This window comes from Euleptes europaea, chromosome 18, assembly GCF_029931775.1.
Source record: "Euleptes europaea isolate rEulEur1 chromosome 18, rEulEur1.hap1, whole genome shotgun sequence".
Classification (NCBI taxonomy): domain Eukaryota; kingdom Metazoa; phylum Chordata; class Lepidosauria; order Squamata; family Sphaerodactylidae; genus Euleptes; species Euleptes europaea.
Genome location: NC_079329.1, coordinates 30,659,024 through 30,730,900, shown reverse-complemented (window position 1 = coordinate 30,730,900; position 71,877 = coordinate 30,659,024). Strand labels below are relative to the sequence as shown.

Sequence of the window (71,877 nt, the reverse complement as noted above, 5' to 3'; positions counted from 1 at the left end):
TGTTGGTGAGGACAAAAAGCTGGGAGCTCCATGTATGTTGCTCTGAGCTCCTTGGGAAACAATCGAGATTAAAATAGACAGAGAGACAGAAGTCTCCAAGGCCATTTGTGCATGGCTGCCTCCTCTCAGTCACTCTGCCAACTTCTTCAGGGCGTTGCTTTGATTATGCTGGCATTTTCTGAATGTCAGAGGTCTGCTCACTCTCTCTGCATGTTTCCCTGAGTTTTGCCCGCGTCTTTTGGTTTCGTATTTAGCCAGCATCCAGAAAGGCGGGGGGAAGGTGCCGGGAGAGCGAAGCAACCTCTGACGGTAGAAAAATGCAAGCATAATCAAAGCAAAGCCCTGAAGTAGTTGACGGGGTGACTGCGAGGAAACAGCCGTGCATAAACGGTCTGCCCACTGTATCTTGACTGTCACATCTCTCTGCTGCCTCTGCCTCCTGCTTTTTTTTTTTAACATCAGCCACCTTCTTGGAGACAACTTCGCTCCTTCCCCGTTTTCTCACTTTGCTCCATAGCAGCCTAAAACTAAGCTTCTTCCAGAGATTACATAACTGATATTTTCGATACTCCCCAATTTGCCAAGTTATTTCACTGGCTGGAAGAATGAGAAAAGGCATGCAACCAAGGATAGTTTTCCCGAGCCAGCTGGGAGCCTCCCCTGAATTGCTCATGAATTGCATGTAGTTCCTGAGTCATTTTTTGACTGGCTGAGGTATGCAAGTCCAGGTCTCACCTCTGGACTTAGCCTGCCCGCCTCTGCACACAAACACTGTACATGCCACCCCATATTATCAAGATTGCCTACGAGGAAAAAACAAAAAGTGAGAAAAAATTGCCCCAGTGCATATGGGAGCTACAGTAAGAAACACTCTGGAGACACACAGTTTCAGGAAATTGATGCAAGTTTTGCACCATGTACACACAATGAAAAGCACGAGTGCCCTGGACATAGCAAGATTCAATGGTTGATAGCACTATACTCTAGACCTGTAGACTTCAACGATCCTCTACAAAGATCTTTCCAATTTTTTGCCCCACTGAAATTCCCAAGAAGATTGCTGAATTTACATTATAAATCTGATGTCTGAATAAGCCAGAAATTATACATCTTTGATTAAATGCACACAATGTTGGAAAAAAAACGGCAAGTTGTTAGTGGCGAACAAGTGAAAAGCAAGCAGGAAAGCAAGAGTTTTCCTCATTACCCAAACTGCTGCTGCTCTTTCCTGATGTCTTCATCCTCTGCAATGTGGTAGGAAGAAAGAGTGAGCAGATCTCAGTGCCTCCAGGGCACTGTTGCTTTTACAGTAGTTCTGTCCCGCCTATGCCAAGTGATCTCATGACAGCCACACCTGGATTCTGTAAGGTGTGTCTCGGCTCATGTTCAGCAGTGATGAAAAAGCTGGAGGAGTTGACTACGGAGGCAGGCAAGCGTTTGGCATAATTCATAGCTCTGAGTTAACAGGAAGACACGTGAGTACGCAATACCCAAGAAGGAGAAATAGAGAAGTGAACATGAGCATTTAAAGTATGTGGGGGAGGAATGATCCTCTCCTTACTATCAGGAACAAGATCAAATTGTACATCATCTGAAACTAGATTATTTGATATTTGGGTGGAAGGGGAAAGGCCTCTGAGCATATGCAGACTGCACACCTCTCGTTAAGGATTTGCTAGACAGGCTATGGGAGGGAAGGCAGTATGGTATAGCCAGATCGTGTCAGATCTCAGAAGCTAAGCAGGGTTGGTACTTGGAAGGGAGACCACCAAGGAAGGCTCTGCAGAGGAAGGCAATGGCCAACCGCCTCTGCTTCTCACTTGCCTTGAAAACCCCTTGCTGGGGTCACCAAAAGTCAGTTGCAACTTGATGGCAAATAGGTATCCACACAGTCTACACTGCTGGAGTGGCTAAGGAAGATTTCCTTTTTTCCCATTTATCCAGATGATACCACCACCTGCTGCCAGAATGATGTTATTTCCATTAAAACAATTCGGGAACTTCTCATGCATTGCCGGGGAGAGCAATGCCTGATCTGGAGTTTGGGCCAGGCCAGAATTAAGACCTGCTGAGGGCCTAAGCTATGTCAAATTTAGGAGGCGCAAGAGCATTAACAAAAAAGGTACATTATTCTAATACTGAAATTTAGTTTTAAAAAGTTAGTCAGTCATTTAGTAGTAAAGTTACCAAGTGCCTGGTGGCGGTGGGTAAAATCCCGCCAATTTACCGGGCTGCCCGCCGACCAGCTGAGGGCAGCGCACGTGTCACTTTCAGGTTTACCCAGAAGCGACACGAATGCTCTGGCAACCTCAGCTAAAACTCTATGGAAACCATAGAGTTTCAGCCGAGATCGCTAGAGCGTCTGCGCCGCTTCGGGGTAAACCTGGAAGTGACGTAGGCGCATTGCGTAGGGTGTGTGTGCGTGCTGCGACAGGCACACACGTGCATCACGCACCGCGGCCGTGGCCCTGCAAAGCTCCCGCTGGTGGAGCTACGGGGCCTGGCAAGCCTATTTATTGGTATGGCACATAGCCAGACATATAAAAACTTATTCTTTAGGGCCCCGTCATAAACTGAAGTCCTAAACGGTAGCTTACTTGGCTTGTGCATAAATCCAGCTCTGGTTTGGGCAGCCCTATCATAGGTTCCTTGCAAGCCACCTAGGAAGAAGGTGGGATCCACTCTTGGTGGTTTTCAACACATGTGCTTTTATTTCATGTATTTGATATTATAGCCTGCTCTACCAGAAAGTTGGGCAGGTATTTTCCGGAGATGCAAGCGGAACTTGAAGGAAACACTATATTAGGTCTTTCTGAACTATCTGACCCTGCGGTGATAAGATTCTATCAAAGAGTGACTGTAGAAATAAGTGGTTCTAAAAAGAGGAGGAAAAGGAAGAGTGTAATCAGTGCTTTGATGTAGGGCTTTTTTATTTGGTTCGGCCCGAACTGAAAATCAGCCGAATTTCCCTTGATTCAGTGGTTTTTAGTTCGGGACGAACCGAACTCAAAAATGGAGGGCAACCGGGGGGGCCGAATTCAGCGAGTTCGGGAGTTCGCGAATAAATCCGGCCAATTTGGGGCCGTCAGTAAGCAGCATAACCTTCAGTAAGCAGAATTCTCCTCCCCCGGCCAATCGGTGGCCAAGCTGGGTCTTCTTCTAGCCAATCAGTCAGGATTGAGTACTGGAGGAATCAGCTGATGTGCGGCCCCGCCGGGGAAAGAAACAGAGAGGGAAATCCTTGTGTGTGTGTGCGGGGGTTCTTGTGCACGTTCGCTCCTTTCCGTGGCTGCAGGGGGTGCATTTTTTGGGGTACAGACCCCAAACTTTCAGGGGATATTCAGACAAGCCTTCTTAAGAGACCACCCAAGTTTTGTAAACATTGGGTCAGGGGGTCCCGAGGTATGGGCTCCCCCCTTTTTCTTTCCATGGCTGCAGGGGGCGCATTTTTGGGTGTGCTGACCCCAAACTTTCAGTGGAGCATCAGACAAGGCTTCTTAAGACCCCCCAAGTTTTGTAAACATTGGGTCAGGGGGTCCCGAGATATGGGCTCCACCCCTTTTTCCTCTCCCCCCTTTTCCATTTCCGTGGCTGCAGGGGGTGCTTTTTTGGGGGTGCAGCCCCCAAACTTTTATCATAGCTTCAGACAATCCTTCTTAAGAGACCACCCAAGTTTTGTAAAGATGGGCTTTCCCCTTTCCCCTTTCCCCTATTGGGATGAATGGATCAGCCGATCCTGTGTGTGCATCTCCAGAGCAAAACGTCCCGTGCCTAATTGGAATCATCTTGGATTACAAGTCCTCCCCAGCCCCTCCTGATGGAACAGAAGACAGCCACAGTAAGACCCCTTTGGGGGCTTTAATCTATAATCTATAATTTTTCTCCTGTGTATGTGTGTGTGTGTGTGTGGGGGGGAAAGCAGAGTCTGTGTTTGTGTGGGGAGGGAGCAGTTTCTGTGGGTGGGGGGGAAGCCAAAGGGGGCTTTCATCGGTTGTGCCTGGGGTGTGTGTTCCCCCTCGAGTCTCTCGCTCCCTGGTTTGAGGGGGGAGGTTTCAGTTGTGTGTCTTCTGGTTTTCCCTGTTGCAGAGGTGTTATTTTACAAGGTTGTGTTGCTTTGCAGTTGCTTTGCAAATTTCTCAGCTGTTGTCGGGGCTGGGAGCTTTGTGCATGGGCGGCAAGCTCTGCTGAGAGATGCACATTAAGGGTGGGGGACCCCTTTCAGGGCCCATATCTCAGCCCCCCCTGACCCAATCTTTACAAAACTTGGGGAGTCTTTCAATAAACGTCCTTTGAAGCTCTGCTGAATGTTTGGGACGTCTAACCCCAAAAATGCCTCCCCAGAGCCGCGGAAAGGCGCGATTGTGTTTTTAATGGCTTTATTCGGCCGAATTTTTTCCCCGAACTTTGAATTCCCGCCGAATTGAACGGATCCGAAGTGGGGGAGTTCGGACTTTGGCATATCCCGAATCTAAATGGGCCGAATTCGGCCGAATCCGAACTATACCAAAAAAAATTTAATTCAACAGCCCTAGTTTGATGCATGTTGTAGAACAGGGGTGGGGAACGTCAGGCCCGGGGGCCATTTAAGGCCTGCGAAATAATTTGGTCTGGCCCTTTGTGGGTCCTGGCAGATCTCTAGCTCAGAAGGATCTAAGACTGGTGATCCGCCCCCTCCCACGGACAGGAATAGCCTCTATTCAAGGCAGATGTGAGTTTGTTTTGCTGAGAAAAGGAATCTTTTTTCCCTCTTGCAGAAGAGTCGTTAGCTATGGAGCTGCTAGGATAGCCCAAGAAACTGTGTGAACCCTTTCCCACCCGGGCTGTGGAGAAACGTATTCCCTCTGTACTACAAGAGGGCTGGGGGCGGAAGTGACGACAATGAAGGGGTTAAAGGAGGCAGGGCCAGAATGCTCGCGGGGGGGTGAGTTCTTAGCCAGTGTGCCCTCATTTCATCCCTGCAGGCGGAGGTAGCAGGATCTGGCTGTAGAATCTGGCCCCAACCATGCGGAGACGGAACAACTGCGGCGTGCAGCTGGACAGCTACGGCCAGCTGGTGCAACAGACCATCCTGTGCCACCAGGTGGGCGAGTGCACCACCGGTTGGATGCCTGCCTGCTTGCCTGCGCACGGGGGGGGGTCAACTGGGGCAGCTGCCTGCTTGGGGCTTGGTCAGCTAATTTTTAAGTTGATAATTTTGTATGGCCCACGAATGATGTTATAAATATCCAAATGGCCCTTAGCGGAAAAAAGGTTCCCCACCCCTGTTGTAGAAGATTAAGTGACAGGAAACACATATTGCAAAGCCAGAAGCCAGAGTTTCCCCAAGAATTCAGAACAAGGTACATTCATGTAATTCTGTGAAAAGTCCTCAACAGATTGTTCAGAGTTTATGGGATATTCTAAAACTATTCTCTCACCTTAGCTTAGAATCTGTTTTAATGGTTTTGCTTTTAAGTCTTGGTGAGAGACAGTTAAATAAGAACACTGTTTGCCTTTTTGATAGTTTACAATGCAGATGTGCAAAACCAGGACTCTCCCCACCCATTCCCCAATTTACAAGACTGGCACATCTGTAGAAAGAAATGAAATGAAACTGTTCTCTTACCCAGCCAGCAAGCCAGCCGAGGCAGCCACCCCCGCCCCCACTCCCAATCTGGGCTGGCGAGGCCTGGCCCGACCAAGTGGCATTTATGTCATATCCAGCCCTCGGAACAAATGAGTTTGACACCCCTGATCTAGCCTGTGGGGTTGTGGAATGGGATAGTACAGCCCAATCTCGTCAGATCTAAGAAGCTAAATCAGATTGGTACTTAGTTGGGAGGCCACCAAGGAAGACCTTGCAGAGGAAGGCAATGGCAAACCACCTTTTCTTAATCATTGGCCTTGAAAACCCTTTGCTGGGGTCGCCATGGGTCGGCTGTGACTTGGTGGCACTTTACACACATGCCTCTAGCCTGCAGACTTGTCTTGTTTGGACTCTGCTGACTGGCCATTCTGACCTATGCATCTGTAACGTCTAGGTTGGATTACTGTAAAGCACTCTACATGGGGAGATGGTTGAAAGAAAGTGTAAGTAACAACTAATGCAAACTACACGTTCCTACCTGCTGGTAGGAACAAGGGATGTTCGCGTATCCAGCCTATCTTAAAACAGCTTCGTGGGCTTCCAATTTGCTTCCAGGCTCAGGGTGCAGGTTCTTAATGAAGCCCTCCATGAGCTCAAACCAACGTACCTGAAGGGCCCTCTCTTCTTGCCTGAGCCAACACACCAACTTATTATTTTCAGTCGATCTTACGATACTTTCTCTTTGGCAGATTCATACTGTTTCTGTCAAGGTTTGTGCTTCTTCTCTAGTAACTTCTATCTTATGAAATGGTTTCCTAAAGGAAATAGATGAAGAATTCTTGTTGATTTCCTTTTGTCTGACTTGTAAGACTATCCTGATTTGTGAGGCTTTTCTACAAATTTGGGACTGGGTGTTGCTGTTTTGTTTTAAATCATGATGTCAATTCATTGTGTAGGTCTAATGTCTGTTGACAAGTATAGGCCGCCTTGAACTGTAGAAAAGCAGGTGATATATTTTACTTTTACTTTTTTTTTACTTTTTGTGCAAAATAACCAAAGCATAATATGCAATTCTTATATATTTACATTAAACAAAATAATTATAAATATAAAATTCTCATGAAATGGTGATTCTAGAAGTCCATAAAATGTTTCCAAATTGTAATGAAAATGGACTTAGTATGTTTTCCACCTTTCAGTCCTACACTCTTAATTTAGATAACTTACTATGTGCAATACTTTCTTTATCCAATATTTTGTTTGTCAGTTTTTCACCATCATCATTTTTTGGAACAGTCCAAATCTCAGCTATAGTAGGACAGATAATCATGCAGATGTTCTAATATTTTAGGCTTAAAAAAACTATGCCTGTTATCTTTACAGATTTTAATACATACAAACACACACATTGTGTCTTAATTCCAGAAGCTGGGTGGCAGATAGGGTTGCCAGGCCCCTCTTCACCATCAGAGGGAGGTTTTTGGGGTGGAGTCTGAGGAAGGCAGGGTTTGAGGAGGGGAGGGACATCAATGCCATAGAGTCCAATTGCCAAAGCGGTCATTTTCTCCAGGTGAACTGATTTCTATCGGCTGGAGATCAGTTATAATAGCAGGAGATCCCCAGCTAGTACCTAGTAGCAGCTCATACTGCCAACATTACAGACCCAGGCATTGTGCGAATGAAAAGACTGGCCAGATGCAACATTATTCACCAGGGTTGGACAATGATTAGGGTTGCCAACCTCTAGGTGGCAGGTGGAGATCTCACGCTATTGCAACTGATCTCCAGGCAACAAAGATCAGTTCACCTGGAGAAAATGGCTGCTTTGGAAGGTAGACTCGATGGCATTATACCTCATTGAATTCCCTCCCCTCTCCAAACCCCACCCTCATCAGGCACCAGCCCTAAAATCTCTGGCAACCTTAACAATGATGTAGAAGGGGTTAGAATGCTGTTCCGGTCTTGATTTCTGGTCTCAAGCTAGTTTTGCACGGCAAAAGGGGGAAGCTACTTCAGAATAATGTCCACAGGTGGCTTGTTGCTTTAGGAAAGAAACTGATGTTCTTTATTGTTAAAGAAATCCAAAATAAAACAGCCCAAACAAGAATTCAATCTGGCTTTCCAACTAGAGAAGACTGCCTAGGGTTGCCAGGTCCCTCACCACTGGTGGGAGGTTTTTTGGGGTGGAGCCTGAGGACGGCAGGGTTTGGGGAGGGGAGGGACTTCAATGCCATAGAGTCCAATTGCCAAAGTGGCCATTTTCTCCAGGTGAACTAATCTGTGTCGGCTGGAGATCAGTTGTAATAGCAGTGGACAAGATGCACTGAAGGGGATTTTCATGGAAGACTAGACAACAGATCTCCCCCCACTTTTTTCTTGATATTTTACCCATTGGCCAATGACAGGATCCAGCCCAGCTGAGCTTCCATTGACCCTGATCTTGTAAAGAAGATGCCTGTCTGTTTTCCCTTGGAGGCTAATAACAGATTGTTGCGGCAGTGGCTTGGATCAGCAGAAGTAGGGGAGAAGAGGGTAACAGCCCATTCCTGAGAATCGGGCCAAAAGTCGATAGGAGGTGGTGTGACCTCGCCGCCGGCGTAAATGCGTGTAATCATGTGATTACACGCACTCATGCTGGTGGCGAGGCCAGTCCCGCCAGCAGCCGAGCGCCGCGGGACTGCGCCTTCCCCCTCCGCCAGCGCGGCCTCTCCGTGGCACCGGCAATGACGTGGAGAGGCCGAGCCGGTGCAGGGGTGTTCTGGGGGCATTCCAGGGTGGTTTGGCATTCCGGGGTGGTTTAGCGTTCCAGGGGGAGGAGCCGCCGCTTAGTCTGCTTCCTACCCACTTTCAGCCACTTGTGCGATGGCCGAAACAGCGTTGCTGCTATTTAGCAGCGTTGCTGCTATTTAGCAGGCGCAGCCTCGCTGTTTTCAATGGGGCGAAAAGCCCCAGTTAAACAAAAAAACCGCACTTTGTATTCCCAGCGATGTATTAAGAGTTTGAAAATGTTGTAAAAAACATCGCTTTAAAAGAGTTTTTGGATACCACGGCTTATAAATGGTCGGAAGACGTCTTCACAGCCAAAGGGGCCAAACAAAGTGCGAACAGTATTTTTTATAATGTTTTCAAACTCTTAATACATCGGTTCCTGTAGGTTATCCGGGCTGTGTGACCGTGGTCTTGGTATTTTCTTTCCTGATGTTTCGCCAGCAGCTGTGGCAGGCATCTTCGGAGGAGCAACACTGAAGAGACACTATCCTTCAGTGCTACTCCTCTGAAGGTGCCGGCCACAGCTGCTGGCGAAACGTCAGGAAAGAAAATACCAAGACCACGGTCACACAGCCCGGATAACCTAGAGGAATCGATGAACTCTGACCGTGAAAGCCTTCGACAATATCTTAATACATCGGTGGAAATACATAGAAAGTGCAAACAGTATTTTTTATAACATTTTCAACCTCTTAACACATCGCTGGGAATACAAGTGCGGTAACAGCCGGCGTTGGGGAAACGGCTTAGGAAGAGGCGCCGCTGCATCTCTTCCCCGCCGACCCTGTACGCCTCAGCTCAGGAATGGGCTGTAAATCTCTTCCTCTGCAAGTTCGCTCTGCTCCTGCTCCTTCCCTTTAGAAGAACATTGGGGAAATCTGTTTGTGGATCTCCCAGCTTTTCACGTAGTTTGGCTCCCCAAAGAAGGCTAAACCCCTGAAACTTCAGCTCCGGTCTGAGATGCTGCTATATCAGCCCAATAAACAAGCTGAGAGGTTCTGCTTCTTCACCGTTTTTTATCAAGTGAGTCATCATTTCTTGTTAAGGATGTGGACGATTGACTCAGCGTGAGACTGACCACAGAGCAAGTTCCCCCAAACAATGCATTTTTCGAAGTTCGTCTGTTTCCCCCCCCCTTTCTTCGCCAGCCATGGTTTAACACGTCAGTGACTTAATTCCATAAACATTTTGTGGGAAGCTCGGCCCCCCTTCCCTTCCTCCAATCCTGGCTTCCTTCCATGCCTCAACAAGACTACCACAGAAAATACCCGCCTGATAATACTATCCATTATGCAATTAAGATGCAAATCTTCGCAGGAACCTGAAAGTATCATCTCCAATGCTGTGTGGAAGAAAACATCCCTTCTCCAGCCTCCACTCACATCCTGACAGCAGATGGAGAAAAAAAAATCCACACTTGGGTCCCTTTGTGCCTTCTCCGTAAAATGGGAAGCCATTTTCCTTCTTCTCTGCAATTAAGTGGTAAGGATTCCTCAGGTGTAGGTTACAGTCTTGGAGGAGTTCATCCCATGATATGAGAAAAATGAGGCTAGGCCTAGAATTTATTTAGATAGTTTTACCTCGTGTTTGTTCCCAAATGTGCCTTACAAAGTGCCTGGCACCATCCCTGGCAGGTAGATTAGGCTGAGAAAGAATGACTGGCCCAGTAGGGTTGCCAGCTCCAGGTTGGGAAATACCTGGAGATTTTGGGGGCGGAGCCTGAGGAGGGTGGGATTTGGGGACGGGAAGGACTTCAGTGCCATAGAGTCCGGCGTGGTGTAGTGATTAAGAGCGGTGGTTTGGAGCGGTGGACTCTGATCTGGAGAACTGGGTTTGATTCCCCACTCCTCCACATGAGTGATGGAGGCTAATCTGGTGAACTGGATTTGTTTCCCCTCTCCTACACATGAAGCCAGCTGGGTGACCTTGGGCTAGTCACAGCTCTTAGAGCTCTCTCAGCCCCACCTACCTCACAGGGTGTCTGTGAGCCCTGACAAACAGCTGAGAAGTTTTTTATGAATGAGGGAAAACCTGAAGACACACAACTGAACCCCCCCCCTCAAACCAGGGAGAGAGAGACTCGAGGGGGAACACACACCCCAGGCAGAACCGGCAAAAGCCCCCTTTGGCTTCCCCCCACCCACCCACAGAAACTGCTCCCTCCCCACACACACACAGACTCTGCTTCCCCCCCCACACACACACAGGAGAAAAATTATAGATTAAAGCCCCCAAAGGGGTCTTACTGTGGCTGTCTTCTGTTCCATCAGGAGGGGCTGGGGAGGACTGGGTAATCCAAGACGTTTCCATTTAGGCACGGGATGTTTTGCTCTGGAGGAGATGCATACAGGATTCCATTCATCCCAATAGGGAAAAGGGGAAAGGGGAAAGCCCATATCTCGGGACCCCCTGACCCAATGTTTACAAAACTTGGGTGGTCTCTTAAGAAGGCTTGTCTGAAGCTCCGCTCAAAGTTTGGGATCTGCACCCCCCAAAATGCGCCCCCTGCAGCCACGGAAAGAGAAAAGGGGGGAGCCGATATTTCTGCCCCCACTGAACCCATCTTTACAAAGCTTGGGTGGTATCTTAAGAAGAATTGTCTGAAGCTATGCTGAATGTTTGGGGGCTGTATCCCCAAAAAAGCGCCCCCTGCAGCCACAGAAATGGAAAAGGGGGGAGGTAAAAGGGGTGGAGCCCATATCTTGAGACCCCCTGACCCAATGTTTACAAAACTTGGGGGGTATCTTAAGAAGGCTCATCTGAAGCTCCACTGAAAGTTTGGGGTCTGTACCCCCAAAAATGCACCCCCTGCAGCCATGGAAAGAAAAAAAGGGGGAGCCCATATCTCGGGACCCCCTGACCCAATGTTTACAAAACCTGGGTGGTCTCTTAAGAAGGCTTGTCTGAATCTCTGCTGAAAGTTTGGGGTTTGTACTCCAAAAAATACGCCCCCTGCAGCCACAGAAAGGAATGAATGTGCACAAGCACCCCCCCACACACACACACACACACAAGGATTTCCCTCTCTCTCTCTCTCCCCGGCCGGGCCGCACATCAGCTGATTCCTCCAGTACTCAATCCTGACTGATTGGCCAGAAGAAGACCCAGCTTGGCCACCGATTGGCCGGGGGAGGAGAATGCTGTTTACTGACGGTTATGCTGCTTACTGACGGCCTGAATTTGCCGGATTTATTCGTGAACTCCCGAACTCGCTGAATTCGCCCCCCACCCAGTTGCCCTCCATTTTTGAGTTCGGTTTGTCCCGAACTAAAAACCACCGAATCAGGGGAAATTCGGCTGTTTTTCAGTTTGGGCCGAACCGAATCAACAGCCCTAGTTGCTCAGTGAACGTCCGGAGTGAAAACTCCCTACCATCCGTTCCCAGAAGCAATGGTCCTCCCCAAGCTGGCTGTTAGGGGTGTTGTAAGCCCTTCCCGGTGTTATCAAAGGCGCACATGAAAGGCCCAGGTCTTTCAACGGCAGAGAAAGCCGCGCACCTGCTCCTTTCCACCCGGCCTGGCTTCCTTCGACCTTCCCCCTCCCATGTCATCAAAACAGGCTCCCGGGTGAATCCAGGAGCCTGGGCTTATTGAAAGTTTATCAGATTTCTATGCATGTCTTTTTAAAGGTTTTGAATTTTCAAAGTTATCCTGGTGGCTGCTATGCATTTATTTTAAATTGTGTTAAAAGCCTGCTCCACGGCCCCATATGGGAGCTGATAAAGAAAACGTCCTGACTTTAAAAAGCAAAATCACACAGAGCAAGGCTGGTGCATTTTGCATTCTGAAAGGAGGTGGGGCCTCAATAATGGCCATGGCGAGGCAGCACTTCCTTACCTTGGCAAGTGCCGACTGGTCAGATCAAGAGCTATGGGTCGTGTGATGTTCTGGCGCAATCCTAGAAGCTTCAGCTGAACTGCCATTTTGGTTAAGAAGAGATTTCTTTTCACCTCTTCTTCCTCGATTAGATAATGTTAACCATATTCTTTACTGTGTTTCAAGCCTTAGAGCCTGTTAGCCACGTGCTAGCAAGAGTTTAGGAAATGAGTTGTAGATATGAGTTATTAATTTATATTCCACGTTTATCCTCTTTTGATATAGTAAACCTCTATATTTACTGAAGGAAAGCAATTTGTGTGTGCATCTAATTTATGATCCACAAGATCAGGATTTATCGCAATCTATCTCAACAACAGGTCCTTTTTTGTGATGGCCTCCTGTTGATTCATTAGAGGAGATGGTTTGCCTTCTATTGGGTGCGGGAAGAGGCTAAAGTGTTCCTTTATACTCAGGTCTTCAATGGACAGTTGTTACTGAGACTTTTTTTCACAAATGTGGTTTTAGATACTTTGTATTTTTATGTTTTCCTGTACTGTATTTCTTTTAAAAATGTTTGCAAACCCTCTAGTGGATCCATTCACAAACGAAACTGTTGTTATAGCGACAGGCCCTGCTTCTCTGGCACCGCACATGACCTTAAACGCACTGCTTTCCCATGACAGCTTTCGGCGCCTCCGGGTCATCGAGCATTGAGTCATGCTCAATTAAGAGAGTAACCTACATGTACAAATCATATTAAGAGAGTAACCTACATGTACACATTCAGCTTTCCAGTGACATGTTAGAATTGGCTTTCCAAGGATTCTCTCTGACTTACTGCATCACCCTAGATGCTAGCAAAGCCGATTGCCACGGCAATGCCATTGTGTGTGTGTGTGTAAAGTGCCGTCAAGTCGCAGTTGACTTACGGCAACCCTGTTGGGCTTTCCCAAAAGCACAAATGTGATGGCAGCAAAGTCCACCATAACAATTCCCAACACGTCCTGGGTTTATGTAACAGTGTGTTTGTGTGTTCGCCGGTGGGTGTGGATGTGAATCATACCCTGGCGTGATGATCATTGTCTGGCTCCCTCAGGTGAGAGATAATGTAGCTTACGCTACATGAAGCTAGAGTGAGGCATGGGTTTTCCAAAGGGTGCTTCAAACTCCACCTCAGAGTCTTATGAAAACTGAAGACGTGGGCGAGGGGCCAAAGTTGCCGGCGAAACAAGGAATCGAGGAAATATAAAGGATGAAAAAATGGGGAGGAAACATGAGGAAGAGACCACCGGTGGTTGACCTCTGCCTCAACCTTTGAGATAGTGGCGGTCCCTAATCTTGTCGAGCCTATGGGCACTTTGGGGATTTTGAGAACTGGGAGAGGGTGTAACCATGTCAAGGCTGCCATAGCGGCATGGCCCATCACAAAATGGCTGCCAACAACAACAACAATCTCCTTTATTGGCATAAAATCGAAACATGGGGTGTCTGCATAGTAACACAGAATTATTGCAGTTGGACATTTCTGACAAGGATAAAACGTAATAGATAAATGAATGGCAGAATTAATAAAAGCCCTGTGCTTAACTTGCTGACAAACATTCATAGCGAGCCTCAGGAATTATGCTACTATCTCCAGTTTAGCAGGAGAGTGATTATTCAGCAAGAAAAGAGCTTTAAAACAATCAGGAAAGTTTGACTTTTTTTTTTTTTTGGTCAAAATAGGACCTAAACATTTGCTGCGAATTTCTGCATAAAATCTGCAGTGGAATAAGACATGTACGATTGATTGAGTGCAAAGGGAAGACGACTGGGGAAGGCACTGGCAAACCACCCCGTAAACCAAATGGCTGCCATGCAGGGGGCAGCTGTAGCCAATCACGTCCCAAGCCACACACCCTCCTATGATTAGGGTTGCCAAGTCCCTCTTTGCCACCGGCGGGAGGTTTATGGGGCGGAGCCTGAGGAGGGCAGGGATTGGGGAGGGGAGGGACTTCAGTGCCATAGAGTCCAATTGCCAAAGTGGCCATTTTCTCCAGGGGAACTGATTGGCTGGAGATCATTTGTAATAGCAGGAGATCTCCAGCTACTACCTGGAGATTGGCAACCTTACCTATGATGGAGGCAAAAGGGTGATGCGGCTGCTTCAAAAAGGTTGATGCCCTTGGGGTCTTCTGAAGCCCTTCTTGCACCAATAGGGTTGCCAGCCTCCAGGTGGTGGCTGGAGATCTCCCGCTATGACAACTGATCTCCAGGCGACAGAGATCAGTTTCTCTGGAGAAAATGGCCACTTTGGCAATTGGACTCTTTGGCATTGAAGTCCCTCCCCTCTCCAAACCCCGCCCTCCTCAGGCTCCACCCCCAAAATCTCCAGGTATTTCCCAAACCGGAGCCGGCAACCCTATGCACCAAGGAGGTGGAGGAAAGCAAATATTGGTTGTTTGCTTCAAGGAAGAGATGTTTAGTCAAAGAAGCAAATGGGTGCCAGGAAACCCATCAGAAGGTACCATGTTGGGATCGCTAAAAGATTGATTGTATCAGTAAATTAAAAAAATACCCTCACCATTTCAGTATTTCTCTCCAACCATGAGGACTAGAAACATGTTGTTCTGCGATGTGAAACATAACCATATAAGAGATAATATTCTATGCAGCATTTGCAAGTAACTAAGATTCCTCGTTTGGGAGCACATATGAAATTGACATAAACCTATAGTATGGTCATGTTTGTACTGTAGGCATCTCCCAAATGAAGTGACATTATTTTCCAAATGATGTTATAATATTCCTATTCATTATTGTTGTTGTTGCTGTTTTTCAAACATTATTTTTCCAAAGAGATTTTATTATTTTCGAAATCTCAAAGATTTGCTGATACTTTAAGGGGGTGGGGCAACAAACAGAGAACTGGGCTTAGACAAATGTTTTGTTTCGGCAACAGCAGCCAGTGCATTCACAAATCCCAGCAATGTACTCATACACAGGAGTGCTTAGTGGGCATGGTGTTGGGGGTGAATGGGGACTCTGCACGTTTCTGCCGCATTTCCGATTGCACATCAACCACCGGGATCTGATCTCAGTTCTACACATTGCACAGCACGTGTGTTGCTTTACTGTGGCTCCCGGGGGCATGTGTTTCCCACACTTTCACAATCACAGACCGGCTTTGTGGCCTGCGTGCCCGATCAGTTGCTTAGAAGACAGCAAACAGCTCACTGGCTCCATCTACGTAAAGAGAGTGTTGCTCTAACCATTGTCACCGTATTTTACTCTGGCAGCGGTCTTGCTTGGTCAACTCCTAAGGTTGCCAGCCTCCAGATACTAGCTGGAGATCTCCTGCTATTACGACTGATCTCCAGCCGATAGAGATCAGTTCACCTGGAGAAAATGGCCGCTTTGGCAGTTGGACTCTATGGCATTGACGTCCCTCCCCTCCCCAAACTCCATCCTCCTCAGGCTCCACCCCAAAAACCTCCCGCTGGTGGCGAAGAGCGACCTGGCAATCCTATCCATTCTCTCTCCACAAGAATCTCTTTGTGTGTTTAATGTGCTTTGCATTCATTAAGAAAGTTATAACCTTCTTTTTCCCCAGTGGCGACCCCAAGCAACTAACATCTTTCACCTCTATTTTATTCTCACAACAACAACCTTGTGAGGGAGGCCAGGCTGAGAAGGTATGAAGGGTCCAAGCTTCCATGGCATAGTGGGGATTCAAACCCGGTTTGGCCAGGTCCTAGGCTGACACTTTAACCACTAGGCCATGCCAGGTTTGAAGGACCATCTTTCCTGTTACCAGGCTGCGCGCAGTCTCAGATCTTCCTCCTGGTAGACCTTTCCCTCAGAGCTGTCTGATCATCCATTACTCAGATCTCTTCAGGCCTCTACTTTAGCCTGGTTTTGGAAAAGATGTTAAGTCACTTCTGTTCAGGCCTTTGACTCTTAGAGGTGACTGAAATTGGCACTACCGAATGCAATGTTTTCAATGGTACTTCGCTAACTGGTCAGGCTTTTGTAAGTTGTAGCAAGCTGCTGCAGTTGGAGGGAAAGGCCAACTTATATTTATATTCATAAATCAAATAAATAAAGGCGGGCACGACTTCAGAGTTGCGCAAGAGACAGAATGTTGGCTGACACAGCTTTTGCAAGGAGGAAGATAACAAGCCATGCCCAAGGAAATCCCCTCTCCCATGCAGCTGTTCAAGATACAGGAACTTTTGCCCAGCATGGCATCTGATCAATTTAAGGTTGCCAGGTGCCCGGTGGTGGCGGGCAAACCCCCGGCAATTGGCCCTTCTGCCCGCCGACCACCTGAGGGTCGGCAGGCAAACGTGCACACGCACGGACACACGCGTACACATTGCACGCACGGGCTGCTTTACCACTCAAACTAAGAGGGAAAGGCCCTTCGCGAGGCGGCACTTCTGGCTGTAAACCGGAAGTGACACGCATGCGCGCTGGCGCATGCACACATGCGCACACACAATTCAGACTGCAGCCGCATAGCCTCCCGCTGGAGGAGAGAGGGGACCTGGCAGACCTACTGATCATCCTAGAAGTACATCTGTTATGACTTATTATCAATTAGATTGCATGCTTCTTGGGACAAGGGCATGTCTTTTTTTATTCCATCACTCCCCAAAATGCCATGAAAAGTGATGGCATAACAGCAACGGCAAGAAGAGATAATTGAAAGCATCTTCTTTGAAGCAATTCCATCCCGGTGCACTTACACATACTACAACCTTGTCCTTTAATGTTGTTGCCACCTGCACATTAATAAAAAGAGTCCCAGAATGACTTATCACCTAAAGTTTTCTTTTTGTAAACAGTAAAGCTCCTGGGGCAGCCCAGCAATCTATTGCTTTTACCACTAAGGTACTTTGTATCCCAGCCAACATAAGATATTGCGGTCCAAATCGTCACATGAGGTTTTTGGGGTTTTATTTGCAAAGGAAAATTGATCTAGAGGAAGCACTGAAGTCCCTGTTTGTGCAGCACCTTCTGTTGAAATGAAGTGTTGTAGTTGTAAGTAGACTTACATCCTGCAGATGTGGTGTAGGATGTCCTGAATCCCTATGTCATATTCTTTTGGACTGCCATCTTTATGATTCCCCAAGAAGAAACCTCATAAAACCTATAGTTTTGAACTTCTCCTCAAATAATACGAAAATACTTTACAAACTATTCGCTGATAAGGATCCTGAGATAACCGAAAACGTGGCAAAATTTCTGACGATAGCAGTCAACCAATGGGAATCTAGGCAAAAGTGGAATCACAACATTAAGGAATGATTTATATTAATTTTATTTTACTTTAACTTTTATCCTTTTATATACTGCAGATTGTACTATGCCAATAAAGGTATTTGAAATTTGGAAGGAAAAAAAAAGTAGACTGGCACGAATATTGGGCTTTCACCAGAGAATGCTGACCTCACTACAGACGTGCTAGGGGAAGAAAAATATCCTCTCCCAAATACTGACAGCATTAGTGATTAATAAAGATAGCTGCTTTCCTTTACAGTGTATGCCGACTCCCTTCGATCAAAGTTTGGTGCCTGGGAGACACTGGTGGCTGCTGCCATAAACATGGATTTGCTTACTGACAGCGAGAATTTGGAACTGGGCAGGGTGGGGGGGATAATCAATGTGTCCCAAATACCATTTTCTATACATTGTATACAGATTTCCCAACTTTTTCTTGTCAACATTTGCAGTCTCAACGTCAGGCAATTTTCAACGTGAAGACATCTGCAAATCTTAGCATGCCCAAACAAGCCATGTAATTCTTTTCTTCAGCTCCCCGAAAAGCAGCGGCGGCGAACTCCAGCACCTTGCAAAAAGAAAAGAGCTCATTCCAGGAGAGGCTGCCATCTGGAGCACTCAGCTAACAGCTGGGTCCAGAGCTGCTAACTCCTGCATCAACTGGGATCTCTCCTTTCCCATTGGTTGTGAGGGACCCAGTAGGGCTTTTCTCATGACATTGGCCACACTGCATTGCGGGGAAAGCCTATGAGCGGCTGGATGAGATGATCTACATTTGGCTCACATACCGGCTCTGACCTGGATGGCCCAGGCTAGGCCGATCTCATCAGATCTCAGAGGTCATTTATGCACGGTCGCTTTACTCTCCTTGGTCTTTGACATTTTCGCAGAGTGGGCACTGTAGTAAACGTTCAAACATAGAAACTGCCATCTAGTTGTTTAAAGCAGCTAGCCAACTTGAGATCTGTGGTTTTCCAGGTCCTCGACTGTGAACAGAATGATCTGACCATCCACAGATGGTCCAGGTCTGCTCTGAAATTGCCATTACCTAGTAGTAGAGGTTTCAAAGGAAATAAGCAAGAACCACAAAAAGCAGATTAATACTGATTCTTTGTCGTGGTCTAGAGTGGTAAGCTGCAGTCAAAGCACTGCTCATAACCCGAGTTTGATCCTGATGGAAGCCAGCTTCAGGTAGCCAGCTCAAGGCTGACTCAGCCATCCATCCTTCCAAGGTCAGTAAAATGAGCACCCAGCTTGCTGGAGGTAAAGTGTAGACAACTGGGGAAGGCAATGGCAAACCACCCCGTCAACATAGTCTGTCTAGTAAACATTGTGATATGACGTCACCCCGTGGGTCAGTATTGACCCAGTGCTTGCACTTTTACCTTTTTTTTCTCTTTCCAGAATGGACACATATACCCCTGTAAAGTGAAATGTAAACGGAATACCACCATAGTTAAGTAGGTTGCATGTGTGTAGTGGGCCATCAAGTTGCAGCCAACTTATGGCCACCCCATAAGGTTTTCAAGGCAAATGATGTTCAGAGGTGGTTTGCCATTGCCTGTGTCTGCATCATGACCTTAGTAGTCCTTGGAGGTCGCCCATCCAAGTATTAACCAGTCTGGTATCTGACAAGGTCAGGCTGGCCTGGGCCATCCAGGTCAGGGATAAGTGGGTTACCAGGAATGAAATAAAGTTGCTTGAGAGGCCAGATGAGCCTTGTGGGCTGCCAGTTGGCCACCCCTGCTTTAGGGAGAAGCGATTCAGCAAAGGAGTTCTCTGTAGCTTTGGACAGGAAAGCAGCATGGCCAGTTTTAGCCCACTGCTTGATGAAACTGAGCAAGTAATGGATAGGGTTGCCAGCTCCAGGTTGGGAAATACCTGGAGATTTTCTGGGTGGAACCTGAGAAGGGCAGGGTTTGGGAGGGGAGGGACTTACCAAGGAAACTATCATAAAGACACTGCCAGAACTAACCAACATACCTGAACAAGAATTGGATCATGCTATAAACAAAATCTGCAGGATCCCTCTACCAGCAAGACTGAGGAAATCTAAACCTAGAGATATCATGATTATCTTCTATGACATTAGAATGAAAGATGCTATAATGCAACTTCACTATGATAATCCAATGGCGATAGGAGATACGCGTCTAATAATTCTTAAAGACATTCCCAGACATCTAATGTCTAAAAGAAGCATTTACAAGGATTTTACCGCGACATTGAGGAAAAATGGAATAAATTATTGTTGGATCCTGCCACAAGGATTAACCTTCATTTACAAAGGGGTTAGAACAACCATTACATCACCAACAGATGTGGAGAAATTTCTGAGAAAATACAGAAAAGAACTAATGGGTGTTCCATTGGAAGGGCAGGAATCTGAACATGATGAAGAAGATCTCTCTTTGCAGGGAGCTACTGGAGGCCATACATCATAAAATCTCTTTTCTTATAACAACAATACCATGGCTAAGGCACTTTCATGGAATGTTAATGGACTCAATGAGAAAGTCAAAAGAGAAAGGATCTTCAAATTTTTACAAAAACAAAAGTATATGTTGATTTGTTTACAAGAAACTCATATTTCAAAAAAAGATAAAAAAATATTTGGAAAGAAAATGCTAGGTCAAGTGTTCATGTTATCAGTAAAAACTAAAACAAAGGGAGTGGTCTTATATGCACAACCTAATTTGACTCCTGAATTGGTCTATAAAGATGAGGAAGGTCGTATTGTGATAATTAGGATAAAGATTGGTTCTTGTAGGTTATCCGGGCTGTGTGACCGTGGTCTTGGTATTTTCTTTCCTGACGTTTCGCCAGCAGCTGTGGCAGGCATCTTCAGAGGAGTAACACTGAAGGACAGTGTCTCTCAGTGTCAAGTGTGTAGGAAGAGTAATATATAGTCAGAAAGGAGTTGGGTTTGAGCTGAATCATTGTCCTGCAAAAAGTATCAAAGGTAATGTGCTAATCATTGTCCTGTAAGTATCAAGATAATGGAGGTTTTCAGGACAGGAAGCCAAGCCTTATTCATTCTTAAACTCTCTTCTTTTCTGTTAACAGGACACAGGGTCTTATTCCAAGACACTGAAAGACTGGACAATTCTACCAACTATTTTGTCAGATTGCACAGAGAAGCCATTGAAATTCATAAACATCAGCACAACTTTAACAGAAAAGAAGAGAGTTTGAATGCATAAGGCTTGGCTTCCTGTCCTGAAAACCTCCAGATTAACAAAGACTACAGTCCACAATAGCCATGTGGATTAGCTTTGGATTTCACACATTAACAGATCACTTCAGGATACAATGGTTCCACATTAACATACCACACCCTCATTACACATTATCTTGATTCTTACAGGACAATGATTAGCACATTACCTTTGATACTTTTTGCAGGACAATGATTCAGCTCAAACCCAACCCCTTTCTGACTATATATTACTCTTCCTACACACTTGACACTGAGAGACACTGTCCTTCAGTGTTACTCCTCTGAAGATGCCAGCCACAGCCGCTGGGGAAACGTCAGGAAAGAAAATGCCAAGACCACAGTCACACAGCCCGGATAACCTACAAGAACCAGTGTGCAACAAATTTCGAAAATTCAAATGGTGTTATGTTGCCCTCTGCTGGGCAACATAACACCATTCTGGCTTCTGTTAGACTTAAGACAACACTTGCAAAAGATCATTCTAGCCACAAATAACCTTTGCACTGCAGAAGGGTCCCTTTTCCAAAGTCAGCTGGAAGCAGGAGTGACAGGGGCTGTAGATCAGCAGAAGATTATCTGCTTTGCATGCAGAAGGTCCCAGGTTTAACCTCCCAGCATCTCCAGTTAAAAGGGTAGGATTGCCAGGTCCCTCTTTGCCACTGGCGGGAGGGTTTGGGGCGTGAGCCTGAGGAGGGTGGGGTTTGGGGAGGGGAGGGGACTTCAGTGCCATAGAGTCCATGGTTGAGGGCACATGAGACCTCAGAGTAGGGTTACCAGGTCCCCCTTTACCACCAGCGGGAGTTTTTTGGGGCAGAGCCTAAGGAGGGCGGGGTTCGGGGAGGGACTTCAATGCCATAGAGTCCAATAGCCAAAGCAGCCATTTTCTCCAGGTGAACTGATCTCTACAACTACGAGACGACTCGATATCAGCAGCCCATTTTCAGTGGGAGCTTAAAATTAAAATCATATAAAAAATGGGAAAACTGTAAGTTTAACGTAAAAATATATACCTCCCAAATAAGTTAAAACGTGCTTTATCCTGTATCCTTGAGGCTGATGAAGCTTTGCTCTGGTGAAAGCACTACACATATCTGGAATAGCGTTTCCTCCTTTTCTCTCACCTTCATTTTCGTCTAGCACCTTGGAGTGATTGTTTCTTCTGGAAGTGAAGAATTTCCGTCTCATTTGGACTCCTTTGCTCCTTCTTTTTGGAGATAGCTAATATGCTGTACACAGAAGCGTTGTTCGCCTGTTTATGTTTTTGTATATGTGTGTATTTGTAGATATTGCATGTGTTCACCTTGTTGTTGAAGTTGATGTATCCAATTGTTTAGTTTAATGTTTAGAATATAGCTATTTGTATTTTTGAATTATTGAGTGGCACTGTTTCTTTTTTATAATACTACCTGGAGGTTGGCAACCCTACCTCAGAAGGTTTTTTACCCCTGCTCGGGCTGGGTCAGTTCAAATCCAAATGGTGGAAGCACTCCATTGAAAAAAGCAGAAAGACTAGGCTTCTCTCCCCTATCCCTCTTAGAGCTCAGTTGGGAGCAAGTCAAGTCTTTGGTGAAGCAAAGAATATATGACGTTGAGAGACAAACAGATCTTAGGAGTTCCCCGGCTTATCTAGCTCCTTCCAGTATACACTACCGTCTGGTGCCTGTTCAGTACTTACTTACGCTAGATTTAAATAAGCACAGGAGACACACACACCCATGTCCCTTCCCCCAACCCTCTCGCTGGTTGCTAGGCTCGGTCTGGCAACTCTACTTACCACCTACACTCAAAGTCTACTTCGTGTCGTCCTTCTATTTTATTGCAAATCTTGGAAACAAAGACAATATAAAAGAAACAAGTATATGCAAATGTCTGCATCTGCAGAATCAAAATCAATGCATATGCACATTTTTCAGTTTGCAGAATTCATTCTACCGAGATTTCCTCTGTGATTAATTGGGACTACCCCAATACTGCTGTCATGATGGCGTGTAGACAGCCAACCTTTCATGTATATATATATTTAAGCATCTGTTTTGTACCCTTGCAGCTTTCGTTTCTACTGAATCAGATTATCTGAATGATAGCATTAGTGCGTCGTTTCTGCTGTGAAAATGTCAAATGCTTTCAAGGGTCTTGAGCTCTGACTTGCGTTTCCATCACATGGGGGAGGGGGTGCGTGTGAACCAGCAAGATGAGAAGCAAAGAGAGGAAAACCACAAAATCTCTAGCGCAGTTTCAGGTAGAGTTTCACTTCACCTTTCTTTAAATGAGTGATGGGTCTATGCGAGAGGCTGCTAACAGGGCTCAAACTGATGCTCTTTAGTCTCACACCTGAAGTGCAGAAAATTCACTAGCCCCACCTTGATCTAAAAGCATTTTTCTCTGGTCTGCTGGGCAGTTACTCCACAGGCGGCAGTAGAGTAGGGTTGCCAGCTCTGGATTGGGAAATACCTGGAGAGTTTAAGGCTGGAGGGCAGAGTTTGGAATGAGGAGGGACTTAAAAAAATTAAAAAAACAAGGAGGGATTAAAAAAAAATTTTTTTGCCGTTGCATGTACTTCATGTCTGGGGAAAACTTGGAAGTGACGTTAGGTAGCTCTAGGAATTGCCAGAAACTTTATGGTTAAACCATAAAGTTTCTTGTGATTCCTTGAGCTACTTGACATTGATTCTGGATTTTCCCAGAAAAGACAACATAAGTGGCCCTGTGCCGGCATCCATGCCATTTTAGCCAGTGCAAGTAGCACTAACACTGGCACAGGGGTCACGCCGGCTCCAATCTCCCTTTGCCCCACCCCCTTCAGGTAGGGTTGCCAACCTCCAGGTACCTGCTGGAAATCTCCTGCTATTACAACTGATCTCCAGCCGATAAAGATCAGTTCACCTGGAGAAAATGGCTGCTTTGGCAATTGGACTCTATGGCATTGAAGTCCCTCCCCTCCCCAAATCCCGCCCTCCTCAGGCTCCGCCCCAAAAACTTCTCACTGGTGGTGAAGAGGGACCTGGCAACCCTACCTTCAGGCTTGCTCTGTAACACAGCAAACGTGCATAACCTGATTAAAGTGTAGATAAAGCTTCATCCGGGAACTAGCATACTGGGAAGTAATGAGGGGGGAGAGAGAGAGAGAGAGAGAGAGAGAGACTTCAGAGAAGGAGGAGGATATTACCCTCAGAGTAACAATCTGCAGACAGACAAGGAATGACACTTAACAGGAGAGAAGGTGCTGACCTCGCTGTCCTGTCTAACTGACCTCTCGCTACCCCCTGCAGGGTCTTTATCTTCTCTTCTTTGTACACCAGACATTGCCTAATTGCAGGTATAAATGGTATGCGTCGTACGTATATTAACGTTGCTCATTAAAACTGTACAGGCTGCATATACAGTAAGAATAAGAACTGTCAGTGAAAAGCAGAGAACCCCCGACCAGCAAATTGTCAAGTCAAGTTTATTAATACGGTCGACTGACCAATCACGTGCCAACACATCAAAATTTCCCGACACAGTAGTTTTGCACTGCAGAATCACAGACATATAAAGGTCAATAAAAGCAACCCCTGGTTAAAATTATCACATTAAAACTGTCACACACACACACACACGGCACTTCTGGTTTGCAACCGGAAGTGCCGCCTTGCGAGAAACCTTATGCCACTCAAACTCTTAGTTTGAGTGGTAAAGGGCCACTTGCGATGCAGCTCTTCCGGGTGTAAACGCACTTGAGTAAAAGTAAAGTTCAGGGTTTCGGTCATTTTAATTAATGCAAATTGATTCGGAGAAGTCTGCTATGCTGCTGTAAACAAATTTCAAAAGAACGGCCTCTTCTCTATGGGTGACATTCGGAGTCGGGGAAAACTCTCTTGCGTATGACAGGAACAAGTGAAATTGTATAAGCTCCTCTCCTTCCTAAGGATTTATAGCAGTGGAGAATTTTGGAAAGTGCATTTCTTCCTCAAGGTGCTATTGTGGGGGAAGAAGTAACACCTGCTCACATTCCTGCCCTTATGCACAAGTTTTCCAAAGCACATAGCACTGCCCTATATGGAAATTGGCAATCCCTGTTCTGAATAACCGAGGATTTGGGAGCAGAGGGGATCACATAAAAGGGCTTCTTAAAGAATCCAACACCAGATACATCATCAGAAGTCAACATTACATGTATATCCTTGACAGCAACTTTTTCTTCAAGAACAGAGGGGTGTCTGCCTCCCCCTCTGCTCCTCCCTCCATGCACCCAACCTCTGCCCCACGTTTTCCAGTCCACACCCCATATACATGAAGCTGCCTTAAACTGAATCTGACCCTTGTTCCATTAAGGTCAGTATTGTCTACTCAGACTGGCAGCAGCTCTCCAGGGTCTCAGGCAGGGGTCTTTCACATCACCTGGTCCTTTTAACTGGAGATGCTAGGAATTGAACCTGGGACCTTCTGCATGCCAAGAAGAGGCTCTTCCAATGAGCTACAACCCTCCCCCGTGTCTTCAGAAGCAAGGAAGGGGACCATGATGGACAACCGCCCTTAGGGCAATGCTGTGATTCAACACTGCAAGAGTAACCACACTTTGCCTCCCTAACATCCTGGGACAGCTTTACACAAATATTATGGCAAGTGCATATAATATTAATCTCCCTGCAACAGTAAAGGTAAAGGTCCTTTGTGCAAGCACCAGGAAATTCCTGACCCATGGGGTGACGTCTCGTCCCGACGTTTACTAGGCAGACTATGTTTATGGGGTAGTTTGCCATTGCCTTCCCCAGTCCTCTACACGAACCCCATCAAGCTGGGTACTCATTTGCCCGACCTGGAAGGATGGACTCAGGTCGTGAGCAGAGCTTCTGTCTACAGTACTGCAGCTTACCACTCTGCACCACGGGGCTCACCCTGCAGCAGTAGGGGTCCATATAGAGCCAATTTTTGCTCACTGCTCAATAAGTACAAGCCTGGGGTATAGCATCATGTTAATTTTTGTTTCTGTTGGCTGAGGAGATTTTTTTATATGCAAAGCAGGGATCCATAATGTTCCCGTTTGTATAGGAACCAGACTTTGTCATAAGCATTTTAAGTAGCACATTATTTGTTTTGCTTAAGTCATCACTAGCAGCTGGATTACATAGGTTGATTTGCACGGGAATGAACACACATGCACACATGAAGCTGCCTTATACTGAATCAGATAATTGGTCCCTGAAGTTCAGTCTTGTCTATTTAGACCGGCAGTAGCTCTTCAGGGTCTTAGGTGGAGGGTCTTTCACATCACCTACTACCTGATCCTTCAAACTGGAGATACCAGGGATTGAACCTGGGACCGTCTGCATGCCAAGCTGATACTCAGCCACTGAGCCAAGGCGCCTCCCCAATGAAGGGGTGGAGTTCTGGCGCATTAATGGCCCTGCTTTTGGTAGCAGGTGGTTGAACCAGATAGCTTGGGGAAGAGTATGTTGTAACTCCGTGATTCACAATGGTGGAATAATAATATGTGGCAGATAGAAAAGCCAAAGAAGAAAGCAGGGCAACTCTGTGGGGAGTGGGGAACACCCAGAAGTAGAGCCATGACATTTCTCAATCTATGGCTCCATGATTATTTCTCAGTTTGTGGAATAGGCTGAATCATTGTCATTGTTTTATATTTGCAAGGTTCTTTATCCGTGTTGCATTTTGGGGCCCATATTGGGCATGAGACTCTGTCAACGTCTTTCCACCTTTGCTGCTTGTCAGGCAACCTTTCCCCTTTCCCTGCAGCATGCAGCTTGGCTCACTTGCTTGAGAGCCAAAAGTGTCTTTCCTACAGTCTGCCTTCTCTCTGCTTTGTGGCACAGGGCAGTCTGAATTGCATAAGCCAATCTGTGGAGGGGTGGTAGGATAGAATGGCCTTTTGAATCATTCCGACTACTATGAAAATATATCCACTCGGTGAGAATCTGAGATTCCTAGTTTAATTCCTGATGCTGGCCAGTAAATGCTGTCATCATGATGTCTAATGTCCAACATGGCTGCCACGCTGCCTGGAGTGTCTCATGGGGAGTAAGTGGTAGTAGTGTCAGTTTCTGTAGCGACGGAAAATCGCTTGGTTTCCCGGCATGTGGACCATCGCCACAGCTGTGCTTGGCTGATACAGCCCAGGTCCTTGAGGAGACGAAGGAGGTCATTGCGGAATTTAACGCCAATGAATGCATAAAGGAATGGGTTAAGACAGCAGCGAAAGCAGGCCAGGCTATAGGTCACATCATTGGCCACGTCCAGCCTCTTGCTGGCTTCACATTCGCCATTGGTGGTGTTGAAGGCGGAGATGGTCTCGGCTAGTATGACGCCATTGTAGGGTAGCTGGAAGACAACGAAGATGATCACAACCGCGATGAGGACCTTAATGGCTCGGTTCTTCTCAAAGCTGCGGGCCTGCAGCAAGGTCCTGATGATGACGCAATAGCAGAAGGTCATCACCAGGAGAGGCACCAAGAAGCCAATGACCATCTGAGACACTCGGATGCCGGTGTCGAAAGCCAGCAAGTTGTCTGTTTTGATGGTGCAACGGGGCAGCTGCCTATCAGGCTTGTACACGCCCCTGTAAATCAGTTCGGGGATAGAGAGGATGAAAGCCACTACCCAAATGAAGACGCAAGTGACCTTGCTGGCCAACACCCTCTGGGATCGCAGGCGGTGGGCTGAGGGGGCCTGGACAATGGCAAAATACCTATCTATGCTGATGGACAGGAGAAGCAACATGCCACTGAAGAAACTCATGCGGCCAACACAATGGATGGCCTTGCAGGCCACCTCTTTAAAGACCCAGTACTTGGCTGCACTGGTGGCCCAGAAAGGGAGAGTCAACAGGAACAAGATGTCTGCCAAGGCAAGGTTGAGCAGGTATGTATGGGTCATAGTCTTCAGCCTCTTGAAGTAGATGTAGGTCACCATCACCAGGACATTGCCGGCCAGCCCGATGACACACACAAGGGTATACACAGCAGGAAGGAAAGTGGCACGGAACTGCCGGACCTCATCTTTCACGCAAGGCTGCTCATAATTACTGTAATCCACGGTGGAGGTGTCGTTTTCATTATCATCGTATGCAGGTGTCACAGACTCGTTGCCCGTGCAAACCTAAAAGGGAGATAACAGGAAGGTCTGTTACCTTTTACACACTGGCTCGTAACGCCTCCTCAACATACTTCGAAGCAATCAAAAAGAGAAAAACTGGGAAACAACAACCATTTGAAGGACCATTCATGCATTTGATGATGTGGTTATGCTGGAATAAATGTTCAAGGTGCAGTTTTGTTTTATTTAGGGCATATTTACAGACCGCCCTGACCTGAATAGCTCAGGCTAGCCTGATCTCGTCAGATCTCAGAAGCTAAGCAGGGTCGGCCCTGGTCAGTATTTGGCAGGGACACCTTCAAGGAATAGCAGGGGTGGGATGCGGAGGCAGGCAGTGGCAAACCACCTCTGAACATCTCTTGCCTTGAAAACCCCATGGGGTCGTCATAAGTCAGTTATGACTTGAGAGCAAAATAAATAAATAATTAAAGTCCAAACATATATTTGTTTCATGCCAGTTGAATTGACACAGCTTCTCTTACGAAGTCCTGAAATCAGGAGTTTGGTAATGGCAAGGATATGTATCATTCTTCATAAAATTATAGTTCCCAGGATCCTCTGAGACAAAGGAATGACTGTCAAATAAATTTGCCTCCAGCACAGATGCATTTGGGAGAGTGGTTATAGAGTCATAAGAACATAAGAAAAGCCCTGCTGGAACAGACCAAGGTCCATCAAGTCCAGCAGTCTGTTCATACAGTGGCCAACCAGGTGCTTCTAGGAACCCCCCAAACAAGATGACTGCAGCAGCATTGTCCTGCCTGTGTTCCACAGCACCCAATATATTCGACATGCTCCTCTGATCCTGGAGATAATAGGGATGCATCATGACTAGCATCCATTTTAACTAGTAGCCATGAATACCCCTTTCCTCCATGAACATGTCCAGTCCCCTCTTAAAGCCTTCCAAGTTGGCAGCCATCACCACATTTTGGGGCAGCGAGGGAGTTCCACAATTTAACTATGCGTTTTGTGAAAAAATACTTCCTTTTATCTGTTTTGAATCTCTCACCCTCCAGCTTCAGCAGAAGACCCCACTCTCTAGTATTATGGAAGAGGGAGAAAAACGTCTCCCTGTCCACTCTCTCCAAACCATGCATAATTTTATAGACCTCTATCATGTCTCCCCTCAGCCGCCTTCTTTCCAAGCTAAACAACCCTAAGCGTTTTAACTGTTCCTCATAGGGCAGTTGCTCTAGTCCCCCCCTAATCGTTTTGGTTGCTCTTTTCTGCACCTTCTCAAGCTCTGCAATATCCTTTTTTAGGTGTGGTGACCAGAACTGTACACAGTATTCCAAGTGTGGTCTCACCACAGATTTGAACAAGGGCAGTATGATATCAGCAGTGTTATTCTCAATTCCTCGTCTAATTATGGCCAGCATGGGATTTGCCTTTTTTACAGCAGCCGCACACTGGGTTGACATCTCCATTGAGCTATCTACTACCACCCCAAGATCCCTTTCTTGGTCTGTTGCTGCCAGCACAGATCCCATCAGTGTATATGTGAAGTTGGGATTTTTTGCCCCAATATGCATCACTTTCTATCATCATTTGCTGGCCTCCCCATCCCACCCACCCCAACCTGGTTTGGGGGTCCACTGCTGAAGGGTTCTGTCTAGTGGCTGCAATTGGAATGAAATGCCATCTTGTTTATTGTAATGTGAAATATGAGTTTTAAAGTACGTTTTAATGTATGTTTTAATGTATGTTTTTATGATTATGTTGTGACCCGCTCTGAGCTCGGCTTGCCGGGAAGAAGAAGAAGAAGAAGAAGAAGAAGAAGAAGAAGAAGAAGAAGAAGAAGAAGAAGAAGAAGAAGAAGAAGAGTTGGTTTTTATATGCCGACTTTCTCTATCACTTAAGGCAGGATCAAACCAGCTTACAATCACCGTCCCCTCCCCACAACAGACACCCTGTGAGGTAGGTGGGGCTGAGAGAGCTCTAAGAGATCTGGGACTAGCCCAAGGTAACCCAGCTGGCTTCATGGGGAGGAGTGGGGAAACAAATCCAGTTCACCAGATTAGCCTCCGCTGCTCATATGGAGGAGTGGGGAATCAAACCTGGTTCTCCAGATCAGAGTCCACCACTCCAAACCACCGCTCTTAACCACTACACCACGCTGGCTCTCGGCGAGATATAAATGCGAATAATAAATAAACAAACAAACAAAGCGACAGGGGTTGTTCTGCTTAGCTTTGCCCTGCAACACACAAGCTAAAGGGATTGTCACAGCTGGTTGCAAATGCTGATTCACCCTTCTTTCTTCTTAGAAACCGTAGGCCAGATAGTACACCTTGTGGGGGCAGATTATATTGAGAGACCATCAGGGATGTACAATAGTTTTAACCAATAGCAGTTTACTCACTTGTGGCAACAGAACCACAACGCCCTTAAAAGGCTTAAATACCATTCCTGATGTTGTTGACAATATTTAATTTCAGTGGTTAAAGTCTCACCGTAGGGTTGCCAGGTCCCTCTTTGCCACCGGCAGGATGTTTTTGGGGCAGAGCCTGAGGAGGGCGGGGTTTGGGGAGGGGAGGGACTTCAATGCCATAGAGTCCAATGGCCAAAGATGAACTGATCTCTGTCGGCTGGAGATAAGTTGTAATAGCAGGAGATTTTCGGCTAGTACCTGGAGGTTGGCAACCCTATCTCAGTGGTCACATTGGGGAAAGTGGGATATTATCAGGGGAAGGAAAAAAAATCTTCCAAAACCCTCATGAGATATACTTCTATGATGGTCACATGTGGAGACTTCCTTAGATCCAAATCTTCTGACCCTGGATGAGAGCTTCATGGCATTAAACGTGTTACCATATCAATGGCTATAACTATAGGTTGTCAATTCAAATAATGTTTTTCAAACTCACTTCAAAATAAAGTTTTTTTTTAAAAAAAAATTAGTTTGTTAAGCTACCACAAACCATGTCTTGGCATTTCAGATATCACACTAAACCATAACTATGCTTCCTTAACCAAGCTACTGCAAACCATGTCTTGGCATTTCAGCTATCACACTAAACCATAACTATCCATGGTTTGGCACAGCTGAATCGAACCAATCTGTTGCCCAGAGTTCAGAAATCAGTGTTGTAACGTTTTCTTTTATCACAACTAGGCAAACCCCTGAAACTTTTTGCCACCCTGAGCGACATGTGACTTGTGAAGCATACCTCAGGCACTTTTACATCATTAAGGAAGCTGGGTGCGCAATTGCCGAGAAACTCCAGAGAGGGAAACCACACAACAGGATTGCAGTTTGGATCGGGGTGGGGAGAGGCTGCTCTGCCAAGTAATTAGCGGAGTCATTAATTTTCCCATGTTGGGAGGGGAAAATTGTGAGCTCGAGACAAATTTGCCTACCCAAGTTATTAAGGGGATTGTGACCCAAGATTTTCTTGAGGACTGAGAAGAAATTAACAGGTTCTGGAAGAAAGATGGAGCAGGACAGTTGGAGAGGGACTATGGAGAAGAGGGAGAGAAAATCCGTAGTTGGGATGTTGCGGCAGAAACTGTGAAAGGAGGCAGGAAAAAGAGAGAAACGGCATTAGTGTCAGCTGTTGGAGGATGGAGGGAGAGGAGAAGGGAGTGGGAAAAGAGTGTGGTAACTACTGATGAAGTAATAGCAGGAGTGGAGAGTGAAAAAACAACAACCGTAAATCCTGAGACTACTGGTCAAATAGGTATCTACAAGCAGGGGACCGGTCAAAGGTGAGCTTCCACAGCAGAGTGGGGATTTGAACCTCAATATTCCAGATGTCAGTCTGAAGTGTTTACCACTACACCACACTGGCTTTCATAGGGTTGTTGCTTTCGAACAGTAGAAAGCAGCCTGGGCTGAGTGAGTCATACAAGTCACAAGCTAGACAGTCGCCTGGTGACTGCTGCTGGGCCTGCCCCAGATGAATCCTCTCACAGAGGCCAAAAGAACCCTAGAAATGGCTCTCCCTCCTGCTTTTTACTGACAGACACCAAGGCTTGAAGGCTGACAATACTTTTGTCATTGCTTAACAACCACCACTACGGACCAAGGCACTGTTTTTATCATTGGTGTGTGTGTGTGTGTGGGGGGGGGTATATATAATCTAATCTAATCTAATCTAATCTAATCTAATCTAATCTAATCTAATCTAATATAATTCAGATTTTTCTGCAAACCTGGGACTTTTCTAAGGTTTGTACAAAGATCTGTCTTGTCAGTCCAAGGTCCCCATTTAAGTATCCACAGATGGGGCCGTGCTGAAAATTAGATATATTGACAAGGTCGGACCCATGAGAAACTCACAAGGGTTGTTTGTGCATGCGAATTAGATTTCCTCACTAGCTACTCCTTTCTCCTTGAGCTTCTGACACCCACCAGTAGGGTTGCCAACCTCCAGGTGGGAGTTGGAGTTCTTCTAGAATTACAACTGATCTTCAGACAGTTCCCCTGGAGGAAATGGCAGCTTCAGAGGGTGATTCAATGGTATAGTTAGGGTTGCCAGCTCTGGATTGAGAAATACTTGGAGATTTTGGGGGTGGAGCCTGGGGATGGTGGGGTTTGGGGAGGGGAGGGACTTCAATGGGGTATAATGCCATAGAGCCCACCTTTTGAAGTGGCCATTTTCTCCAGATGAACTAATCTCTGTTGCCTGGAGATCAGTTGTAATCCCAGAAGATCTCCAGCCACCACCTGGAGGTTGGCAACCCTACAGAGTCTAGGAGTAATGGAAGCCCTAGTGTGATTCCACGTCACAACTGAGCCCTCTGCCCTTCCCAAATAAAGCCCCTCCAGGTACTGCCCCAAATCTCCTGGAATTTCCCAAGCTTGAGTTGACCATCATAACCACCCCAGCCACCGTTCTCCCCCCTTTCCTCCCACTGTCACCTCCTTCTCCCATCTTTTCCCCTCTATACCCTACTTCTTCGCCCCCTTTCTCCCACCACTGACCCCTACTTCTCCTTTGCCCTCCCCCTGCTCCCTCTTTCCTCAGTCTCACCTCCCTGCCACCCACTCCCCTCCTTTTTACCACTTGGCATACCCACCCACTCTACTCTTTGCTGTGGGCCCCACACAGGCAGTCAACCATCCTTGCCTGCCCCATATCACCCCCTCCTTTGTCCGTCATGGCAGCGCAACCCCCTCAGTCTCTGCAAACGTTGTCAAGGAGGATGCTCTTCAAATACCCACTGCTGGTATTTCAGCTCAACCTGTGGGCTGTTCAGACATGGGCCTGCCAGGGGAGGGGGGGGAGGAAGAAGCAGCAGCAATACTGGCGCTTGTGCACCCAACCTATCCAAATCTTGGCTCTTCGCCTCTGATACAACTGTTGAGCAGCTTTCTCTCCCCCCCCCCCACGGGTTGCCAGGTCCCTCTTTGCAACTGGCGGGAGGTTTTTGGGGTGAAGCCTGAGGAGGGCGGGGTTTGGGGTTTGGGGAGGGGAGGGACTTCAATGCCATAGAATCCAATTGCCAAAGCGGCCATTTTCTCCAGGTGATCTGATCTCTATTGGCTGGAGATCAGTTGTAATAGCAGGAGATCTCCTGCCACTACCTGGAAGTTGGCAACCCTACCACACACACAAAGGGAGAGAGATGGAGGCAATGCTGGCAGCGGCTCCAATCACAGTGCTTTCTGTGTGCACCAAGCAAATGCTCCCCTCTTTTGGGCGATTTCACCATCACCCTTCCATTTCCCCCCAGGTTTTCTATTTTTCTGCAAACCTGGGGGGGTGTCCCCAACTCTGCAGGAAAATGTCCATAGTCTGTACATGACCCTGATCTGGAGATTTAAGTATCACAGGTGGGGCCGTGTTGACTGTTAGATATATTGACATGTGTACACACACAGATGAGCCCCGTGGGGAAGAGTGGTAAGCTGCAGTACTGCAGTCCGGCTACATTGTCAGTGGCGAGATTTGTTAAGACCTTATGTCCCTCAAACATTAGATATAAGCTGCTCAGGATCAATGGATCAAGGAGCTTCTAAGGGATAAAGGAAAGTACTGCAGTCCAAGCTCTGCTCACGACCTGAGTTCGATCCCAACGGAAGCTGGTTTCAGATAGCCGGCTCAAGGTTGACTCAGCCTTCCATCCTTCCGAGGTCGGTAAAATGAGGACCCAGCTTGCTGGGGGTGAAGGTAAGATGACTGGGGAAGGCACTGGCAAACCACCCCGCAAACAAAGTCTGCTTAATAAACATCGGGATGTGACATCACCCCATGGGTCAGGAATGACCCGGTGGGCCAGTGCTTTCACAGGGGACCTTTACCTTTTTACATACACAGAGAACTTGCAGAGACAAAAGCTTTCGGTAGTGTTGGGGGTTCAATGAGCGAGGGCTCTCACCACATCTTGTGGGTGTACCTGAAGAAACATGGCCAGAAGAAAAAGGAAGGAGAAACCAGCAGACTATACATCCCTTTTCCTTGAAAAAATGTGTTTTTCCTTAAAAGTGTGTATGTGCTTGCAGATGTGTGTGTGTGTACATGGAGAAAAATTTAGATAACTTTCTCATCCTGGCTCCAAACTTGCCACATAAGTTCCTCCAGGAGGAACCAAAGCGGACCACAAAATTGACCATATGGTTGCCTACACCTTCCATTCCTTTGGGCTTCTCAACACTACCTTCAGAATTAAGGCCTGTGTGGAACGTCCTGCCAAGGACACCTTAAATTCTTTCCTTTGCCCACCTCCAGTATAATGAAAAGGAAAAGTAGAGGGAACACAGAAAGCGAACTTTTATGGCAGTGGCATTTCAGCCATAAAAAAAACAGATAAAATGGCAGCCCAGATGAGGCACCCCCTCTATTTATCCAGCTTTTTAATACCTTGGCTTAATGGCAACCAAACTCAAAGTGGGGCCTGGAGTTTTCTCAGAATGACAACTGATCTCCAGACTACAAAGGTCAAATCCACTTGAGAAAATAGCTGTTTTGGAGGGTAGACTTTATGGCATCACATCCCCACTAAGCTCCCTCCTCACCCAAAATTTCACTATCCCTAGGTACCCCCCCCAAAAAAATAATCTCTAGGAATTTTCCAAGCCAAAGTTCGCAACCCTGCTCTATTCAGCTTAGTGCCAAGGTTGCCAACTGTCCAGGGGGGGAAATGTCCTGTCCCTTTAATAGTTGTGTAATATGCAGAATTGGACAGTTGCCCAGGAGGGACATGGAACCAGCAGTGGAATAAACAGTATCACCCCTGTGGCCATTCTCCCCCATCCAGGCAAATGTGCACAGAGTGGAAGGGGGGTAATGTTGAATCCCCTCCTGCCATTGTGCCGTGCTCTAGAGCCAGTTGTCCCCTCCCACACACGCACACTGTTTTCAAGATGATCACTGGGCCACATGTGAAATGCATGTTGGGTTTGGGGTTCCGTCAACCCAACTCACATTTCACATCACTTTTAATCAGACTGTGAACTTACACCAAAATTGGGTGGACTAGGGTTGTGCAAAAAAGAAATTTCGATAAATTTGGGTTTCGGTTTGTTGGGACCAATTTTTGTCGGTAAACCTGGAATAAGCTGAATACCCATATCGGTAAATATCAGTATTTGGCTTATTTCTAGTTTACCGAAAAAATTCAGGCCCACTATAGTCTATGGCAGGGGTCGGCAAACTCATTAGTCAAAAGAGCCAAATATCAACAGTACAACAATTGAGATTTCTTTTGAGAGCCAAATTTCTTAAACTTAAATTATATAGGTAGGTACACTGTTTATTAACTTAATAAACTTTAATTAAAGTTTTAAGTCTTAATTAAACTATAGGTATACTGAATAGATATCATACTTAATAGTGATCTTATTTATTGATAAAAATTAAATTGTAAGTCCCCGCCATTTCCCCCTCCCCGTCTAGTCTTCGTCTGGAGGCCTGGTCTACTGCCATAAAAGCCTATTGGTAGACCTGGCCTCCGGCTGAGTCCCATTGGGAGGCCAGGTCTACCCATTGGCTTTCTTGGCAGTAGACCTGGCCTCCGGAGGCCCATAGAAGCCAATTGGAAGACCTGGCCTCTGAAGGGGGACTTTTCCTCCTCCTCGGAGTCCAGGTCTACCGCCAAGAAAGCCAATGGGTAGACATGGCCTCCCAATGGGACTCAGCCGGAGGCCAGGTCTACCAAAAGAAGCCCTCCCCGCCCAACAGCTGATAGGCGGGCGGGGGGGGGGGCAGGAACCGCCGAGCCGCCTGCCCAGCAATCGCGCAGCTAGAGGGGAGGCTTTAGCCTCCCAACCATTGAGGGCAAGGGAAAGGGGGACCTGGCCATTCTCCACGGCGGGGGGGGGGGGGGGAGAGACAGCGCGCCCGCTCGCCTGCTTTCTCTCACGCGCTCTCTCTCTCGCTTAGGCGCGCCGGCTCCACAGCCCGGCTGCCGGCGCGAGAGCAGGGGCTCCAAACCAAGTTCTGAGAACCGCACTCAATGGGCCAAAGAGCCGCATGCGGCTCGGTAGCTGCAGTTTGCAAACCCCTGGACTATGGGGTTTTTTTCAAAACTCCTGTGGGGCCTTTTTTGGAGGTAGAGTCCCCATATTTGCAGCATAGCTGCAAGGCACTCTCCTTAGACGGACACCAAAGTTTGGTGAAGTTTGGGACAGGGGGTCCAATTTTATGGGACCTCAAAGAGGTCATCCCTATCCTCCAGGCATTTGAGAGCTGAGATTTCCATTGGTTTTCAGGTTCGTAAGTTCAGCGTCGGCGAGGACTGGCGGAAAAAGCAAATTGCCAGGCTGACCCCTCAAAGTCTGGGGGCTGCCTTCATATCTGGGGCACATAGCATGATGTCCATGCAAATTAGCTTCCAAACTGAGGGGAAAGACTTAAATGTAAGAAAAACAAGGCACAGAAAACATTTCTTTTGGTGGCAAATGACATCCTGTGAGCAGTTCTTTATTATGGCCATCAAAAATCTGATTTCAAGAGATGGTCATGGTGCGGAGAAGTAAAGCCTCTACTCAAGGTGACCTTTAGTTTCAGAGCAGGTTTTTGTGTGTGTGTGTGTGTGTGGGGGGGTGATATCAGAGCCAGCCAAAGTCTCGACCACTGGGCTGTCTGAAGGAGATCGCTCATCTCTCCTTCGGAAGCCTGGTGATGTCAGGCTTCGGAAGCCTGGTGGTATATCCCTCCGGATGGGACTTGGTGAGCCTTGTCTTTTAAAAAACACTTATGCTTAATCCATATCAACCCAGTGAATGGTTGGTCAGACCAATTTGTCTCCGATTACATGACCTCGACCTCAAAAGGGCCCCAACTATGGGGCCCCAACAAAGCCTGTCAAAAAAATAAAGATAGAAAAATGGGAGAAAGCATGGAGTCTGGCATCTGAGCAAACGGGAATAGCCAAAACTGAAGAAGCCTATTCAGCTTCGGGCAGACCCCCAGGTTTTGGTGTTCAGTAAACCTGAATCCCAAAAATTGCCGTAACGGCTAATTTTGGGTTCATTTTCGGTTCGGGTTTATCAATATGCACAGCCTTAGGATGGACCCATGTTCCACCGCGCTAGATAGAGTTGCCAGGTCCCCCCTGGCCACCAGTGGGGGATGGGGGGTAGGGTTGCCAGATCCAGGTTGGGAAACTCCTGGAGATTTGAGGACAGAGCCTCAGGAGGACAGGTACCTCAGCGGGGTACAGTGCCATAGAGCCACCCTCCAAAGCATCGATTTTCTCCAAGGGAACTGATCTCTGTAGTCTGGAGATGAGCTGTAATTCCGGGGGATCCCCAGGTCCCCACCTGGAGGCTGGCATCCCTAGTGTTACTGCAGCTGTTGCCACCTTTGCCAGTGAATTTGAGTTGCTTGTACTATTTGTTCCAGCTGTTGAGTGGATGCTTCATGGGATGGCAAGCACTTCATACCTGCCCCAAGTGGTTGCCCGGGTCCATTCAGCCCTAAACCTCCAGCACCAATCAATCAAAGGACAGTGATCAGAGAACAAAAATAATTTTTGCAAGCTTCATACCTGGAACAGTAGAGGAAGATTCAAAATGAGGACCACCTTCAGCTGTTTATCTGAACAAAAGAGAAACGCATACAGTGTCAGACCTACACGTCAAAAGGAGAAGCTACATCAGCACTCACTTCTGTAATTTAGGGATGATTGGAACACTGTTGTCCACAAAGCATTTACAGGCAAACATTTGTCACCTGGTTTTATTCTGAAAAGCCACTTGCCAAGCGGGAGGATGGCTGTGACTTGTGATCTGGACAGATCGTGCAGTACACTGAGTGATGCAGAGATGCAGCTGGAGATTGACGCTTGTATAGGCAAAAAGGTGGTCATAAGAACATAAGAAAAGCCACGCTGAATCAGACCAAGGCCCATCAAGTTCAGCAGCCTGTTCACACAGTGGCCAACCAGGCACCTCTAGGAAGCCCACAAACAAGACGACAGCAACAGCATTGTCCTGCCTGTGTTCCACAGCACCTAATATATTCAGCATGCTCCTCTGATCCTGGAGAGAATAGACCTGGGACCTGGTCTCCAAGTAGGGTTGCCAACTGCCAGGTAGTAGCAGGAGATCTCCTGCTAATTCAACTGATCTCCAGCCAATAGAGATCAGATCACCTGGGGAAAAATGGCCGCTTTGGCAATTGGACTCTATGGCATTGAAGTCCCTCCCCTCCCCAAACCCCACCCTCTTCAGGCTCCGCCCCCAAAATCTCCTGCAGGTTGTGAAGAGAGATCTGGCAATCCTATCTCCAAGGCCTGGTCAGCAATTAGCCTTACTGTAGGTCCATTTTAATCAGGGGCTGAACTAGGGAGGTTTAAGGTCTTTGAAAACCCTGGCCACTGGAGGGTGATGGGGGTGGTATAGTTGCCAGATCCAGGTTGGGAAACTCTTGTAGTTTTGGAGATGGATCCTGGGGAGGACAGGGACCTCAGTGCGGCACAATGCCACAGAGTCCACCCTCCAATGCATCCATTTTCTCATCTCTGAAGATGAGCTGTAATTCCCCAGGTCTCACCTGGAGGCTGGCATCCCTAGCCAAAGGGCTTTGTGGACAGCTGTCCCTGTCCCAGTTGGTACTATTCAGAGGACCAGAACTGGCATAGAGGCTGCCAGGTGCTAAAGGCTATTCCAAGAGATGTGACCCTCAAGTTTAAGGGCTAGTCTGTCCAAAAAGCACTCTGAACTGTGCCCAGAAGTTAATAGGAAGCCAATGCAAATGATGATGCCCCAAATGAGCTTCTCAAGTAAGCTTCAAATTTCAGTGGTCTCACCTAAATTAGCAGTTTACACAGTCCTTTTAAAACCTGATTCCCTCCCCCAAGGAACTGATAGCTTTTATTCTTTAGATTACAACTGGTTTAATATTATAGTTTAGGACAGCAGAAAACATTTAACTGTTAATTTTGTAAGCGGCTCTCCCCCAATTTAGATTCTGATCAGACAATGTGCTTAGCTTCAGATAAATTTAAACCCTACAGCAACGGGTAGACAATTCCCAGCAGTCATTCTAGCCCCTTATCTATCTATCTATCTATCTATCTATCTATCTATCTATCTATCTATCTATCTGTCTGTCTGTCTGTCTGTCTGTCTGTCTGTCTGTCTGTCTGTCTGTCTGTCTGTCTGTCTGTCTGTCTGTCTGTCTGTTAATCCCATTCTTCCACTGAGGATCATGTATAGTTCTGCCCTCCTCCATTTTATCCACACAACTGCCCTGCGAGGGAGGTTGGTTGAGAGATAGTGACTGGCTCAAGGGGACCCAGTGAATTTCACCACTGCCTTGAGTCCAGGGAGATAACATGAGATAGAAATATTTCTAGTAATTTTTTAAACATTAAAATAAATAAATAAATAAATTCATGTCAAGGGGGGATATGAACCCAGGATTCTCCATTTCTAGGTCTCCGCACAGCATTTTCAGTTTTTAGCAAAGGAGGGAGAAAGAACTCACCTCTGTCCATGATCTTTCGCTGTAAGGTTACACACACCGCAAAGGAAATGTGAGTACCAGCTAGTTACCAGTGTAGAGAGTAGACTGATTCTGTGAAGAGCAACTGATAGAAACTTCCTTTTTTTGGTCAGCAGGCGGTACATAAGTACCACACGCAGAGCCTTTTATATGCTGCAAGGAGCACATGATTTCATGAGCTCAGTGGCTGAGATTTCGCCATGGTTTCCCCATCTATACTGCAAACAGCGACGCGGTCCGGATCGCAGCCTCAGAGAGGGGCCTCAGCCTCCTCAGGTGTTTCCTCCTGTACCAATATGAATAAGCAGGTCTTTCCCTTGGAAAGAATTGTCTGAAGAATCAACTCTGGCAAATCATGTTGTGGGAGAAAGCATGCAGCAGACAATGGCTGCCTGTGGCCACTTAGGAGGGGACATTGCGTGATTTTGGGTCCTAGGGCTGCCAACCTAGGGTGATGTTGGGTCCTAGGGTTGTTAGGCAGAAGGATCAGTCTTCTACCCATGGGGAGTTTAAACTTGTGCTTATAAGATAAAAAAAGAAATACGTATCAAGTGAAAAGATTAAGGTTGAGGAACTGATGAAGAACGAAACGGCCGTCTTCCTCACCTGTCTGACTTCAGATGAATATATTGTTGCTAAAGAAGAAGAAAAAATATTGTTAGAATTATTATATACATGGTGATGTGTTTACTTACCTATATTTAAAACCAGGATTATACACTTACCTGTTTGTATGCACCTACTTGTGAACAATACATGTGACTTTGTAATTTATGACCTGTGCTTGGATATGACTTTTGCATTATGATGGTAATATTGGAATTATATTGAAATTGCTTGGAATATTTGTTTTCTGTGTGAATTTTGGTTTAACTACTATATACACAGAAGTGTCTATCTTTCTATTAACCTCCAGGTGGTGGCTGGAGATTTCTTGCTATTACAACTGATCTCCAGGTGATAGAAATCAGTTCCCCAGGAGAAAATGGCAGCTTTGGCAATTGGACTCCCTCCAATTGAAGCCCCTCCCCTTTCCAAACCCCACCCTCCTCAGATTCCGCCCTCAAAATCTCCAGGTCTTTCCCAGCCCGGAGCTGGCAATCCTATTGGGTCCACAGATAAAGACTACTAGAATGAGGAATGGCTGAGAACAGCTTTACTACAAAGAACAACGTATTGCACAGTGGTCTCCAAATTTCACTCTAGAACCATTATCCCCAACAATGGTGCCCCATCAATGTGTTTCCCACTGCACACTTCCTTCTTTCCCAAAGGAAAGGGCCAATCCTGGCTTTTCTCCACTTCACTGGCACAGTGTGGGAGGTGCTGGAAACACCTATTTGGAAACAGTGGCCTCCATCTTAAAAGAAGGATGCTCAGATTGAAACCTTCCGGTGCTTTGTGACTGGACCCAGCCCACATGGCAGCCATTTAGTTGGGGCACCTACTATTTGTTCTGAGAATTCCAAAACTGCCCAAAGTTTCAACCAGACTGGATCCCTTGCTCTAGAACAAAACAAGGTCATGCCATCTTAGGGGAAGTCCACAGGTTACCAGTTCCCTAACATTGCAAAATATAAGGGAATGTCTATAAATAAACAAACAAACAAACAAATAAATAAATAAATAAATAAATGTCTATCGCTATATCTTCCCCCTCAACTATTATATGATAACCAAATAAAATAGATAAAACAAACCCTGCATATTCAAAATATATAATGAAGATATATTATATATATAAATGATCCTTACCAGTCAGAATAATAAAATACACTGTGTTCATCATACATTAACGTAGCTCTACAAGTCGTTCTGGGAGCTTGGTCTTTTTCTAGTTGAAAACACCTCAGTATTGATTTACCAAGTATATTTTATGGGCCCTCCTGTTGATGGTCATATTCCTCTTGATTGCATTACCTAATAGTTGACTGCAACTGGAACCAGTGCCTTCTGAGTCCTCTGGGGAACACCCTGTTATGTCAGGATGCTTACAATGTAAAGTGTTTCCATTGGCAGTCTGGATTGCAAAAAACCTTGGATATGGCTATTCTACAACTTATGCCTTTTTGACTTCACATACTAATAGACTGATTTCCCATGCAAACTTGGTCGCCTGGCTTAAGTCTGGGAATATCACAGGCTGTCTTGCCAAAATAATATTTTTGTTTCAGCTTCTGAATTCCCTTCATCCTGCTGAGCCTTTCATTATTAGACTTCAGTAAATGAGCTGTTATGGGCAGTTTAGCTCTAGTGTGCCTCCCAATTAAAAGCTGAGCAGGGGACCCATCATTCCCTAAATCTGGGCAGTACCTTTTATTAGTACTTATACAAATCACCACTACTATCAAAAGTTTTCTTTGTCAGACTGGACAGATCTTTCTGAGAGAAGTTTGGGCTAGATGTGTACTAAAAAGCCCAGTCTTTGACAAGCAGTCTAAATGCTGTACAGGAAAACTGTGTGTCACAAGTTGGATTAAAGTCTGCAATGTTGGATCTTTATCAGTTTCTTCTTTAATACATGCAGTTTTTTAAATTTGCCACTGTAAGTGGTGTGATCATCAACCGCATAGACTTTCATTTCACTATCCAAAATCTTTTCTAATACCACAATTGCAGGGAACTGCCTTGGTAAGTGCATCAAAGTTTGCCGGGTTCACAGTTCACAGCCAGATCACATTTATATAGCTTGATCATCATTCTGGATTTGTAATGGACAGCCATTCAATAATTTGCTAACTAAATTAAAATGTCCACTGGCAAATTATATACTGAGTTGCTCTTTCTCCAGCTGCGTATCTGGTTTCTTTATCAGTGAGAGATTTGTAGGCATATGCCACTGGTAGCCAACTCTCATCATGATTTTGCAAGATCACTGCTCCCAATCTGGTTTAGAAGGAATCCCCTGAAATATTGCTGGTTCTTTTTGGGGTGTAGACTGACTGCTGCATCAGGTATTGCTTTAAGAATTCATCCTGCTCTGCATCCCAGCTGTTGTTGTGGACAAGTTAGAGACAAATTTTCCAACCCCCCCCCCAAAAAAAGACATCTTTCTCTGACAGTGATTATGGCACAGTACTTTCTTTTCACCTGGTTTTATCCCTTTGCAGAAATGACATCTCTGTAACACAGAACATTTTTTTCACTGTTCAGTTTTAAGTTTGCAGTTCTTGTAGTATTCAGATGTAATTGATCATGCTCTCCTTTTGTTGCACCCCAAACATCACATATGGATTTGTCCACCCCACTGACATGCTCATATAGCATAAGTATGGTCTATTCATATAGTTCCAGGGCAAATGTGAGACCAAATGGCAAGCACAGAACACTGAACCATCCAAATGAAGTATTGAGTATACACAGTTTGGAGCACTCTTCTGCTAACTTCATCTGCCAAAGTCCTGAAGAAACATCCAGCTTGCTAAAAAAGTTGACATTCACAGACTTGACAATTACTTTTTTATAGTTGGCAACTTGAAGTGCTTTCTTTTGACATCCAGCCTGAGTTCTGGTGAGCTCAAAAACTTACACAAACAGGTTAGTCCTAATAAAAGGTATTGCCCTAACTTGAATGGCCCAGGCCAGCTCAATCTCATCAGATCTCCGTAAGCTAAGCAAGGTTGGCCCTGGTTAGTATTTAGATGGGAGATCACCAAAGAAGACCAGGGTTGTGACACAGAGGCAGGCAATGGCAAACCCATTCTGAACGTTTCTTGCCTTGAAAACCCCACAGTGTTGCAATGTCAGCTGTGATTTCCCAGCAAAAAAAAAAAAAAGTATTACACTGATTTAATTCTTAGTTTTGGACTTTGCATGGACCAATATGGTTGTACATTGAGGTCTCTTGGATTCAAGTATGTGCACAGCTGACCATCATGCTTCTCCATATCTACTAAAGAGCTTTCCCAGTATGTTGGTTTTTCATATGTTTTAAACTACATCCAAATCCTGAAAGGTAAATGGCACTATCCTACATGGGTGGAGAACAGTGTTGACCAATCAAACAGCCCAATGCTGTGAACAAATCCTAGTGTTCTTGTACGAATGCCTCATATCCTTGCTTAGTATGGTCCTGTAATACAAATACACATTTAACTACATCTTATTCTTCACAAGTTGCAAGGGTTAGAAACCAGCCTCTTAGCTCCTGTGAGAGCAACACAATGTCACTTCTGGTGGTACCTGGAAGTGACAATGTGATTCTCTAGGAATTCCCTGATCTCTATGGTAAAAAAGCATAGAGTTATGATGTCACTTCTGGGTGCAGCTGGAAGTGACATTGCAATATTGTGCAATGCCGCTTCTCAACCATGCCATTTTTGCTGCAATCTCTTGAGGGGCTATCTGATCATTGTAAAATTTGTAAAATTTGTAAAACTTGTAAACTTGTTGTAACAAAGAACAGGAATATCATTGAATTGGTAGCGAAATTTCTCTACTATGCTACTAGGAGGAGATTTTCTCTTGACTCCTGACGTTTTTGTAATTGTTTTTTTTTATGTTTATGCCAATAAAGGTTGTATATGTGATACAACAATGAAATGCACAACCTTGCCAATATTGGGATATTCTAGAGAAACCAGCAACTTTGATTTTGGTTCAATCCAGTTTTGGCCTTACTGGTCATCTTTGATAACCTCTTCAGATAAAAACTAAGGAACATTTCATAATTTCTTCACATCTCTGTGCAATCCTAAGGAAACTTCCCTGGAAGTAAGCCCCATTTAATAATCTTTGGCATCCTTCTGTGTAGATCTGCTTGGGCTCTGTGTGTCTTTTTTCTATTTCCCCTTAAGCAATTGCTTGAAGGAAGGTCTTTCTGTCTTAGAAGATGCCTCTCTTGCCCTTTGCCCCTTGCTAGTAAGTTAAAGGAATGAATGACACCTCTGGCTGAATTCAGAACTTTGATCTGTACCTTCACCGTCCCTGCATATCTGAAGAATTTTGCCTAGGGGCGCATATCCCGATGTAGCAGTCATTCTCTGAGGACTGCCTCTGACACCTCAGATAACTCTGTCCCTTATCAGAGACGCTTTCAAGTCTCCGAAGCCATGGTTTTCACTGACCCTTCTTAATTTTGTAACATGGGGACCCAAACTGGCTTAAGTCATTCTCCTCTCCTCAGTTTTACCCTCAGAGGCACCCTGTGAAGTAAGTTAGTCGGAGTGTGTGCAGCCGACGTGAGCCTCTTGGAGTCCCTTTGGGGAGAACGGCAGGGTATAAGCGAAGTGAATAAATCAACTGCAGGCTAGATGGTGACTGCAACATATTCACATTTATTAAGGTTCCTTCTATTCAGCAATGGTCAAACAGGCTTTCTTGCTTTCTTTGGGTGGTATTCTCTTAGCTCCCCTGTCTTCTGGGTCTAGCCGTACAGCAGCAAAATAGCCCTCCAGTTAGGGTTGCAGGGTCCCTCTTCGCTATTGGCGGGAGATTTTTGGGGCGGAGCCTGAGGAGGGCAGGGTTTGGGAGGGGAGGGACTTCAATGCCATAGAGTCCAATGGCCAAAGCGGCCATTTTCTCCAGGTGAACTGATCTCTATCGGCTGGAGATCAGTTGCAACAGCAGGAGATCTTCTGCTATTACCTGGAGATTGGCAACCCTACCTCCAGTTGATTTATTTAAAGCTTGGAGGGCTTTAAGAGAGGAGTGGAAGGGGTATTCATGACTATTAGTTAGAATGGATACCAGTCATGCTGCATACCTATTCTCTCTAGTATCAGAGGAGCATGCCTATTATATTGGGTGCGGTGGAACACAGGCAGGATGGTGCTGCTGCAGTTGTCTTGTTTGTGGCTTCCTAGAGGCACCTGGTTGGCCACTGGGTGATCAGACTACTGGACTTGATGGGCCTTGGTCTGATCCAGCAGGGCCTTTCTTATGTTCTTATATTCTTATTTACTTCATTTGTACCCTGGCTTTTCTCCCCAATAGGGACCCAAACCAGCTTACATCATTCTCTTGCCCTCCATTTTTTCCTCACAACCACCTTGTGAAGCAAGTTAGGCTGAGAGTGTGCGACTGGCCCAAGGTCACCCCGTGAGCTTCCACAGCAGAGGGGGAATTCAAACCTGGGCCTTCCAGATCGTAACCATACTAACCACTGTTGGAATAGGCAACATCTGGTATACAAAGAAGAAAGGAAGACTCTGCAGGGGTACATGAACACATGAAGCTGCCTTCTACTGAATCAGACCCTTGGTCCATCAAAGCCAGTATTGTCTACTCAGACCGGCGGCAGCTCTCCAGAGTCTTTCACATCACCTACTTGCCTAGTCCCTTTAACTGGAGGTGCTGGGTATTGAACCTGGGACCTTCTGCATGCCAAGCAGATGCTCTACCACTGAGCCACAGCCCCTCTCAGGTTGGGAAATACCTGGAGATTTTGGGGGTGGAGCCTGAGGAGGGCGGCGTTTGTGGAGGGGAGGGGCTTCAATGCCAATTGCCTAAGCAGCCATTTTCTCTAGGGGAACTGATCTCTGTCAACTGGAGATCAGTTGTAATAGAAGGAGATCTCCAGCCACCACTTGGAGGTTATCCAAAGTACACAGTCTATATAACTTACACCACTTGGAGGTTGGCAACCCTATGCAGGGGCAGCAAGAAGACAGATGGGATAGCGAGGTCAGCACCTTCTCTCCTGTTAAGTGTCATTCCTTGTCTGTCTCTGGATTGCTACTCTGACAGCAATATTTTCCTTCTTCTCTGAAGTTCTACTCTCACTCTTGCTCTCTTTCTCAGCTAGTCGTGTAGTTAGGACCCTGTCTCTGTCTCTCTTCTTCCCTGTCAAGTATGTTAGTTCCTGAATAAAGCTTTGTCTACACTTCAATCCAGTTGTGCACCTTTGCTGGGTTAACTATTCTACCAACAACCACTACAGCACACCAGTGCACTCCCTGTTCTCCACTTCTGACACCATGAAATATTGTTTGGTCTACTGATAAAGACAACCAGATTGAGGAATGGCTTAAAATGGCTTTAATATGAATGGAAACAAAAACATCTTAAACAGCAGTCTTGCCTTGTTCTAGAACTAACTAAGGTCATGGGATTTTAGGGTAAGTCCTCCGCCTATTAGCACTCCCTAACACGATTTCTAAATTAGAAGTTCTGTCATAACAAACAGGGGGAAATTTTGCAGACAACACTAGATTGGATCCTATGACTTCCTTCCACTAAGTTGGATCCCATGACTTTTTTCTGTTAAGTCTTCTTTCAAGGGAGAAGGCCTTCCTCCAATAGAGAATGACCTGCTGATGGAGAAAAGTCTTCCTTTATTGAAAGAACTATTTTTTTCTAACTGTAGGTAGATTTAGTGGAACGGAGTAATAGGATCTGACCCACACTACTGTCCATAGCGTAGAAAGTTGCAAAGGCAGCTTTTCAGGGGCTCAGTTCAATTCTGAGCTGAGAAATGCACGTTGTTGCTTTTAGGGAACTGATACTCCCTTAAAGCCGAGTCAGCCTGCCTGCTTACACCATAGTGTAGTCAACATATGTAATTACAAATTTAAAAAAAAACCTCACAACATATACCTAAGAATATTTATCCCTAATTTCTGCATGACAACAGTGTCTCTGGGGAGATTTATTGAACAGAAAAATGTACAGGGCTGGAATGCAGGAGAGGAAGAATCCTGTAAAGTGTTTAAGTGATAGCTGATAGTGATTTGACTAGTTCCAATGTTCATGCAGCTATTTTTGTTATTGTTATATTGAACTATTGTTGTTTTAATGATGTTTTTAAGTTTGTAATACTGGTCAAAGACCGCAATAAATAAAATAAAATAAATAAAAACAGCTGCTAGTGTGTGACAGCTGTACACCTCAGACAGATGTGCTAAAATATCCAGAGGTGCTCTCAGTTTGTCCTAGAGGAAAGCACAGAGACTGAAAGACAAGATAATTTATTGGCTGTTCATAATAGGACATTCCTTATCCTGGTAGCATTTATCTTTGGGCTCAGAAACATTACACATACCAGCAGAGAGGTTCTATGCCTTAGGGCTAAAATGTAATCTTTCTTTCCATGACACGCCTGTATTATTAGAGATCACTGCATATAGGGATACCATAGGGTTGCCAACTGCCAAGCAGTAGCAGGAGATCACCTGCTAATACAACTGATCTCCAGCCGACAGAGATCAGATCACCTGGAGAAAAATGGCCGCTTTGGCAATTGGACTCTATGGCATTGAGGTCCCTCCCCACCCCAAACCCCGCCCCCCTCAGGCTCCGCCCCAAAAATCTCCCTCCGATGGTGAAGAGGGACCTGGCAACCCTAGGATGATAGCCTCCAGGTGGGACCTGGGGATCCCCTGGAATTACAGTTTATATCCAGATTACAGAGATCAGTTCCCTTGGAAAAAAGGCTGTTTTGGAGGGAGGACTCTGGCACTGCAGGTTCCTCTCCAGGCTCCGTCCCCGAATCTCCAGGAGTTTCCCAACCTGGATGAGGTAACCTTATTCCCCCCCCATCCCCCACCGGTGGATGTCATTAAAGGAATTTGATATTAATCCATTCAATCTGTAGGCAATTAGCAGGGGTAAATAAATATTTATTTACTTTGATGCCATGAAAAGCTCCAACTGCCCATTTCTACATCTCAAGCTCTATTAAAGGGACAGGACTATTCCCCCCCTGCCCAGTTGGCAGCTATTCTTAGGGCTGTGCATGTATGTAAAAGATTTTACTAGCCGGCTTCAGAATAGCACACAAAGATTTGCTTTGGGTAATTCAACTTCTCTGCACTTTTGTGGTTTTGCTTGCCCTTTTCTTTATCAGTTTGTATATTCAAAAACCCGTTCAATGGTTTGACAGCTTGGGCTGAATTGCTCCTTTCCCCTTTAACCACAGAGCCATATCTTGCAGAAACAGGTGTACCATCTATCCTCTTCTAGTTTTTTTAAAAAAAATATATATTTAAAACCACTTCCAGGAAATGGATCTCGAACGCAGGCATCCATTCCACCCCCAGCACACAAGAACAGGAAGGTGTAAAAATTTCTAACCCACAAGCTGTATACTGTACACATTCTTATCAAGTCATTTTGATGGCATAACCTAATGCATAAAAAAATCCTTTTGCATACTCCATTCATTTCTGTTCATAGTGAAGCACAGAGGTAGTTGTAAGCCTGGCATAAGAATGAGTGATTAAAATGTGGAATTCACTGCCAAAAGATATAGTGATGCCCACAGGCATAGATTAATTTAAAGGGGGATTCTAGAGGATAGGTCTATTACTGGCTGCTAGCCATGGTGACTAAAGGGAGCCTCCACGTTCAGAGGCAATAAACAGGGGAAGGCCTCAGCCCCTATGCCCTGTTGTTGGCTCTCCGGGGTAACTGGTTGCCCGCCGTGTGAGACAGGATGCTGGACAAGATGGACCACTGTAGGGCTGCTGAAAAAAAATTCGGTACAGTTCGGCAAAATTCGGCCCTTTTAAATTCGGGCCGTGCCGAAGTCCGAACTGGCCTGCTTTGGATCACCGAAATTCGGGTGAGATCCGGAGTTCGGGGGAAAATTCAGCCCCCCTGCGGGCCTTTAGGGGGCTTCCCTGAAGGTGCGCGGGGGGCCTTTAAACAGATCTGAGCCTCCCAGGAGGGAGGCGCAGATCTGTTTAAAGGGCCCCCCGAGCGCCTTCAGGGAAGCCCCCTGAAGGCTATAGGGGGGAAGCCCTCTGAAAGCGCGGGGGGCGCAGAGGGGTTTAAATACCCCCACCCCTCTTCCCAGGACTCCCGGGAAGAGGGGCGGTAGGTTGGCAAGCCCCTCTCCTCTGCCTGGGCAGGCAGGGCAGAGGGGTTTAAAGACCCCCCGCCCCTCTTCCCGGGAGTCCCGGGAAGAGGGGGGATGGGTTGGCAAGCCCCTCTGCTCTGCCTGCGCAGGCAGGGCAGAGGGGTTTAAAGACCCCCGCCCTTCTTCCCTGGAGTCCCGGGAAGAGGGGGGTGGGTTGGCAAGCCCCTCTGCTCTGCCCACGCAGGCAGGGCAGAGGGGTTTAAACCCCCCCCCTCTTCCCGGGACTCCCGGGAAGAGGGGCGGTGGGTTGGCAAGCCCCTCTGCTCTGCCCGCGCAGGCAGGGCAGAGGGGTTTAAAGACCCCCGCCCCTCTTCCCGGGAGTCCCGGGAAGAGGGGCTGTGGGTTGGCAAGCCCCTCTGCTCTGCCTGCACAGGCAGGGCAGAGGGGTTTTAAAAAACTGTTTTTTGGTTCGGGACAACCGAACTCAAAAAAGGCGGGAAATGGGGGAGCTGAATTCGCCGACCAGCTGGGAGGCGCAGATCTGTTTAAAGGGGGGGTGGAACAGATTTGTGCCTCCCAGCCGGGAGGCGCAGACCTGTTTAAAGGGCCCCCCGCGCGCCTTCCTGGGAGTCCCGGGAAGGGGGAGGGGGTCTTTAAACCCCTCTGCGCTCTCTGCGCAGAGAGTGCAGAGGGGCTTGACAACCCCCCGCCCGCCTTCTCGGGACTCCCGGGAAGGGGGAAGGGGGGGTCTTTAAACCCCTCTGCACTCTCTGCACCTTCATGGAAGCCCCGTGAAGGCGCAGGGCCCGTCTCGAATCTGCTGAATTTATTTGCCGAACCCCCGAAGTCGGCGAATTCGGCACCCCCGTTTCCCACCTTTTTTGAGTTCGGTTGTCCCGAACCAAAAAACAGCCGAATCTGGGGAAATTCGGCTGTTTTTCGATTCGTGACGAATCGAATCAACAGCCCTAGACCACTGGTCTGATCCAGCCAACCTCCAGGTGCTGGAAGAAAAATCAGACACCACTGTACTAGTATCAGGGAGATTAGGAAATCAGTACAAGAGCGAAAAACGCATACAGTGCAAACATGGATTTATATGTGCTACTTAACTAGATACAAATATGTTGATATATACACAACAAACAGAACAAACAGACATATGAGACCTACAATGCAACAACAAGGTATACTATACTGATAACAAATATATAGAGAGAACATTCAAATAAGAATTTTAAAATGTCTCTAATAAGAGTACATCAGTCATCATCAGGTAATTTTTCCATGTAGTCTTGTATAGAAGAAGCCAAGTTCACAATGAGGATAGGGCCGTTTCAAATTCTTAATTCTTAATTCTTCATCAGTCCTTCAATGGATATTCTTCTTACAGTTTCACATATTCACAAATTCATAAGATGTAGGTTACATTCTGCTTCCCACGAAGGGTAAGAGATGCGATGTGTAGCAATCCTGCTATTACAACTGTTCTCCAGCCGACAGAGATCAGTTCGCCTGGAGAAAATGGCCACTTTGGCAACTGGACTTTATGGCATTGAAGTCCCTCCCCTCCCTAAACCCTGCCCTCCTCAGTCTTCACCCAAAAAGCCTCCCACCAGTTGCAAAGAGGGACCTGGCAACCCTAATCCTGTCTCACACAGTAGGCAACCAGTTATTCTGGAGGGCCAACAACAGGGCCCCAGTATTCAGAGGTTGACTGCCTCTGAATGTGGAGGTTCCCTTTAGTCACCATGACTAGAAGCCGCTGATAGAATTTATCCTCCATGAATCTGTTTAATTCCCTTTTAAAGCCATCTATGCCTGTGGCCATCACTACATCCTCTGGCAGCGAATGCCACCTTTTAATCTCTTGTTTGGCTCAGAAGTATTTTCTTTTGTCCATCCTGAATCTACTGCCCACCAACTTCATTGGGTGCCCCTGAGTTCTAGTATTTTGGGAGACAGAGAAAAAGATCTCCCTTCTCACCCACTCTACCTCAAGCATAATTTTATGAACCCATGTCTCCCCTTTAGTCTTCTGTTTTCCAAACTGAAAAGTCCCAGACTCTTCAGCTATTCCTCATAAGAAATATGATCCAACCCTTTAATCACTTTGATTGCCCTCTTCTGTATTTTTTCCAGCTCCGCAATAGCCATTTTGAGATTCAGTGCCAAGAACTGCATTCAGTATTGCAAATGAGGCCATGCCTTAGATCTATACAGGGGCTTTATAATATTGGCTGTTCTCTTTACAATCCCTTTCCTAATAAACCCCAGCACAGAATTTGCCTTTTTCACCATTGCAACACACCAGGCTGACATTTTCATTGAGCTATCCACAAAGTGCCAGTGCAGCCCAATGGATCAAACATTGGTGGCTGGAGATCTCCTGGGATTACAACTGATCGGCAGACTACAGAGATCAGTTCCCCTGGAGAAAATGGCCTAGAGTCCAATTGCCAAAGCGGCCATTTTCTTCAGGTGAACTGATCTCTATCGGCTGGAGATTAGTTGTAATAGTAGGAGATCTTCAGTTTTCACCACTGCGCATGCTCGGGTAGCGCACCTCTCAACTACTGCGCATGCTTGGAACAGTGCTACTTAGGGACACGCTCCATTCCACCCTGTTTGGAGGATCTTTTCTAGCATTTAGAGGCATTTTATGGTTCTTGTATACTATTTGTTATGTTTGCAGTATCCATGTATGAGTGACAGTGACAGTCACTATAATGATTGAACAATTTCTTGTATGAGCTTTAATACATGCTACAACATTGATATTACTTAAGTTTGTTTGCATCACTATTGTGGTCTGTGTGCTTGTTATACATTATCTCAGTTTGCTCAGCTTAATAACAGCACACTACCTGGAGGTTGGCAACCCTAACAATGGAGGAGTTAGTCTCTCTGATATAGAGAGCCCATCCTTCTGATTATATTGACTCGCTCTTTGTAATCTGCCTTAAGTCCCAAAAAGAAAGACGTAGGGTTGCCAGGTCCCTCTTCACCACCAGTGGGAGGTTTTTGGGGCAGAGCCTGAGGAGGGCGGGGTTTGGGGAGGGGAGTGACTTCAGTGCCATAGAGTCCAATTGCCAAAGCAGCCATTTTCTACAGATGAACTGATCTCTATCAGCTGGAGATCAGTTGTAACAGCAGATCTCCAGCTAGTATCTGGAGCTTGGCAACCCTCAAAAGACTATAAATAGTATCAAACAAACACACAAACCTGGTGGATTTCTACAAACATGGAAAGAATTTGTGCTTTCACAGCTTCTGAGCTCAGCAAGAACTAAAGCCCAGAGATTGGCATTTGGCTTGTAAAAATAGAATTCCTAGGACCCTTCTGCAGAAAACAGGATGGTTAAATACAACTTACAAGATGGGTTTAGATGCTTCTTTTAAGCATAGATGCTGTGGTAGCAATCAAAATGGCTATGACTGGAATCTCTGCACGGCTTGCTCAAAGCTGACAAGCCATGCAAATTGCTCTCTTGCTCACAGTTGCATCTGAAGATGGAAACAGAACAAAGCCAAACCACAACCTGTCTTTTGTTGCTACCTTGCAATATACCGTATATAAAGAGAGAGAAAAGCTCCGCCACACGTTTTGCCTAGCAGCTACGCCATGCATGATTGCTTGGCATCTCTCACCGAACAAGAGAAAGAGGGTGCTTTTAGAATCAAAACCAGCTCCGTCGGGATTGCCTGGTGCTTTCTCCAGCATCTAGGGTCTTTTTATGCATGGCTGTTTCCCTCGCCATCCCTTGGAATATGCATGCTGTTTCTGTCAGAGGTTGCCTCGCTCTCCCCCCGCCTTTCCCCGCGTTTTGTCTGCATTTTGAGGGACCTGTTTTATCTCAAATTTGAAAACGTGGGCAAAACGTGGGGGAAACGCAGCGGGAGAGCGAGGTGACCTCTGATGGTCAGAAATGGCATGCATAATCCAAACAAAGACCCGAAGTCATTGGATGGGTGACAGCGAGTGAAACAGCCATGCGTAAAAGACCTAGGCCTACCCCAAACCGCTGCCGGCTGTCCCATAGCCAAACCCGAATAATCCCACAGCAATTTCTCCCCAAGTAGTGAAGGAGGCTGTCACTTGAAAAATGCCACAAAAACAGGAGAGGTGTGTAGTAGCCCCCAGGTTTATCTTTGAGCCTCGCTGTGTTACTTGAGAGCCGACATGTTGAACTTTTGACCAGAAAAATACAGATTTAAAGCCCTGCTCAGACAAAAAAACACCCGCCCTCACTTTGATTCAGTCACACAAGGGGCTACACCGAACATGTGCCAGGTCCCAGGTGTGTGACTGGCCTTGCAGTCAGATGTACATCAGGGGAAGCCACCTGAAAAGGTGCTCATTCACTCAGTGCTGGGAGGGTGGAGAAGGCGCTTCCAGTTTCCCTCCCACCATGCTTCTGCCAGTGTAAAGGGAGGTGAGGGTTTTTAAAATCCTTTTCTCCTGCTCCATGTGTCCTTCCAAGAGCATGTGGAGCCAGAGAAATGGGGCAAAAGCTGCAACCTTTCCACTGTTAGAAGCAGGGTGGGAGGGAAACTGGAAGCTCTTTCTCCACCTTTGCAGCACTGAGCGAATGAGCACCTTTTAAGGTGAGTTCCCTCGATGTACCTCTGACTGCGAGTCCGATCGCACACCCATGACCAGACACATGCCGGGTGCATCATGAAGCCTGGCCCTCATCAGTGGCAGAAAACTATAGTTGAGGACAGCTACGGGTTTATATCTGTGCTGGCCTCCCTCCCCGCCTCCTCCCCGGTTCTTTATTCGATCCCTGTATTACTGACAGAACTGGGGCCCTGGCTGCCTGAGGGGTGCAGCTGATTTAGGATTCAAAGCCATCGGTGGCTGACTAAATTTAAGTAATCCACTTAAATCAATTTTACTGTAAAAACGATGGAGATCTGATGTACCTTGCATAATATGGTCTTATGTATTTGCTTTTGTATGCTTTATTTTTTATGCCAATAAAGGCATCGGATCGGACTAAATTCTGGTTTTACGTTTTTTGAATTTGTACGTTTTTATTGAGATTGTTTTATTGCACCTGATGAATCTGTAAGATTTTATATGTTGTCAGCTGCCCTGTGCCCAGTCTTGGCTGGGAATTGAGGGCAGGGTATAAATTAAACAAACAAACAAACAAACATGAGCTTTGCATGTTCAAGGCCCCAGTTCACTCCTTCCCAAACCACGCCCTCCCTGGGCTCCACCCCTAAAATCTCCAGGAATTTTTCAACCCAGAGTTGGCATCCCTAAGTCCCACACTACAGTGGCTGTTCACCCACTGGCATTCACTTAGCAGAAGGTCAAGGCTAGTATAGGGCTGAGGGTGTGGAGACAATAATAGCTCATGGTGGGGAGATGTTGCAAATGAATCTCCACCTCGTCCCCCTCAAGCTCAGTATCACTTTCAACAAGCTTCACTCCGCTGGTGAAGTCCAGCTCACTTTCACTTCTTGGGGAACTTGGGTGGATCTTTTTTCCTCTGTGGTGAATCATATTTACAACTGAATGAAACAAGATGATGCTATTTATTTATGTGCTCGGATATTTATAATGTACTCTTGTCCGCAGATGCGTAAATAATGAGAGCTGACACCAGAGCTGGGATAATAAAAGGGCCAACTTTATTTAATCGTTCAAGAGGGATCTGCAGCGCACAAAACCAAAACATCCCCAATAACTGACTGCAGTGCGGGCCATTGCGGGGATGCTGGATCAACCAGTAGTCCACCTAGTCCAGCATCCTGTTTTGTACAGCGGCCCAACAAACAGGGTATAGAGGCCAAGGCCGCACCCTGATGTTGCCTCCCCAAACTGCCTTTTGTGAGGCACACACAGATTGCTGTGTGCACTTTGAAAAGGGGCAGTCCCAGATGTGAAGGTGAGAAAGAAAGGGAGGGCTTGGGAGGAAGATCTGTAAAAAAATTCAAAATCAAAACAGAGAGTCCGCTTCCTTTGGACCTTGTAGAAGGGTTGCCAGGTCCCCCCAGTCCACCAGTGGTGGATGGGGGCTGCCAGATCCAGGCTTGATCTTTGAGATTTAGGGACTGAGCCTGGGGAGGACGGGGACCTCAGTGGGGTACAATGCCACAGAGTCTACCCTCCAACGTGTCCATTTTCTCCAGGAGAAACTGATCTCTGTAGTCTGGAAATGAGTTGTAATTCTGGGGGATCCCCAGGTTCGATCTGGAGGCTGGCATCCCTACCTTGTTGGCCAGGTTGAGGCAATGCAAACATTTTACTTAAATTTGTTTTTAAGGTGTAGCTGATAAATGACATGCCAAACCATTTTTGAGGACGCTGAAGAAAGGAAGCCAGTGTGGAGCATATGTGATTTGTTGCGTTTGTTTTGACAAGGGGTTGGTTAGCATGTGGTGTGTGCCAGTGAGGAAGCAGAGAAAGTCTTGGGGGGGGGGGCGAGGGTCACAAATCTTTTTAACAGAATGGGTGTGGGGTTGCTAAAGTTTAGAACCGCTGTATTAAAGGGCTGTTATTAATGCTTTAAAAGAAAACAGCCTTTCCCTGTCTTTGTCCTTTATAGCGATATAGCAGTAGAGTGATTTGTGGTTTGCAAGATAATGGGAAGGGTGAAAATGTCAACCCCCTCTTTCCTTGTGGCCCCAATCCAAACCAGGATCATGTGCAGCTATAACAGAGCTTTAAAAGACTCCAGGGAGATCAAGCATGTAATGCCCACCTTCTGTTTTGACCCGAAATTTCTGGTTACCTTAAATATAATTGCCTACTTGAATTTTGGCTTAGCATAAATTCAGATTTAGGATGAGAAGGGTGCATTTATTCTGATTTTCTTCCTTGCTTAGAAGGCTTTGTCGCTCACAATTTTGTTTTCTGTAACCAGTTATATTTAGTAAAAGCTGAAAACATGTATGGTTCGCTCCGAGCGGTTTTGTGGTCTGCACATCTATATACGCCTAACTTGATACACACCACCCAGAAAACAAGGTTTATGAACCCCTTTCTAGATGTTTCATTACCAAAGGCAGACTTGGCTGCTAAGAACTGGCCTTATGCTCAAAGAACAGTGGAATGAGAGGACTCAGACTTTCCTCTGAAACTCTTTTTAAGAAAGATTTTTTAAAATTGCTTTAAGAGATGTTCAGTTGGCAAAGGACTAAAACCTAGAGATCTACTAGTGGCTACCGTGAAAGGCTTTTGATACTTTTTGAGTGCAGGAATCCAACTTGCAAGGAGGAGGCCTCCTCAGTGGGGTCTAGTAACCTGGGACCTTGGCTACCTGAACAAATTCCTCACTAAGGTAAAGCAGGTAGACTGTAGGGCCATTTATGCAGGGCTGTTTTCCCACGGCCACCCCTGCCGACTGCTCCAGTGCTTCGTTTTCATTATGCGTGCCTTTCTGACCATCAGAGGTGGCCTCGCTCTTGCCCACGTTTTCTGGATTCTTGCTAAAACAGCATCTGGAAAACACAGGAAAGATGCGCAGAAATGCACAAGGAGAGCGAGGCAACCTCTGGAAAGGCATGCGTAAACAAAACAACGCACCGGAGTAGTCGGCGGGGAGTGACCGCAGGGAAACAGCCCTGCATAAATGGGCTGGATGTTGCCACATGGACTGCCTCTCCTTATAGGAACTCATGCACCAGTTTTCCTGAAACAGTTATCTGTTTCTACCCACTGCTTAGTGCGCACGGGCTTTCAGAGCTGGCTCAACCCATTTGGCAGCCCCAGGAGGCCAGCTTCCAGGCTACCCTGGTGAGGTGCAGAACAGCAGTGATGGCAGAATGGTCAGGAGAGTGCAACCTCCCCTCTGGCATTGGCAGTATGGACCCTGCGGGAGTGGCAACGATTGGGTGGTTGTGTTTTCTGTTTATTTTAACTCACATTTATTTGGTAGATTTTTACCTTGCCCTTAATCCAAAGAGCTCAGGGCAGCGCCCGTCATTTTTTCCGCCTCCATTTTACTCTTGCAACAACCCTGTGAGGTAGGTAGGGTTGCCAACCTCCAGGTGGTAGCTGGAGATCTCCTGCTATTACAACCGCTCTCCAGGCGATAGAAATCAGTTCCCCTGGAGAAAATGGCTGCTTTGGCAATTGGACTCTATGGCATTGAAGTCCCTCCCCTCTCCAAATCCCTCCCTCCTCAGAGTCTACCCCCAAAATCTCCAGGTATTTCCAAACCCGAGGCTGCAACCCTAGAGGTAGGTTAGTCTGAGAGAGAATCATTGACCCATGCTCATCCAGCAATGCTCATGACAGAACAGGGACTTCAACCTGGGTCTTCCAGTTCCCAATCTGACATGCTAACTATAGTAATTACGTTTATGTACTATGTAGCACTTATCAGTCATGTACCCTTTGGGCATTTGGTATGAAAGGTGGTTCATCAAGCTTTTAATAACTTCCTGGCTGCCTTGACAACCAGGGAGCTGTCCCAGTATGTGTCCAGGCCAACACATCCAGCCAGTGATGCACACAATTTTTAATGTGGATTTGAAGAGGGGGGATCTATGACTAGGTGAGTCTCTTTCAAATTCCTAATCATGAACAAATTATACCCTTCTGAGTGTAATGGTCATGGCCTTCAGCAATCTCCACAGGTGATTGATGCTTGTAGATCCTACAGACTTTCAAAGGTCCTTCTACCCACCTTGACATACATTTCGGTTGATGCCCTGCTTGGCTTCTGGAACAGGGCTGACATTAACTGCTCCTAGATGTCCTCTCCCAGTGTGGTGTATTGGTTAAGAGCGGTGGTTTGGAGCGGTGGACTCTGATCTGGAGAACTGAGTTTGACTCCCCACCTCTCCACATGAGCAGCAAATGCTAATCTGGTGAACCAGGTTGGTTTCCCCACTCCTACACATGAAGCCAGCTGGGTGACCTTGGACTAGTCACAGCTCTCTTAGAGCTCTCTCAGCCCCACCTACCTCCCAGGGTGTCTGCTGTGGGGAGGGGGAGGGAAGGTGAATGTAAGCCAGTTTGATTCTTCCTTAAATGGTAGAGAAAGTCGGCATATAAAAACCACAAACTGAAACATTTCCTTGATATTCCTGGAAATTTCCTTCAGACTAAAATTCCTTGTGCCGAAAGCTTGCGTATAGGTGCAAGAAGAACCAAAGTTGCCTGAGCAGGAACTATTGAAGGAACAATGAGACACATGAGTTGAAAGTTCAGTCCACATTACCTGTTTACCATGCACGGAAGGCCCCTTGGTGAGTAACGTACCATCAAAGCTACAAACATTCCTCATTTCAGCTGAAACCTTACCTTCTCACGAAGCAAGAAGCCACTTCAAAAGAACTGGAAGAAGGTCAAAGAGATACCTGTCAGAATGAAAGTGTGTGTGTGTGGGGGGGGGGAGAGATGAGAGCAGAAAACAAAGCACAAAAGAGAGATCAAAATGGGGGTTAAGAGACCTGGATTTTTCCCATGGGCTTTAAAACAGAGGTATGCCTACAATGAGCTAAAAATAAATAAATAACTCTGTGTTAATTTAATCTGAATTCTGTAATGTGGATCCATTTATATATACAGTGAGGGGAAAAAGTATTTGATCCCCTGCTAAATTTGCCCGTTTGCCCTCTGACGAAGAAATGACCAGTCCATAATTTTAATGTCTCTCACAGCTACAATAAACCTACCATTAAAATTATGGACTGGTCATTTCTTCGTCAGAGGGCAAACGGGCAAATTCAGAAGGGGATCAAATACTTTTTCCCCTCACTGTACATCCGTATTCGGCTTTATTTCTTGTTAGTGAGACTATGTATGTCTTTCCAGCTTTCCTCCCTCAGTGGGGACTCAAAGCAGCTTACAAAACAAAAGGAGGAGAAATAAGAAGAGGAGGAGATTTTTATACCCCACTTTTTTCTACCTTGTGTGTGTGGTATTCTTCACGGACATTTGCTGCTGTTTCGATGCTGATTTGCATCGGAGTCAAATTTTGGTTATTCACTGCAGATCCGTGGTTTCCCCCCCCTTAGCAAAATAAGCCGGGTTAAAAGAGAGGCAATCCAAACCACTTTTGAAACGATCTTTCCTGTGAACACGTGTTTTCTTGCGCGGATGCCCATGAAAAAATGTTTGCTTCGCTCCCCAGGACGTCTCCTTTCTCCTCCCCCAAGAACGGTGATTGGCTGGGGGAGTTTTGCGCTCGGACAAGAATACCGCCCCTTTGGCTGCCTGCCTGCCTGCCTAGAATCCTGGCACTTCTCTCCCTCCATCCCCACACGCCTTCCCCGCCCCTTGCCCGGGATGGGTCTTGGAACTGGGCCCACACCTCCAAGCCCAGGGGGACATTGGACGGACGGCTCCAGGGGGAGACTGGCGGGGCCATGCTATGTGCTCCTCGCGCGCTGGGGGTGGTGGTGGCGGCAGCTCAGTCTAGGGCAGTGGGGGGGGGATCTTCAAGAGAAGGGGCTGTTGGCCTTTCTGCCCCAAAGGGGAGGGGGGATTTTTGAGAAATCGGATGGGGAAAATGTGCATCCTGAGAGCGGAAAACCCAAGTCAAAACGCCCTCCCATCACTTTTCTGAAGAGGGGCGGCCAGCCTCCTCTTATCTCCCTCCTCTCTCTCGATGCACTGTGGCTGGATCATGGCCGGCGCGCAATCCAGGGGACTTCTTTCCTCTTCCCCCCTCGCCATGCACACTGGCTGGATCGGGGCTGGCACGCAAGCTAGGAGCCCTCCTGTCTCTCACGATGCAATGTGGCCGGATCATGGCCAGCTCGCAATCCAGGGGCCTTTCCTCTCCCCCCCTCGCCACGCACACTGGCTGGATCGGGGCTGGCATGCAAGCTAGGAGCCCTCCTGTCTCTCACGATGCAATGTGGCCGGATCATGGCCAGCGCGCAATCCAGCGGCCTTTCCTCTCCCCCCCTCGCCACGCACACTGGCTGGATCGGGGCTGGCATGCAAGCTAGGAGCCCTCCTGTCTCTCACGATGCAATGTGGCCGGATCATGGCCAGCGCGCAATCCAGGGGCCTTCTTTCCTCTCCCCCCCCCCTCGCCATGCACACTGGCTGGATCGGGGCTGGCATGCAAGCTAGGAGCCCTCCTGTCTTTCACGATGCAATGTGGCCGGATCATGGCCAGCGCGCAATCCAGCGGCCTTTCCTCTCCCCCCCTCACCATGCACACTGGCTGGATCGGGGCTGGCACGCATGCTAGGAGCCCTCCTGTCTTTCACGATGCAATGTGGCTGGATCATGGCCAGAGCGCAATCCAGGGGCCTTCTTTCCTCTCCCCCCACCCCCCATTCCCACTTTCAGCTAAACACTTCTCTGGGCACATGGATTCCCTGCCCCCCCCCAATCCTGTCTATCATTAAAGGGCAATGGGTTCCACACCTATAGAAAATAGAGGGAAGCTTTGAGGAAAGCGCTGCCTTGCCCCCCCCCCCCAATTTGGAATCTGACTGTTCCGACAGCAGAACAGAGCGAGGGTGGAAGCAAAATGGAGGAGACCAGAGGGACTGGTGCTTGTTTTTTGCGCTGGGGCTGGTGAACCGCACGAGATATTCTGCTGGGCGGAGTTGGGGCGGAGCTGGGGGCAGGCATAAACAATGAGCCTGTTGGAAGGGGAGGCCTCCTGCAAAAGGGACAGACCAAACCGTTGTCAAATACAGCGTGCTTTGTTCCCATGAAAAACCAAAACTACATCGAGATTGACAGGGATAAATCGCGGCCATGAAAAAAACATTTAAATTGTGTTTTTCTTTAGTCCGTGGCAAAACAGAAGCAAAATCTACAGTGAAGAACGCCTATAAAGTGCTGCCAAATTACAGCTGATTTAGGACAACCCTCTAGGGTTTTCAAGGCAAGAGACGATGGGAGGTGGTTTGCCATTGCCTGCCTCTGCGTGGGCTGAGTTCTGAGTAGGGCTGTCACTGGCCCAAGGTCACCCAGCAGGTTTCCTGTGGAGGAGTGGGGAATCGAACCCAGTTCTCCAGATTAGAGTCTGCCACTCTAAACCACTATACCATGCTGGCTGAAAATACAATCCACAAAAAAAAATGCACGCACAAACAGGCCCCCAATGCACACTTCAAGCAGGAAATGAGACACAAAGATGTGCCAAACTCATGATGGTTCAGCAGGCATGGTATTCTAAAGGTCACAGGATCAGGGCCAAAGCTCTTTGGCTCACATCTATGGCCACACCAGGCATTTGATGACCTACACAAGGAGAGGGACAATTGGTCAGCCCCAGTCTTATTCTGCTAAGAGCCAAGCTACACAATACGCCCAACTCACCTGAGAACTCCTCGAGAAAAGCAAAGTATAAAAACTACTACTACTGCTGCTACTACTTGGCGCTGCAATGGAGCAATGTGAGGAGGGAGAAGGAGTTTCCATTTTCCATCCTACCTTACTTTCACCAACTGAAAGGGAGATGGGAGGTTTTTTGCCCGTTTTCTCTGGCTCCACTCACCCTAGGAAGGACATCTGGAGCCAGTATGTAGGGCTGATGTCGAGAGCTGATGTAGGGTCATGGATCTGTAGGGTTGCCAGGTCCCTCTTCGCCATCTGCAGGAGATTTTGGGGGCAGAGCCTGAGGAGGGCAGGGTTTGGGGAGGGGAGGGACTTCAATGCCATAGAGTCCAATTGCCAAAGCGGCCATTTTCTCCAGGTAGGGTTGCCAGGTCCCTCTTCACCACTGGCGGGAGATTCTTGGGGCGGAGCCTGAGGAGGGTGGGGTTTGGGGAGGGGAGGAACTTCAATGCCATAGAGTTCAATTGTCAAAGCTGCCATTTTTCTCCAGGTGATCTGATCTCTATCAACTGGAGATCAGTTGTATTAGCAGGAGATCTCCTGCTACTACCTGGCAGTTAATAGAAAAAGAAGACATCACTGTAGTGATACTAAATAGTTAGGAAATTAGCACAGGAGTGACAAAACAATATAGTTACAAAGTGCAAAAAGGCTCTATTGAGAAAGCTACAAGTAGTAAGCACCATCAATACAAAAACAAATTGTCCAACATCTACAAAGTACAATAGTCACTGATGTATGTGTCTTCAAAGTAATAAAGCAGAAGTAACATTGCTTTGAGAGATGACATGGGGGCTTCTCAATTACCTGATGACTGACACTGAACCTGCGGGTCTAAGAAAATTCGACACTGATGAATGACATTGTGTACTATAGGTAAGCCAGTTTTCATCTTGGCAATTGTCTTTGCTATTTCATGTTTTTAAATGTTTGTTTATATGTATGTATGTTATAGTCACCTGCTTTCCCCTTGCACGTTCCTCCCCGCAGGCTGATGAAGCCCTCAAGCGAAACGTGAACACAATCCGGAGTCCACGTACCCATGAACCTCCCCTCTGCACCATGGTTGTTTGATATTTATTTATGACTGAGGATTCCTCATTGTACACATTGGTTCCATTAATAAGGTCACTGCTATGGGCAACTGAGCTCCTTCAGCAGTTCCTATTGCGCACGATCTAACTACCCGTTACTGCACGTGAGCAGCATTGCTGATATTGGAATTGATTCTATCACCTCTACTGCGCATGATCAACCCCTGCCACTGTTGGAGTTCCATCCTAGAAAGGCCTTCTCCTCTGTGCTTGCCATCTTTGGGAAAAGACCTTTGGGGTTTCTATGAGCCATTGACTATTTGAATTTTTTGTAACCATTAAGACTATTTGGATATGTTTCCACTTACCTTTTGGTTTTGAACTCTTTATACATCCATGGTACAGTTGTATTTTGTGTATATGATGTGCAAGTCCTTTGACTATTGAACATTGGTTGTGAATATGTATTTTGTATTTTGAAATTGGAGCTTGTGCTGTTCTTCTTGTTTATTACCTGGAGGTTGGCAACCCTATGGATCTGTTGCCTTGTAAGAGTGCCTCTGTGATTCCAAGCTGTGTTCAACTTGTACCTTTGTAAATGAAAGAAATACTAGAAAAACACCAGAGGTTTTTAGTGTTCTTTCTTCCAAAGGGGCAAACATTACTACTGTAGGTTCCCACTGCTTTGGCTACCAGCTCTGACTTGAGAAGTTCCTGGTGATTTGGGGATGGTGCCTTAGGAGGGCAGAGTTTAGAGAGGTTTGTTACTTTGCCCAGTTTGAATCTGGATAAAGACACAAAGTGAAAATGCACGGTCGCTTTAGCCTCCTTTATTCCGTTTCAGCCAGGATTCAGCCAGGATCGAACACATGCATTTTCGCTGAACATGCATTCAATCCTGGCTGAAAAAGGGAATAAAGGAGGCTAAAGCGACCATGCGTTTTCGCCCGCAGAGAGAGCTGTGAATAGACTGAAGATGAAGCCCACTGGAGCACTGTTGCACGATAAACTGTTTTTCTGCCTGCTGGAGGAGTCTACTTGCTCCCACTATATTTTGCAACTACAGAAGCATAACCATATCACACAGGCACCATAACTCTTTGGTGCTCTCTTATCCAATGGAAACTAACACTGCCGTCCTAAGTCAAGTGGCACTCTTCTAAGCCCACTGTCTTCAATGGACTTCAAAGGGCATAACTCTGCTTAGGATGGCAGAGTAAACCCTGCAGTCTGCTCCTCTACCTTCCTGGGGCACATCAGCCTGGCTGCAAGAGAAAACAGCATGCTGGTCTGGTATAACACAGTTCAGGGATGTGGGAAAGTGTAAGGTCTGAGTTCACCTGTTAAATCCCAATCACCAAACGTCCAGACAGAGTATTCTAAGAGGCTGGTTTATTTGGGAAGCAGGAGGGGAGTAGCAGAAATTTACAGGGAAAGGTACGAGGACTCTAATGGGGGGGGGAGAGCAGGTTAGAATATATACAGAAAACCAGAGGCACAGTTGGATACCAGGCCAAGCCTGGTTCTCATGGTAGATTACAGTTATCACACACACGGAGAGTAAGCAGACATAACAACCTTCTGAGCTACACAACCTTGGAGGCCAGCTGCGCTCCCAGGCCTGGAGCTCATATTCAGCCCCCCCCCTAGGGTCCCCTCCCCTCTCGTCCGACGGTGCAGGCTTATTCAGGTAAGAAGCATGAAACTGATGCAGTAGACGAAGGGCGGAGACATGCTGATGTTTAACCCATTTGTCGTGGGCGGGGCTAAAATGCTTCCAATGGACCAGGTACTCTAGTCCCCCTCTATGTATACGGGAATCAAGAATTTTGGAAACCTTGCAGTGTTCCTCCCCCCCACCATTTCAGGGATATCTTGGGGATATCGAACGGCACGCTCCCTTCTGAAAACGTTTGGCCCAGTCCAAAACAGGAGCAGTAGGTCTCCGTGGTAGTGGAGCGGCACGTTCCTGCCTCGGACCCGCTTCTTTCGCTCTGCATCTGGAGAGGGAAAGGAAATGCCGACGGCTTTCCACTTCCTCAGCCAGCAGAATCCACTCTTCTAGGTTAGGTGGATCTCTTTGCATATAGGCCCAGTACAGTACGTCAGGATGCAATCCTTCACGAAAGGATTGCACTCTGGTGGCTTCACTCCAGTTCGTAACTCTGCTGGCTAGTCGTTGAAACTCGCTGGCATATTCTCGGATGGTCTTGGTACCTTGGCGCAACTGAAGAATGGCGGTTTTAGCTTTCTCACTCCGAAAGGGATCCTCGAATAGTCTTCGCAGTGCCCACATAAAGTCATTTAGGGTTCGTATGGATCTGGCCCGCGAATCGAACTGTAGGATCATCCAATCTGCCGCCTCTCCCTGCAAAAGGGAGGACACATAACGCACACGGCTGTCTTCGGTGGGGAACCACTATCTTTGCTCTCTCATAAAGCTGTCTACCTGGTGCAAAAAGTACAGTAGGGCTTCCGCAGAGCCATTAAATGTTACTCGTAGGTCCTTCGGAGAAGCATGTGGATGAGGCAGGTACTGCCACAGTGGCGGAGGTCCCAGTGGCCCCGGCGGGGGCAATTGTGGACTGGGCGGGGGCAATTATGGACCGGGCGCTGCTGGTGGTACGCCGGGACATGGTCCCCCCAGGACAATCGGCACTCCCTGGGGAGGGATAACTGGAGGTGGCACTGCCGGCAGTGGCACCGCTGGCGGCTGCACCGGCAGTTGGGGAATCACTTGAGGTTGTTGCCGCCGACCCAACTCACGGCACAAAACATCCATTTGCTCTTGCAGTTGAGCCATTTGTTGCTGTAGGTCCCGGTTCTGGGAGCGCAAACGAGAGACTTCATCTGTTGGTCCCCCTCCACACCGGCCCTGGGAAACGCCAAACTGGGTATTCCAGTCTTCGGTAGTTTTTCCTCCATACCAACCTTGAGAAACCTCAAATGGGGCATTACAGTCATCTGCATCCTGCCGGTCCGAATCCCCCTCACCCGGGTATTCACAAATGTCCTGTGTCAGTGCGTAGTGAACGGTAGCTCGTTGGCAATGAGGTAGGTTTCTTGGAAGAGAATGAAAATGAAAAGTCCTCCTCTCCCGGGCCCATTCCCAAACCCTGCCATCCAGGGTCTTTGGATTGGGCCCCAAGGCTTGTCAATCCAGTAGAGGTGTCAGCTGCGGTTTTGGCTGTTTCGGCTGCCTGCGCATCGGTCAACGCCTTGGTTTGCGCCGCTATCAGTTCCGCTGTCCGGGCCTCTGCTTTGGCCAATGCCGCTCCTAGTTCTTCCGCTTAAGCCTTGGCGGTATCCCTGAAGAGTTGCTCTAAAAGAAGAGTTAGAAGCAACTTCACTTTATCCAGGTTAGAAAGGAGCGGCATCACTTGCTGCACCAAGTCCCCCGAAGCCGAACCAAAGTCTGATTGTAACAGTTGCTGGATTTGGGCTTCTGTGACCGACTGCAGTGGTATTTCCATGATGCGCAATACAATTTTGGTGGCAGCGTTCCTCGCCTCCAGCTGGAAGCAATCGCTGCCAGCGGTGCCCTCCGCCATAGCGGTCCGTCAAAAAGGGCTGTCCAACAAATCCTCGAGAGCCGCGGTACGCGCGACCAGCTGCGTTAGTAGAGAAGTCCCCTCCCGGGCCAGTCGGGTCTCCTCCTCCGGCTTTTCTCCGCCGATAACGTTGCTCAAACGACGGTGTTGGTTCAACAGGTAGGCTCTGGTGGCCTTTCTCCTCTCCTCGCAACGCTGTCGATCGACCACCCTCTAAGCGCTCCGGACCTGATCCTCAGCCTCCTTACGCAGGAGCTGGCGGAGGATATCACGGGCTGTAGAGGCCTTCGGCTGTCCTTCCCGGGTTGAACGATCGTCCTCTTCTGAAGAGGAGCCAGTGAACTCAGCTGCTGTTGCCATGCACATCAGGAATGGGATGCTAGCCACATTCCCGGCAAAAAAACCCCAAAACAAACACAAAACAAAAATAAAAGAAAAGGGATTAGAGTCCTAATGTAAGGTCTGAGTTTACCTGTTAAATCCCAATCACCAAATGTCCAGACAGAGTATTCTAAGAGGCTAGTTTATTTGGGAAGCAGGAGGTGAGTAGCAGAAACTTACAGGGAAAGGTACGAGGACTCTAATGGGGGGGGGGGGAGAGCAGGTTAGAACATATACAGAAAACCAAAGGCACAGTTGGATACCAGGCCAAGCCTGGTTCTCATGGTAGATTACAGTTATCACGCACACGGAGAGTAAGAAGACATAACAACCTTCTGAGCTACACAACCTTGGAGGCCAGCTGCGCTCCCAGGCCTGGAGCTCACAGAAAGGCATATACAAGGTGGCAGGGTGGAGGACAGAGAGTTCCCACTGATTACAGATCATATCTACTCATGATTCCTCAGAAGGATCTAGAAACCATTAAGTCAGTCTTGTCTGCTCTGACTGGCAGCAGGGCTTCAGGCCAAAAAATCCGGTTCACCAGATTAGCATCTGCCGCTCATGTGGAGGAGTGGGGAATCAATCCCATTTCTCCAGATCAGAGTCCACCACTCCAAACCACTGCTCTCAACCCCTACGCCACGCTGGTTCTCCCCTCCCCAAACCCCGCCCTTCTCAGGCTCTGCCCCCAAAATCTCCCAACCCAAAGCTTGCAACCCTACTTCCCTCCCCAAACCACACCCTACCAGGCCTCACCCCCAACTCTCCAGGAATGTCCCACCAAGGAGCTGGGCTTCAGGGCTTCAGACCAAAGGGGGGGAAAAGCATTCCTCAACTCCTGCTACCTGCAATTCTTTTGACAGGAGATGCCAAGGCTTGATCCTGGGACCTTCTGCATGCAAAGTATGTGCTTGACCCCTGAGCCAAGGTCCCTTTGGTCAGCTCACTGACGATCAATTGTTATAAATGGGCATATATATTAAGTATACCTCAGATTATACAGAGGTTGGGGATGAATAACCTGCATGTCAGTTCTAAGCTGCCTGAGGTACATGGCTGAGTGCCATTGCAAACCCAATGTTGGACTAAGTGGTCTGACCCAGGGAAACAATACCTTCTTACCCAGTCAGTAAACAGATACGCACACACAACCCCTTTTGTGGTGCAGTGTGTGTGAATGATACAAATGTTTTTTAGATGATAAACTGCTCAGGGGTGGTTTTGGAAACCATAAAGGTTTTCTGTTACCGACTGCCGGGGAAGTCCCTGGATTTGTCAACAAAAATACATTTCTTCCATGTAACAAGCACAATAGGCATTCAAAAAATGTGCACCGGGGAGTGTCGTGATGTGCAAGATAAATAATTTGAGCAGCCTCTGCTAGACTGACACATGGAGGTGTTTTCCCCCACCCTCCAAAAGCTTTTAACAATGTCACACACATTCCTAAGGTATTTAAGCATAGGATTTTTCAGAAGTCAATGAAACCAAAGCCTTCCTTCTTCATACAAACAAAACCAGAAGAAATATTTCCTGGTTGCCGCTAGGTGGGGGTGCAGCTACAGTTACAAATTGTAGGGATAAGCACCATCTTCTAGTTTCTGGAGCCGACTAGTGGGTTCATGGTAAAACAACAATCCCTTCATGACTTCCAGTGATGCTTGTGGGTATAAAGTGCCCTCAAATTGCATCAGACATATGGTGACCCCATAGGGTTTTCAAGGCAAGAGATGTTCAAAGGTGGTTTGCCATTGCTTGTCTCTGCGTAGTGACCCTGGTATTTAGGGCTGACCACCTCCAGGCGATCTGTTTCCCTGGCAAAAATGGATGCTTTGGAGGGTGGGCTCTATGGCATTACATGCTGCTGAGGTCCCTTCCGTCTAGGATTGCCAACCTCCAGGTAGCAGCTGGAGATCTCCTGCTATTTGAACGGATCTCCTGCCGATAGAGATCATTTCACCTGGAGAAAATGGCTGCTTTGGCAATTGGACTCCAGGGCGTTGAAGTCACTCCCCTCCCCAAACCCTGCCCTTCTCAGGCTCTGCCCCCAAAATCTCCAGGTATTTCCCAACCCAGAGCTGGCAACCCTACTTCCCTCCCCAAACCACGCCCTACCAGACCTCAACCCCAACTCTCCAGGAATGTCCCACAAAGGAGCTGGCAACCCTATTGGTATTTCTTGGTGGCCTCCCATCCAAGTACTAACCAGGGCAGTCTGTGCTTAGTTTCTGAGATCTGACAAGAACAGACTAGCCTGGACGATCCATCTTTACGTCTGTTTATCAGATCAGAGAGCTAGTAACTATCTAATTTTATCTATTACTTTTGTACCCTACCATTCCCTTCCGGGGAGCTGCGGGGGAGCATGCCTGGTCGATCTCCACTCCCTCATTTTATCCTCAGAACAATCCTGTGAGGTAAATTAGGCTGACAGAAAGAAAGAGTAACTGAGGGCATCCAGAAAGCTTTGGCTGAGTAGTAGGGTTGCCAATTCCAGGTTGGGAAATTCCTGGAGATTTGGGGGGTAAAGTCTGAGGAGGTTGGGGCTTGGAGAGGGACCTTGGGGAGGGTAAAATGCCATAGAGCCCACCCTCCGAAGCAGCCAGTTTCTCCAGGGGAACTGATCTACGTAGTCTGGAGATCAGTTTTATTCCAGGAGAGCTCCAGGCCCCATCTGAAGGGTGGCAATCCTACAAGAGTGGGGACTTGAAGCTGGGTCTTCCTGGAACTAGTCTGAAACTAGTCAATACCTTTACACCAGGACTGCACTGTGGGATCTGGGTTAGATCCCACAGAAAATTTCACTGTGCACAAACGTCCTTGTGCAACCAGAAGTACTAACATTACTCCCCACTGATTGTTCCCACCCTTGTGATGTGCCCCAGTTACAGGGTTGCCAGGTCCCTCTTCGCAACCAGCGGGAGGTTTTTGGAGCGGAGCCTGAGGAGGGCGGAGTTTGGGGAGGGGAGGGACTTCAATGCCATAGAGTCCAATTGCCAAAGCGGCCATTTTCTCCAGGCGAACCAATCTCTATCGGCTGGAGATCAGTTGTAATAGCGGGAGATCTCCAGCTAGTACCTGGAGGTTGGCAGCCCTACCCGGCTAAGATGCTTGTGAGAAACCTGCTTTCCCCTCCCTTCCCCACAGCATTATAGTGCTTTTGTGCAGCACCTGGATTTCCTTCAACTTTTCTTTAATCTTTCGCCAATCTGGTTTGCTGCATTTTTTTGGGAAGAATAATAGCCAAGCCAGGCTGGCTGCCATAAGGATGGGAAGGTCTGGATTTTCCCTGCCCTGCCCACACAGCTGCAATTTCCCCTGCCGTTATGGTTTCCATTTCCTCTCCTTGCAGCCAGGGGCTTTTTGTTTGTGTTTTTTAAATTGGCATGTCGATATAACGGAAGATTGGTATGGAATCATAGTATGTCAATTGCAGATTCAAAAACCCTCTGAAAAAGCCCCCTCCCATAGTGTGCATGTGGGGTATGGTTGCCAGCCATTGGTAAAACTATAGTGCTGTCCAAATCCTACAGCACATTGCTGACATCACACCGTTGCTGTTACATCAATTCTGGGTATTCGCCAGAAGTGATGTTGCATCAAGGACATTTTTTTTGCCGTCACGTCAAAACTGACTTATGGCGACCCCGCAGGGTTTTCAAGGCGAGAGACCTGTGGAGGTGGTTTGCCATTGCCTGCCTCCACGCCATGCCCCTGGTATTCCTTTGAGGTCTCCCATCCAAATACTTGCCAGGGCCGAGGCTGGCAAGGTCGAGGATGGCTCAAGGTCATCTAGCAAGTTTCCATTGGCAGAGTGGGTACTTGAACCCGGGTTTTCCAGATCCTAGTCTGACACCTTAACCACTATACCAAGCTGGCTCTCTCTCGACAGCATGGTGCTACTTAAGAAAGAAATCTCACCTGCTGGCTCTCAGTGGGCAAATGGGCAGAAGACAGGGAGACTGGTAAGTCTCCTCCTGTGGGGGAAATGGCTGCCATGGGAACTGAAGCAGGGGAAATGCAGGGGAAACCACCATCTGGAAGTCTCACTGCCCCTCCACTGCATTGGCAGCTGCAGCAACCAAGGAGCTTCCAAAGGAAAAGCGTTCTCATGCAGAAAAGCCCACTATTTGCTTGCGCTAAGTGACGTCAGTGGCATTCCCCATTATCTTTTGAGTGTGCACATAAGTTTTCAAAAGGAAATTAAAGAAACCATGCCAACCTTCTGCTGTACATTCCATTGGTCCATATGCACATTGTAATTCTGTTAAAATTTATACTGAAGTGCCGTGTTTTGCTGCAGCCCTTGCGCTATTTTGCTTGCGCAAACATAACTGCGCTAAGTGCATTTTCTTCTCTGCTCATGCATTGCTGGATCCAACCCTCTACAGCCCACAGGCCCATTGGGCTGGATTTGTCTGTACTAGCAAAACCGTAAGTTTGAAAGTTTGCAACACTTTTAAATAAGCAAGTTTTATTGCTATAATCCAGGAAACCAATATACTTGGGTAACTGTGGGCATATCATCCTCATCCAGAAGTGAAGTAATAAGGAACTGGGAGATCAGCATGATGATGATTAATTTACTATCATTTTCCAGGTTTAAAATATAATATACAATGCAGTGGTGTAGTGGTTAAGAGCAGTGGCTTGGAGCGGTGGACTTGCATCTGGAGAACCGTGTTTGATTCCCCACTCCTCCACATGAGGGGCAGATGCTAATCTGGTGAACCAGGTTGTTTCCCCACTCCTACGCATGAAGCCAGCTGGGTGACCTTGGGCTAGTCACAGTTCTCTCCAAACTCTCTCAGTCCTTACAGAGAGCCAGCGTGGTGAAGTGGTTAAGGTGTTGGACTAGGATCTGGGAAACCCAGGTTCGAATACCCCCTCTGCCGTGGAAACTTGCTGGGTGACCTTGGGCCGGCCACACACACTCAGCCTCAACCCTGGCTAGTATATGGATGGGAGACCTCCAAGGAATATCAGGGGCATGACGCGGAGGCAGGCAATGGCAAGCCACCTCTGAACATCTCTTGCCTTGAAAAACCTAGGGGATTGCCATAAGTCGGCTGTGACTTGATGGCAATAAAAAAAGCCCTTAAACAGGTTTATCAGGGCAGTGAGAACCAGGCCACGGTATTTCTTTGATCAGGCGCTAGATTTGTTACAGGTCTGCTCAGAGGAGACAGTGGTGTAGGGGCAGGGCTTTGGCTTGTCATGGTGTTGGGAGAGGGATTTACACTTGGAGACTTTGGGTGTTCCCCC

General features: G+C 47.0%; 1 protein-coding gene across 1 annotated transcript; it reads right to left on the bottom strand.

Annotated features, from left to right (window-relative positions):
- Positions 1 to 26,647: 26,647 nt before the first annotated feature.
- On the bottom strand, positions 26,648 to 65,313 carry CCR7 (C-C motif chemokine receptor 7). Its single transcript, XM_056864644.1, has 4 exons — positions 65,215 to 65,313; positions 64,895 to 65,045; positions 37,670 to 37,719; positions 26,648 to 27,733 (listed from the first exon to the last, which is right to left on the bottom strand). Exons 1-4 carry the CDS (start codon positions 65,311 to 65,313, stop codon positions 26,648 to 26,650), a joined length of 1,386 nt encoding a protein of 461 aa, XP_056720622.1.
- Between the last annotated feature and the right edge of the window lie 6,564 nt (positions 65,314 to 71,877).

What these genes read in the sequence shown, in the direction of transcription:
- CCR7 (XM_056864644.1), bottom strand. Translation starts at nt 65,313, where the DNA reads ATGTCCCGGCGTACCACCAGCAGCGCCCGGTCCATAATTGCCCCCGCC. An exon ending in GGACCTCCGCCACTGTGGCA is followed by an intron (nt 65,046 to 65,214) that starts GTACCTGCCTCA and finishes TCCCTTTTGCAG; the next exon opens with GGAGAGGCGGCAGATTGGAT. An exon ending in ATCTTCCTCTACTGTTCCAG is followed by an intron (nt 27,734 to 37,669) that starts GTATGAAGCTTG and finishes TCTCCCTTTTAG; the next exon opens with GTTTGCACGGGCAACGAGTC.